At 50.3% G+C, this 67644-nt stretch overlaps 1 protein-coding gene across 1 annotated transcript; it reads right to left on the reverse strand.

The window, feature by feature from the left end:
* Window positions 1-5846: 5846 nt before the first annotated feature.
* On the reverse strand, window positions 5847-49267 carry LOC147117621 (reticulophagy regulator 1-like). Its single transcript, XM_085988755.1, has 4 exons — window positions 49055-49267; window positions 15311-15384; window positions 9262-9388; window positions 5847-7942 (listed from the first exon to the last, which is right to left on the reverse strand). Exons 1-4 carry the CDS (start codon window positions 49248-49250, stop codon window positions 7434-7436), a joined length of 906 nt encoding a protein of 301 aa, XP_085844881.1. The 5' UTR covers window positions 49251-49267; the 3' UTR covers window positions 5847-7433.
* Window positions 49268-67644: the final 18377 nt, after the last annotated feature.

Raw genomic sequence — 67644 nt, forward strand, 5'->3', positions numbered from 1 at the left:
ATCTGCCAGAAATGCCGAGTGGATGATCCATCTTGGCCTTCCTAAGATCCCCACCATCACAGAAGCCAGTCTGCAGCAAATTTGATTCACTCCATATGATATCAATAAACGGTTGAGTGCATTGGATACAACAAAGGCTTTGAGCCCCGACAACATCCCGGCTGAAGTGCTGAAGTCATGTGCTCCAGAACTAGCCACGCTACTAGCCAAGCTGTTCCAGTACAGCTACCACACTGGCATCTACCTGACAAAGTTGAAAATTGCCCAGGTATGTCCTGTCCACAAAAAGCAAGACAAATCCAATCCAGCCAATCAAGGCAGCATTTGACCGAGTGTGCCATCAGGACCCCTAGTAAAATTGGAGTCAAGGGGAAATCTTTCAACTGGCTGGAGGCATACCTAGCACAAAGGAAGATGGTTGTGGTTGTTGGAGGCCAATCATCTCAGCCACAGAACATCGATGCAGGAGTTCCTCAGGGCAGTGCCCAGGGCCCAACCATCTTCAGCTGTTTCATCAATGACCTTCCCTCCATCATAAGTCAGAAGTGGGGACATTCACTGATGTTTGCAAAATGTTCAGTTTCATTCACAACTCCTCAGATAATGCAGCAAGACCTGGACAACAGTCAGGCTTGGGCTGATAAGTGGCAAGTCAAATTCGCGCCACACAAGTGCCGGGCAATGACCATCTCCAACAAGAGAGTCTAGCCACCTCCCCATGACATTCAACGGGATTACCATCGCCAAATCCCCCACCATCAACATCCTGGGGGGGGGTCACTATTCACCAGAAATGTAACTGGACCAGCCACATAAATACTGAGGCTGGTTATTCTGCAGCAAGTGACTTACCTCCTGACTCCCCAAAGCCTTTCCACCATCTACAAGGTCAAGTCAGGAGTGTGATAGAATACTCTCCACTTGCCTGGATGAATGCAGCTCCAACAACACTCAAGAAGCTCGACACCATCCAGGACAAAGCAGCTCACTTGATTGGCACCCCATCTGGATCAAGATGGCGGCTCACTACCATCTTCTCAAGGGCAATTAGGGATGGGCAATAAATGCTGGCCTTGCCAGTGACGCCCACATCCCATGAATGAATTTTAAAAATGATGTGGCGACACGCCACCACTGGACATAATCCGCTCACGGCGGCACAGACAGTCTAAGCAGAAGCCCCCAGCCGGGGGCCCTTTCCTCCAGCAACTTGTTTCCCGCAGGGACAGGCTGCCGGGAGCACTTCCTGTCTGGGAAGTATTTAAGTGGATGCGCGGGCTTTTCTAGATCCTGTTTGTCATGTGGTTGGAATAAAGCAGTGTGTTTTCAATAGCTCTGGTCTCGACTCCCACGTTTGCCGCGGTATCTCAACACTGGTGACCCCGACGCTCAGGACGAATCCTAAGCTAGCATGGCGGATACAAACGCAGTCACGGTTAAATTACCAGACTTTTGGGAGAACCTCGCCGAAGCCTGGTTCGTTCAAGCTGAGTCCAGATTCCGGCTGAAAGGCATTACAGTCGACGCCACGAAGTACGACTACCTCGTCGCCTCGCTCACCTACGCTACAGTCCCCAAGGTTTGGGCAGCGCTGCAGAATCCACCAACGGAGGGCAAGTACGAACATCTGAAGGCTGTGCTACTTAAAAAATTTCAAACGTCCTCTTACCAGCGCCACTGCCAACTCCTGGACCTCCCCGGCCTTGGTGACGCTTCACCATCAGACCTGCTTTCCCACATGCTGTCCCTCTCAGACGACAAAAATCCCGGCGCCCTTTTTCGCACGCTTTTCATTCGGCAGCTCCCCGCCAGCATCCGCCCGCTCATTGTGGAGTCTGACTCCACGGACCTGAATGATATAGCCGAAAAGGCCGACCGGCTGCTCTCTGCACAGGCCGCTCGCGACGTCGCGCCCGACCTCACGGCAACGACCACGCGGTCTTCCCGGGCCGCTAGGCCCGACCGCCCTACCACTCCGGGTCACTGCTACTACCACACCCGTTTTGGCGCTAGGGCTCAACGCTGCACGCCACCGTGTTCCTTCAAACCCCCCCCGCACCGGCCCCCGCGATGGCCGCGGGGCAGAAGGAGCCCCTACTGTACGTCACTGACGACAGAACCAACCGCCGATTTCTGTGCGACACAGGGGCCCAGCACAGCATCACCCCCGCCTCCGCCCTCGAGATCCAACGCGGCACACGGGGTATCACACTGGCTGCAGCCAACGGCTCTGAAATCCGCACATATGGCACCCGCATGGTCACGCTCGACCTCGCGGGCCGCCGCTACCGCTGGGAGTTCCTCACAGCCAAGGTCCTCTGCCCACTCATCGGCGCCGACTTCCTACGCGCCCACGGCCTCCTTGTCGACATTCCGAGGCACCGCCTCGTCGACATCAACACTATGGCCCCCATCCCCGGCGCCTTTACCCCGGCCCGCCGACCTACTGCCTCGCCAGAGCCACGGACGACTACTCGGCACTCCTAGCTGAGTTTCCCGCCCTCACTAACCCGACCTTTTCAGCCAAAGTCGCCAAGCACGGTGTGGAACACTATATCCCCACCACCGGCCCCCCAGTTTCTGCCCACGCCCGCAGACTCAACCCGGCCAAGCTGGAAATCGCGCGGGCCGAGTTCACCAACATCAAACAACTCGGCATCATCCGCCGCTCCAGCAGCCCTTGGGCCTCGCCCCTTCACATCGCCCCCAAGCCCGGCGGAGGCTGGCGCCCTTGCGGGGACTACCGCCGCCTCAACGACGCCACCACCCCCGATCGATACCCGGTGCCACACATCCAGGACTTCTCGGCCCGACTGGCCGGACGAACCGTCTTTTCCAAAGTCGACCTGGTGCGCGGTTACCACCAAGTCCCCGTACACCCCGCGGACATCCCCAAAACGGCCGTCATCACCCCATTCGGCCTGTTCGAGTTCCTGAGGATGCCCTTCGGCCTCAAGAATGCAGCACAGGCTTTCCAGCGCCTTATGGACTCAGTCCTCCGGGACCTGAACTTCCTATTCGTCTATCTAGACGACATTCTCGTGGCCAGCTCCTCCAAACAGGAACACCTCGAACACCTTCGCATCCTGTTCGGGCGCCTAGCCCAACACGGGCTCATCCTCAGCCCGGTGAAGTGCCAATTCGGCCTAACCGAGATCGATTTTCTCGGTCACCACATCACCCCTGCTGGGGTCGTTCCCCTGCCCAACAAGGTGCAGGCCGTCCAGCAATTCCCCCGCCCCACAACCATCAAGGGCCTCCAGGAGTTCCTCGGGATGGTGAACTTCTACAACAGGTTCATCCCCAGAGCCGCAGCCCTCATGAAGCCCCTATACGACTCCCTCCGAGGAAAATCCGGCAAGATGGACGTAGCCTGGACCACTGACACGGCAGCCGCCTTCGACGCCACCAAAAACGCGCTCGCCGACGCCACTCTGCTCGCGCACCCGAGGGCCGATGCCCGGGTCGCGCTCACCACCGACGCCTCCGACCACGCGGTCGGGGCCGTGTTCGAGCAGTGGGTCAATGGCGCGTGGCAGCCACGTGCCTTCTACAGCCGCCAACTGCGCCCCCCGGAGGTCAAATACTCCACTTTCGACCGCGAGCTTCTCGCACTCCACCTGTCGGTCCGCCATTTCAGGTTCCTCCTGGAAGGCCGCCCCTTCACCGCGTGTGTGGACCACAAGCCACTCACATACGCAGCACGGTGGCATAGTGGTTAGCACTGTTGCCTCACAGCGCCAGGGACCCGGGTTCGAATCCGGCCTCGGGCGACTGTCTGTGTGGAGTTTGCACATTCTCCCCGTGTTTGCGTGGGTTTACTCCGGGTGCTCCGGTTTCCTCCCACAGTCCAAAGATGTGCAGGTTAGGTTGATTGGCTATGATAAAATTGACCCTTAGTGTTAGGGGGATTAAATACGTGCGGTTACGGGGATAGGGTGGGATATGTGTTGGTGTAGGGGTTACGGGGATCGGGTGGGATATGTGTCGGTGCAGGCTCGATGGGCCAAAATGGCCTCTATCTGCACTGTGGGGTTTCTGTGATTTCTGTGATACGCGATGGCCAAGCACACCGAACCCTGGTCCGCTAGGCAGCAACGCCAGCTCGCGGCCGTCTCCGAGTTTACTGCGGACATTCAGCACGTCTCCGGTAGAGACAACGTGGTCGCCGACTGCCTTTCCCGTCCCGCCGTCTGTGCGAATCACCTCGCGGTCGACTACGCACAACTAGCAGCGGCCCAGCTCACGGACCCAGACCTCCTCTCGGCGGCTACCAGCCTGCCAGGGCTACGCCTAGCCAAGGTCGCGCACGGGCCCGAAGCCACGGCAGTCACGTGCGACGTCTCACTCGGCCAACCCAGGCCGGTCGTCCCTGAGACCTGGCGCCGCCGCGTCTTCGACGCGCTCCACGGGCTCTCTCACCCGGGTTCCCGCGCATCCGTCAAACTCCTCTCCAAGCGCTTCGTCTGGCGCGGCCTCAGCAGAGATGTTCGGACTTGGGCCACCTCCTGCCTCGACTGCCAACGGGCTAAGGTACAGCTGCACACCAAAGCACCCCTGGGAGACTTCGAGGTACCCAGCCGCCGCTTCGACCACGTACACGTCGACATCGTCGGTCCCCTGCCGCCATCGCAAGGCCAAACTTATCTCCTCACGATGGTCGACCGCTACACACGCTGGCCTGAGGCAGTGCCGCTGACCTCCACCACCACAGCCGACATCGCCAGGGCGTTCGTTAACACCTGGGTTGCGAGGTTCGGCGTACCGGCCGACATAACCTCCGACAGAGGCGCCCAGTTCACCTCCGAACTCTGGACGGCCACAGCACGCAACCTCGGGGTGACGCTCCACCGCACCACGGCGTACCACCCGCAGGCCAACGGACTTTGTGAACGCTTCCACAGGTCACTCAAGGCCTCACTCCGCGCCGGCCTGCAGGACAGTACCTGGACTGCCCGCCTACCGTGGGTGCTACTCGGCCTACGCACCGCGGTCAAGACCTCCAGTCCTCGGCAGCGGAGTTAGTCTACGGACAACCGCTGCGCGTCCCAGGCGAGTTCCTTCCGGAGCCTACCAAGCCTTGGTCGGCCGAACAGCAGCGGCTCGACTCGCACCTCACATCCCGCCAAATTTACAGCAGGCGCGCTTCGTCTTCGTGCGACACGACGCGCACCGCGGGCCCCTGCGACCCCCGTACGACGGTCCGTACGAGGTACTACAAACCGGGGACAAGGTCTTCAAGCTGCGACTCGGCGACAGGGTCGAGACAGTCTCCATCGACCGGCTCAAACCAGCACACACAGAACCAGGGGAACAGGTCCCCGTGGCCCAGCCTCCAACTAGAGGCCGTCCCCCCGGAAAGCCAGCACAGCTGGCGGTGAACCGCCCGACCCAACCAACCAGACCGGCGACCACTCAGAGCCGCTGCGGCAGAACCATTAGACCACCGTCACGACTCGTCCACTCCTCCTAAGCGGATTCTGGGGGGAGCTCTGTGGCGACACGCCACCACTGGACATAATCCGCTCACGGCGGCACAGACAGTCTAAGCAGAAGCCCCCAGCCGGGGGCCCTTTCCTCCAGCAACTTGTTTCCCGCAGGGACAGGCTGCCGGGAGCACTTCCTGTCTGGGAAGTATTTAAGTGGATGCGCGGGCTTTTCTAGATCCTGTTTGTCATGTGGTTGGAATAAAGCAGTGTGTTTTCAATAGCTCTGGTCTCGACTCCCACGTTTGCCGTGGTATCTCAACAATGACCTGTTTCTTAAAATAGAACCAAAAGGAGTGATGAATGTAAAAGTTCACTTGTTTAAGTTGTTTGATCCAAAATGCAAAATTAAAAAAAAAATCAGAGTATATAACTTTAGTCAACACAAATCAATACAAAAATAAAACCAAGCTGCAGAATTAGATTTTTTTGTTTCTCTTTTCATGATATTCAAGAAAAAGCTAAGTTTTGATGACTTGTTTAACGGAATTGCTCCTTGCCCTATGCTCAATTAGAAAATTTACCAATAACAAGATTAGTGAACAAATTAATACCTACTCAAATATCTTTAGAGGGGTTAGGCAAATGCAAATTACACTTCTTTCCACTAGACCACTCTGGACGAATTAATTAATTGGATATTTTAGCACTTTTACATACAAAGCCCTAACCTGATATATTTACTTGCTATTTTATTTCAGTGAGGGATATAACATTTAAAATGTGTGTTGTCATCTAAAATTCTTGATTTTTTTTTTAATGTACATATTTAAATTTTAAGTATTCTCTCAGGCTCTGCTTCTTTAGGTGGGATGAACCAGGATGGAAGAAAGGTTACTATCTCAGTTGTGGGTCATGTATGTCCTTGGCACAAGGGACATCACTGGGTACAGACACAATTAATAACATTTAAAATAAATTAGCTACTAACTTCAGGACATGTATTGCATAATTTCAACATTCTATCCTGCAAGTAATTAATTTAACACAGCAACTAGATTGGTTGCTGTGGGACTCACTCATCTACAAATAGAGCAAATTACAATTTCATTCCAACTACAAAAAAAGTTTGCCTAATTATTTCCAGAGTTAGGCCCATTAACTAAGAGAACTAAGGTGTGCAAATTTAAAGTATTATTAATCAAAACAAAAAAAATAAAATTTAATTTGTAACACGTGACAAACTAAGTTTTAATGTGATATTTTTCTTTGAATCTGCAGTTTAATAAGGCAGAAAGTGCAGTACAGATTGGTATTATGTATTTAAAAACGTACAAGCATAGAAATGGATTAATAATTTCAAGTGTGAAACATGCCTCTACTATGCTTTCTTTGAACATTCTACTTGAACACAATGCCAAGGGCATGGCTACCATAACATACATAAAGGACTGAATTTTATAAAATATCTAAAATACTGCAAATATTTGCAAAAAGGGGTACTTTGTTTCCTTAGCAGCCCAACTTGCTACAAGGCCCAAGGAGAAGCTGATTACTGATTGTCAGTTTCCGCGCACAAGTCAAAAAAAATTGCGTTCGTTGAATATCTGACTTTCAGATTTGGCAATACATGTTAGTTAAAACATCTTTTAAAGCTAGTCGTTAACAACTCAGATTGACAAGACAGGATTAATTTCCATGCTGTTATTTCAAGGCATAAAGATTATAGTCAGACAACACACACAAAATAGGTGGCCCATTATACCAAATAACACAAATCAAATCAGTTCCTTCAATAACTAGATTATTAAATGCTGATAAATGTGCAGTACTATTTCACTTTTTTTTCATTCTTTCTTTGCTGCACTTAGTTCCATATTCACAAGATCATATTTATGAGGTTTGGCTCTTTTTTGGGAACAACTGTAGTAAATAAGCTTGTAGCTTGTGTTTGTTTTGTTGTTCACATGTGGTCTGTATGTTTATTCTCCAGCCCTGAAAGAAGGCTTAATGACCTCCCAGTAGGTTTGAGAGAAAGCCTGACTTGCCATCTTTGGCTTGTTGACTTGCTGCCTGGCCCTGATCCAGTCCTAATTCGTTCTCAATTTGTTCCAACTCTGACTCATCAAGCAACTCAAAGTCATCGGCCTCTTCAGTGTCAGTCTCTTCGCTCGAATTAAGCTGTGGTGGCGTGGTGGGGTTGGTTTCGATGGCCTGCAACTGGCCTTTCACAGCAGATGACACTGCTGCAGCAATGACGTCACTTGCCATAGTGCTGATCAGGTTGAAGCTCTGCTCATTGGACAAGTTTAGGGAAAGTCCAGCAACAGCAATTCCCATGTGTATGCCTTCCTGATATGAATCTGCTTCATTCGGTTCTAAACTGGGAATCGGAGGAGTAGGGATGCCAATGCTCAAGTCATCATCATCATCTATTATTCCCTTATTATCTATTGAAGGGAATTCTGGAAGATCTCTGGCAAATGCTTCCTCATGATCACTTGGACGATCTAGATCTGAATCAAAGATTAAAACATGGGAGAATAAAAAAAGGATGTGAACATCATTAAACTATTTGTAGTATTTTATCACACTGTTTTTGATACTTCTTTGAAGATGAGAAAACCAAACTTGAGTCACAGTAAACTAAGTTTAAAAACTGAATCACCAAAAAAAATACAGTATGAAAACAATGAATAGCAATTTCGGGTAGGGAAGTGGAGTTGAGGCCAAGATCAGATCAGCCATGATCTTATTGAATGGCAGAGCAGGCTCGAGGGGCCAAATGACCTACTCCTGCTCCTACATCTTATGTTCTAATTTAAAACTAAATAATGGCAGAAGAACAGAAAAAAAAGCTAACAGATTGCTTAGAGGGAGGCAATATGTAGGAGAACACCTAATTTTACGAAGGGAACTTAGTAAAGGGATTTTTCTTAGATGGATTTTCCCATAGTGAATGATGGATACTGTTACTAAAATACTATGATTTAAAACATTTACAAATCTTTAGGATTGAACAAGTGCTAAAAGGTAAACTAGCCTACCTGCCAATATACAATTACATGGTGATTTGGTCTAGCCAGTTATCCAAACTACTGTCTAGTTGGCCACAAACCTGCACAATTGTGAACTTAGTATCCCCAAGCCTCTTTAAAATGTGTTCTTTTTGACATAACGGGGTGTTTTACTCTAAACAATGCATGCCTACCAACCTTTGTATATGAAATCAATTAAATTCCACCAAAATTTAAACATGTGCTCCACCCTTTTAAAAATTCCCAGCAAATTCTCCCTAGAAAATGTCTCCAAAGGCAAAATATTCTCCTCAAATTTCCTCCACTCTAGAATTTACCCAGTCAGAATAATACAATACAGGAGTTTTCAACCTTTAAGTTTTCATTTGCTAAAAATCATTATTCACAGAAATTCACAGAAACCCCACAATGCAGATAGAGGCCATTTCGGCCCATCGAGCCTGCACCGACACATATCCCACCCGATCCCCGTAACCCCTACACCAACACATATCCCACCCTATCCCCGTAACCCCACGTATTTAATCCCCCTAACACTAAGGGTCAATTTATCATAGCCAATCAACCTAACCCGCACATCTTTGGACTGTGGGAGGAAACCGGAGCACCCGGAGAAAACCCACGCAAACACGGGGAGAATGTGCAAACTCCACACAGACAGTCACCCGAGGCCGGATTCGAACCCGGGTCCCTGGTGCTGTGAGGCAACAGTGCTAACCACTATGCCACCGTGCCGTATGTATAACAACATGCTCCTTATCTGTATACTCGTCAATGGTAGCACAAATTCATCATACCATCTGATGCGTCTGTCTGTGGTGTATGACCTCCTGACAAGTTAAAGGTTCCATTTTCTGTCCAGGATGTTTCTGAAGGTTCGGTATCAGAAATAGATAGTTCTTTGCCAACTCCTGAGCTGTTTACCTACAGAATAACAGTAGAAATACCAAAACAAAGTTACTGTAACTTATTCGGAACTCCTCGGTTCACATCCTCTCCTGCATACCATCCTTACCCAACTAACTGATTTTAAGTTCCTCATTCTCACTTACAAACCCTTCCCTGGCCTCCCATCCTACCTCAGTCACACAACCCCACATGCAGCCTCTGCTCCTCCAACACAGGTTTGCTTATGATTGCCCACTCCACTAGCATTGACCACTCTTTCAGCTGTCCCCCGGAACTCCCTCCCTAATTCCCTTCCTTTTTAAAGCCTCCTAAAAACACTTCTCATTGTGCATTCAATCCCCCACTTCCTGTTTCCCTTTTTCACTCTTGCTTAGTGTTCACTTTTTCCCTCTGCCCTGAGACATTTTTCTGTATGTGAAGAGTACTGTAATATAAGCTGTTGGTGGTGTTCTGCACAACGCACAGCTACAGCTGATCAAATGGGAAATGCAGGCATTTGTAACAGGAAAATGCTCTTGTAATTCCTGTGATGATTTAAATCTAGAACTTTGTATAACATGCAAAAATTCTTTTAATATTTTATTGGACTAATTCTGTCCTGGGTGCAACAAAAGCCATGACTTGAACACGATAGGGTTCTGAAATCATTTTCAGTGAACTATGCTGGTATGACCTATGATGACTTTAGATCATTACATGATATGCAAAAAAGTTAAATACATCCCCCCACAAAATTGTAACTTTGATAGGAAGTCTTTTTAAAAACATTTACACCATCATAACTATTGCATTAATAACAGTATAATGGCCCAGAATTTGTGGTCAGCAGTGAAGCGACGGCAATCGCCGCTGACCTCAAAGAAAGCTTTTGCAATCTCTGGCGAAAACTTTAGCTTTCTCAACGTTAATTTGATTGTAGCGCTGTCAAAAGGGGATCTCTCCAGTGTTCGGCAGCGGTGGTGTCATCAAGCTGGCTAAGCAGTCAATCACACTGAAGAATTCTCAGACAGCAAACCAGGAAATAAAAAGCAGCTTTTATCATTCACTTTTTAAAAAATTTACAGAGCGCAAAATAAAGATTAGGACATGGGGTTAAGGTAGAAGCTGAAATATCAAAACAAACTTTAAAAAATGTTTAAAACATTTTATGTTATTTTAAAAATCTAGTAATTTTTGTCATAATGGAGGAATTTTGACATTCCACAGAATCACAGAAACCCCACAATGCAGATAGAGGCCATTTCGGCCCATCGAGCCTGCACCGACACATATCCCACCCGATCCCCGTAACCCCTACACCAACACATATCCCACCCTATCCCTGTAACCTCACGTATTTAATCCCCCTAACACTAAGGGTCAATTTATCATAGCCAATCAACCTAACCCGCACATCTTTGGACTGTGGGAGGAAACCGGAGCACCCGGAGAAAACCCACGCAAACACGGGGAGAATGTGCAAACTCCACACAGACAGTCGCCCGAGGTCGGATTCGAACCCGGGTCTCTGGCGCTGTGAGGCAACAGTGCTAACCACTATGCCACCGTGCTGCTCCACAAACATAAAATTAGTTTTTCAGGGCCAGAACAGTTGTTCAGCAGTCAGTACACCATTAAAAACCCAGTTACACCTCGTTGAACAAAGCATAACTTTTTTTTTGGGGGGGGGGGGCGGGGTTTAACAGCGATATTAGAGCGGAAAAGGGGACGTTTTCATTAGTTCAAGTGATTTCAGTGAAACCTGTGGCGGGGCACTGAATGACTGACCGCAACTTCAGGATTTTCGCATTTATCTGTGCATGCACTAAATCCTGAAGTTACGGTCAGTTTCAGAGGGGTCAGGTTCAGACAGTTCGCCGTCATTACCACTGCAAAATCTGGGCCATTATGTACTACAGGCAATTTTTTTCAGATCTAATGCTGAACTTAACCACATCCTGACCAAGTGTCCACTCACACTTGTAATTTCCAACAGAATCAGAAAATAGTCAAGAGCCGGATTCCCTGCTAAATTTTCTCCCCCTGTCATAGCTGAGGCACACTGGGCTATGAATGCTTCAAGTGTACCTTCATTGCTCTAGGTGGTAGGCTACTCCAAAGTGCCACTTTACTGAATGTGTGCTCCTGGTGTGGAAACTCACCTGCCAGGAGAGAATATTGCGAGATTAAATGTGTGCTCCCCATGATTTTCTATTCAGTCATTTTAAATTGGTGGAAAATCGTCAGTGGTATGTCCATAATTTCCAGTAAGTGTTGGCCTTGGGTCAGTGGTAGCACTCTTGCCTCTGAATCAGAAGGTCCTGGGTTGAAGCCCTACTTCAGAGAATTGAACGCATAATCCAGGCTATCAGTTCAGTGCAGTAGTGAGGGAATGCTGCATTGTTGGAGGTGCCAGCTTTCAGATGAGACGTTAAATTGAGACCCATCTGCCTGTTCAGATGGATGTTAAACATCCCATGGCACTATTTAAAGAAAAGGGGGGGTTTCTCAAGAGTGCGTTGGCCAACATTCTTCCCTCAACCAACATCACTAAAATAGATTATCTGGTTTTATCTCATTTTAACAAATAAATATATCTTATTTAAAGAAGGAGAAAAAAAGCGACCAACGTTCCTGCTCCTGAATACTATCTGGTGATGTGTGCTGGAAGTGCATGTGTGTAGACATAGGGCGAGGACAGGGTTAGCCTTCGCTCCTACGGACTCCATGGTTGAAGAGCTTGCTGACCCTCAATGTCCAGGTTCACAAATGAAGAATGGCCATTTAGTTGAGGTACCAGAGGCTGGCAGCATTCATGGAACTATATGGCAGCACATGTCAGTTCCTTCAGGAAAAGAGGGGAGAGAAAGGGAAGAAAATGGGAGGGAAAATATGGGGAGAAAAAAAATAATAATCGATGCAGCACTTTTGACACATAGTTTTCAAAGTGGTAGTATGGGACTATGACAATGTCAGCAAAATCTTTACAATTAAGGAAGGGGTAACAGGGCACTAAGAAAATCATAATATGATTAGGCAGAGTCAACATGGTTTTATGAAAGGGAAATCGTATTTAACAAATCTATTAGAGTTTTTTGAGTATGTAACTAGCAGGGTAGATAAAGGGGAACCAGTATATGTTGTATATTCAGAATTTCAAAAGGCATTTAATAAGGTGCTACACAAAAGGTTATTGCACAAGATAAGGGCTCATGGGGCTGGGGATAATATATTAGCATGGATAGAGGATTGGTTAAAGGACAGAAACAGAGAGTAGGAATAAATGGGTCATTTTCAGGTTGGCAGGCCACACCCCACTAGCGACAGAGGCAGCAGATGGGGCAGAGACAGACAGGGAGTCTCTGCTCTGTCTGTATTTCTCTCTCTAGTGGGGTGCCATAAGGATCAGTGCTGAGGCCTCAGCTATTTACAATCTATATTAATGACTTAGATGAAGGGACCAAGTGTAATATATCCAAGTTTGCTGGCAATATAAAGCTAGGTGGGAAAGTAAGCTGTGAAGAGGACACAAAGAGCCTGCAAAGGGATATAGACAGGTTAAGTGAGTGGGCAATAAGGTGGCAGATGGAGTATAATGTGAGATTATTCACTTTAGTAGGAAGAATAGAAAAACATATGTTTTAAATGGAGAGAAACTATTAGATGTTGGTGTTCAGAGGGATTTGGGTGTCCTTGTACAGAAAGTTAACATGCAGGTACAGCAATCAAATTAGGAAGGCAAATGGTCTGTTGACCTTTATTGCAAGGGGGTTGGAGTACAAGAGTAAGGAAGTTTTGCTGCAAATGTACAGGGCCTTGGTGAGACCACACCTGGAGTACTGTGCACAGTTTTGGTCTCCGTACCTAAGGAAAAATATATTTGCCTTAGAGGCAGTGCAACAAAAGTTCACTAGGTTGATTTCTGGAATGAGAGGGTTGTCCTGTGAGGAGAGATTGAGCAGAATGGACCTACACATTCTGGAGTTTAGAAGAATAAGAAATTATCTCATTCGAATCCGGCCTCGGGCGACTGTCTGTGTGGAGTTTGCACATTCTCCCCGTGTTTGCGTGGGTTTTCTCCGGGTGCTCCGGTTTCCTCCCACAGTCCAAAGATGTGCGGGTTAGGTTGATTGGCTATGATAAATTGACCCTTAGTGTTAGGGGGATTAAATACGTGGGGTTACAGGGATAGGGTGGGATATGTGTTGGTGTAGGGGTTACGGGGATCGGGTGGGATATGTGTCGGTGCAGGCTCGATGGGCCGAAATGGCCTCTATCTGCACTGTGGGGTTTCTGTGATTCTGTGAAACATATAAGATTCTGAGAGGGCTTGACAGGGGAGATGCTGAAAGGCTGTTTCCCCCGGCTGGAGAGTCTAGAACTAGGGGGCATAGTCTCAGGATAAGGGGTCGGCCATTTAGGCCTGAGATGAGGAGAAATTTCTTCACTCAAGGGTGGTGAATCTTTGGAATTCTCTACCCCAGAGGGCTGTGGATGCTCAGTCGTTGAGTATATTCAAGGCTGAGATCGACAGATTTATTTTACTCTAGGGGAATCAAGGGATATGGGGATCGGGCGGGAAAGTGGAGTTGAGGTCAACGATCAGGCATTTTTTTACAATCTATATTAACAATTTGGAGGAGGGGACCGAGTGTAACATATCAAAGTTTGCAGATGATACTAAGATGGGAGGGAAAGTAGTGAGTGAGGAGGACATAAAAAACCTGCAAGGGGACATAGACAGGCTAAGTAAGTGGGCAGAGATTTGGCAGATGGAATACAATACTGGAAAGTGTGAGGTTATGCACTTTGGCAGGAAAAATCGTAGAGCAAGTTATTATCTTAATGGCAAGAAACTGGAAAGTACTGAAGTACAAAGGGATCTGGGGGTCCTGGTACACGAAATTCAAAAGGTTAGTATGCAGGTGCAGCAAGTGATTAAGAAGGCCAATGGAATGTTGGCTTTCATTGCTAGGGGGATAGAATATAAAAATAGGGAGGTATTGCTTCAGTTGTACAAGGTATTGGTGAGACCGCACCTGGAATACTGCATACAGTTTTGGTGTCCATACTTAAGAAAAGACATACTTGCTCTCGAGTCAGTACAAAGAAGGTTCACTCAGTTAATCCCGGGGATGAGGGGATGGACATATGAGGAGAGGTTGAGTAGATTGGGACTCTACTCATTGGAGTTCAGAAGAATGAGAGGCGATCTTATTGAAACATATAAGATTGTGAAGGGGTTGGATCGGGTGGATGCGGGGAGGATGTTCCCGATGATGGGTGAAACTAGAACTAGGGGGCATAGTCTTAGAATAAGGGGCTGCTCTTTCAGAACTGAGATGAGGAGGAACTACTTCACTCAGAGGGTGGTAGGTCCATGGAATATGCTGCCCCAAAAAGCTGTAGAAGCTACATCATTACATAAATTTAAAACAGAAATAGACAGTTTCCTAGAAGTAAAGGGAATTAAGGGTTACGGGCAGGAATTTGGACATGAGTCTAGGTTCGGATCGGACATGGCCCTGTGGGTAGCGGAGCGGGCCCAGGGGCCGTGTAGCCTGATCCTGCTCCTATTTCGTGTGTCTAATTCTGTTAGATTCAGGAGATGGTTCTGTGATAGTAGATTGGCGGTTAAGATCAGATCAGCCATGATCTTATTGAATGGCGGAGCAGGCTCGAGGGGCCGATTGGCCTACTCCTGCTCCTATTTCTTATGTTCTTAATTTTAATGATATTTTGGTTATCTTGTCAACATGCACTAACCCCTTCATCACATCATGCTGATGAGATCTTGCAGCAAAAGGCATCATAATATCTGACAATGGTACTAATGTTATTTAGCAACTATGCAGTAATAAAATGTAGCCCTTATAGTTCAATTAATGCTACTCACAAACCATGTATTTTACTATCCTGACCTGAATATCTATGTGTTACAGGGGTATATTGTCTAACCTTGGGACAAAGAGCAGATGTGTCCACTTCACTCTCATCTTCTGACTTTCTTTCAACCAATTCTTTCTGCTTCACTGCAACACAAGACATGCAACAGATAAAATAGGCAGGGTTATAAATATAATGATCTTTGTTTTTGATAACGAAGACCAATCTAAGAATGAAATAAGTTCAAATTCCAGAAAAATCAGACATTGGAAACTACAAAAGGGAAAAATGAAATCACTTTTCAGGAATATATCAAGGGTCAACAGTTGGACAAAACTGCAGCTGCAATATTTTAGTGACCAGCCACTTTACGGATGTCGATCAGTTCAGTCACATTACTGTACTAGGTTTAGTAACTCAGCCAAGCAAAGCCAATGTTTGAAACAAATTATTCACTATTTGTTGGAAATATAAAGAAGTTAGTTAAGATTAACTGAAATATTTTTCTTTTTTCTTTCTATTGCTGCTGAAATTTGAAAATCTATTTTTCTTTAAAGGGCAATTGGTATATTGTAACTGGGGCTGACCTGATGGAGTTACTAATACCCAACAGAATCAGGCAGCTAAACAAACATGAGTTTCAACAATTTATCCTTTTTGCATGCAGATTTATTCAGCTCGGTCTCATTAAATATTCCAAACCAGCTCATCACCTCAGAGACCATCAACTCTCACTGTTGAAAAACATTATTCACCCAAAAAATAGTTTTAAAAAAAAGAGACAAAAAAGGATGGTTTTGCATTTAAATGGTGATGCAACTGGCAGGGCAATAAAGTCTGAGCAGAAACAACATTGAGTAATGGCGCAACATGGCAGAGAGCGTGCTCCAAGGTTCTTTGACGCAACACTGGAGGAAGTGGACAGGAGGAGAGAGATCCTGTTTCCAAAGGGGGCCAGGAAGCCCTCCAGACAAAGTTGGAGAAGGCACTGGAGCAGATAGCTGTCACGGTCAATGCCAGCAGTGTAGCCTCGAGGACCTGGATGCAGTGCTGAAAGAAGTTTAATGGTCAAGGTCAGTCACTGCACCATCAAATGCCATATCCTTACAACTGAACCATGAGCTTCAGACACTGCTCATTTCAACACTCCTCCCCCACTTCACTTATCTCAATACCTCACATTCATAGCTTCACCTCACCCTCACACACTTACCACTGCTGCAAGCCGCACACCCACATCTCACAGCTTGCACATACTGTCAGCTATTCAACCATGACAGGCACGTCACCCAAACACATAGCACCACACTCACCAGCACACTTCCCTCTCTCTTGCAGGACAAGGTGGCTCATAACCAGAGGTGGCAGGGACTACCCGCAGGGAGATAGGCACGCCTGGATGACCTTACCCCCATGGAGGAGATGGTGCTGGAGCGGCCATCGCTGAGCCCATGGCCAGCAGTGAGTCTGACACAATGCAAGATGACGTGTTAGAAATGAGGGTATCCAAAATATATGGTGTTATGCGAATAATACTGTGTTTATATGATTGTACTAGCTTAAGTGCCCGGCGGTGCCGAGGCTTTTTTGAGGGCATGTTGTTGTTGGAAGAGAGAGAGAGCGCGACTGGGGGGGAAGAGAGAGCGCGACTGGGGGGGAAGAGAGAGAGCGACTGGGGGGAAGAGAGAGAGCGACTGGGGGGAAGAGAGAGAGCGACTGGGGGGAAGAGAGAGAGCGACTGGGGGGAAGAGAGAGAGCGACTGGGGGGGAAGAGAGCGACTGGGGGGGAAGAGAGCGACGGGGGGAAGAGAGCGACTGGGGGGGAAGAGAGCGACTGGGGGGGAAGAGAGCGACTGGGGGGGAAGAGAGAGAGGGGAGAGGGAGGAAGGGGAGGGGGAAGGGGGATGAGGGGAGGAAGGGTGTGAGGTGGGAAGGGAGGGGAGAAAGGGAGGGGGGGAGAAAGGGAGGGGGGGAGCCAGCAGACCCTTTCCCCTCTGCCGGCGATGGCTCCGCGGAGCTCCGTGCCGCCCCACGCACTGACATGGCCCAGCTAAGTGCAGCGCCCCGGTCAGCCCGAGCCCCGCCCTCCCCCGAGCCCCGCTCTCCCGAGCCCCGCTCTCCTGCGTAAGCCGGCTTCAAGACCGCCAAGCGGGGAAAAGAGAGAGAGACGCCGCATCTCACCTGCTGGCTTCCCGCGCTTTATGCCTCGGGCTTCTGTGTGTCACCTGCTGCGCGCGCACCCTGTGCCTGTCCCGTGTCCCTCGCGGCCGACGCCGTTGCCCCGGGTAACGTGACGGGGGAGACTGGGTGAGGGGGTGGGGGGAGGAGCTTGCCACAAGCTGTGGGACAATTACCTAGCTCGGGCGTGGCTGGGCAGGAGAGGCCCAGGCTTTGAGGCCTTACAAAAACGGGGAAAGGTAGGAAAAAGAATCAGGTTATAGAAAATATTTACAAATGAATTAACTTTTTTTTAAAACAATTTAATAAAAGCAATTCTTTTTTGCTGAAAATGTAGATTTGAAAAGAAACACGCAGAAAGTGGGAAAAAGAAATGAACAGTTTGGAATCAAGATGGCGGCCACTCACCTCGGTTCAGAACGATAAGGCCCGCCCACACATGCACCGATTGGTCAACCGTCAGGTCGCTGAACTGTAGGATTGGTCAATCATCACGTCACTCAACTGTAGGATGGCCCGCCCCCACTCGATGCAAATGAGCGGAATTTTGACCGTTTTTTGGATACCTTCTGCACAATCTTTGTCCGACCAAAAAGTAAATACGCCTACAAGAGTCCCCTAATGATGAGCTTTCTTTTGATATAACATATGTGTAGGTACGCTCTATAACTTTTGATTGTATAGCCGGACAGACAGACAGAGAGACAGACAGGCAGAGAGACATAGGCCTAGAAATTGGGTATAGCCCCGCTTGAGGCGTTAGAACTGGCGCTGCGCAAAGTTTATAGCCAGACAAAATTTATCGCCGCCTGGCGCGATATTGGGTTGCATTGCCCCCAAAGGGGATTGTGGCGCGAATTCAGACGTTGCACGGGCCTAAGGCGCAAAACTTCCGGCGCTACCCAATATCGGCGTGGACGGGCACAGCGCAGGTGATCTCAATTACCGATAACCACGAGACTTCCAGGCGCCAGCCGGCTCTTAAAGGGGTGGGTCAGTCAGCCTCAGCTTCCACACTCAACCCCCTGTAGGCCTCAGAATCTGCGCTCGCCCTTCTCTGGCACAAAAAACTTGGTCAGGATGGAGAAGATGAGACAGAGAGCAGAGCGCTTCAGCACTGAGGCTCTGGAGGAGTTGGTGTCTGCAGTGGAGCGCCGTCGAGATGTTCTGTATCCTGACAATGGCAGGAGGCCGAATCAAAAGGATTACCGCCGAGCTTGGAGGGATGTTTCTCAGAGGGTCAACTCCAGCAGCATGGCGACCGGGAGCCCTGTTCAGTGCAGGAAGAAATTCAACGACCTCACTCGGGTCTTTAGGGTGTTGTTTATGCAAACTTCTGATTCCCTCCATCTGCACTTGACTTCGCGCACCCTGTTGCCATGATGCCCCAATGGCCATCTGTCAGCAAGCACCCATGGCCCTTTCTGGGCACACACATGGACATTTGACTCAAGGCATCATGTAAGGGCTCTTGCACCATGGGGGGCATGAGATGATCTCTCAAGGCATCATGTAAGGGCTCTTGCACCAAGGGGGGCATGAGATGATCACTCAGGGCATCATGTAACAGAACTTCCCCTTCTTTCCCCTGCAGTCCAAGCTGGCGACGATCCGCAAGGACCAGCGTCGAACCGGTGGCGGACCTCCACAAGTGGTCACTCTCACAGATCTCGAGGAGAGAGTGCACCAGATTCTTGGAGGACGTCTGAGTGGTCCTGTTACCACTGCAGCTGCCGACCCCATTCTCGACAGCGAGGGTAAGGCTCTCACCTTTTTCAGCTGTCTCCTTCCACTTGGTCCCCCCGCCAGCATGCTTTCTCAGTGTGCAGCCATGTCAGAGCCTTGCCGCAATCTGGCATGCCTTGCTGCCAACCTGTCCTTTTGCTAAAGCCACTCTTCCACCTCCCTGCTTTCAGATGCTGCATCACCAACTCGGGATCTGCGCCCTGAAGCTGCCAGTGCCAGTGCCTCCGGAGGCGAGGATCAGGAGGAAGCCGGAGCATCCGTTTCAACCTCAGGGGAGCCTACACATCTGCAGACTGGGGATAGTAGTTCCCTGGAGGGGAGGGGGGGGCGGGGGCTCTGCTGATGAGCCAGTTGCCGGAACAAGCGGCATGCAGCAACGCGAGGGGGGTAGGCAAGTTTGGCCACCGGCTCCCCGGAGGGCAAGGCAGGGAGTGATGACTGCTGCACAGAGTGCAGAGGAGGTGCGTAGCCTGGCTGAAATGAGCACCCAGGCCCAGCTCAGGCACACTGAGCTGATGGCTGCAGTGGGGAGGATGCCTCAGTCGATAGAAACACTGGCAAAGAGTGTGTTGGACTTTGGAGCAGCAATGGAGAGGACTGTCCAGGGCTTCGGGGCAGCAATGGAGAGGACTATCCAGGGCTTCGAGGCTGCTATGGAAAGGACTGTTCAGAGCTTCGGACAATCCCTGGAAAGGTCTGTCCAGGGCTTGTCTGAGGCAGTGGAACGGACTGCTCCGGCCTTGTCCGAAGCAATGGAAAGAACTGTCCAGGGCTTCTCCGAAGCACTGGCACCTGCCACACAGGTCCTCACTGCTGCCACGCAGTTACTTGCTGGCCTCATCCACACCCAGATTGAGGCAACGCGAACTCTCACTGCAGCCACCCTATCTGCATCAGCTAGGATCACCCCGGGCCCTTCCAGTACCATAGAAGGCCAGGAATCAGTGGAGCAGGCGATTGTGGCGGATGAGCCGAACCGGTCCCCTCAGAGAGCCAGTGTGTCATCCGACCATGGTGCAGGTGTCCTCTCTCGGCAGGTGACCATTGCTCATGCCACCACTGGTACGTCTGCAGTGCAGCTGCCACCACCTGCAGGGCACACTGCTTCCAGCCATGCTCAGATCAAGCAGCCTGCATCCACACCCTCCAAGACCAGAGGTCGGCCAGGCCGTCCCTCAGGGGCTTCTGCGCTTCCACACAGTCAGCAGGCGTCCCCCAGCCTTGACCCCGCCACTGCGGTTCAATTACGTAGGAGCAGCAGGGAGGGACGGGGCCGACCGCGAAAGAGAAGACGTTCTCCATCAAGGGGCCAGCAGTAGAGGGAGGTGCTGAGACGTTTCTTTGGCCAAATTCAAGGACTCCCTCACCTGTTGTGATTGTTGGAAATGGTTTGTTTAGTTTTGCGGCATTGCCGAAGAGTTAACTGTTATTTTGTTAGTTATGGTTTCTGTTGACATGACGTTGTTATGCTGGAAGGAAGGACTTTTGTGACAATAAAGAAAAGTTTTAATTTGCAATGGTACACGTTACTATTTACAGTCATGCTGGCCTTCAGAGCCTTTCAAAGATTCGAAGTGCGCAGGACGAATGACACCCATTATTCCGCCAGAGGGGCCTCGAACCGAGTCCTGATGAGCCTCTGACGGATGGTCCTTCCACTTTCAGGAGCCCTCCCATCTTCCTCCTCCTCCTCCTCCTCGTCCGCATGCTCCTCCTTCTCCTCCTCGTCCGCATGCTCCTCCTCCTCCTCCTCGTCCGCCTGCTCGTCCTCCTCCTCCTCCTCGTCCGCTTGCTCTGCTGGACCTTGAGGGACAGCTGGCATTGGCTGGGTGCGTCGAATCGCCAAGTTGTGGAGCATGCAGCAGACGACGACGATGTGACCCACTTGCTCCGGCGAGTACTGCAGGGCTCCCCCCGAATGGTCCAGACAGCGGAAACGCTGTTTGAGCACACCAATAGTGTGCTCTACAATGTTCCTGGTCGCCTGATGGCTGCTGTTGTACAGCTTTTCTGCTGGGGTGGCGGCCAAACGGAGTGGTGTCATGAGCCATGGGCAGAGAGGATAGCCCTTGTCCCCAAGAAGCCAGCCTCGTGGGTGAGCCGGCCCCTCAAAAAGGTCACAAACTGAGGTCTGCCGCAGAAGGTAAGCATGCAGGTGCAGCAGGCGGTTAAGAAGGCAAATGGTATGTTGGCCTTCGTAGCGAGAGGGTTCGAGTACAGGAACAAGGATGTCTTGCTACAGTTGTACAGGGCCTTGGTGAGACCGCACCTTGAGTATTGTGTGCAGTTTTGGTCGCCTTACCTGAGGAAGGACGTTCTTGCCATGGAAGGAGTGCAGCGAAGATTCACCAGGCTGATACCTGGGATGGCAGGAATGACGTATGAGGAGAGATTGTGTCGATTGGGCTTATACTCACTGGAGTTTAGAAGATTGAGAGGGGATCTCATCGAAACTTATAAAATTCTGTCAGGCCTGGACAGACTAGATGCAGGAAGGATGTTTATGATAGCCGGGGAGTCCAGAACCAGGGGTCATAGTCTAAGGATAAGGGGTAAGCCATTTAGGACTGAAATGAGGAGGAATTTCTTCACCCAGAGAGTGGTGAACCTGTGGAATTCTCTGCCACAGAGGGCGGTGGAGGCCAGTTCATTAAATATATTCAAAAAAGAGTTGGATATATTTCTTAAGGCTAAAGGGATCAAGGGATATGGGGAGAAGGCAGGGACAGGGTACTGAATTTGGATGATCAGCCGTGATCTCATTGAATGGCGGAGCAGGCTCGAAGGGCCGAATGGCCTACTCCTGCTCCTATCTTCTATGTTTCTATGTTTCTATGAAGGCATCGTGGCTGCTCCCTGGGAATTGGGCGTTGACTGCCATGATCATTTGGCGGTGGTCACAGACCAGCTGCATATTGAGGGAGTGGAACCCCTTGCGGTTGCAGAAGTCCTCAGGATTCAGTAATGGCGCCCGCAAAGCCACGTGTGTGCAATCAATCGCCCCCTGCACCATGGGGAAGTCCGCAATAGCAGCGAAGCCCTGCGCGCGCTCCGCCTGCTTCTCCAGGCTCAGAGGGAAGGTGATGAATTGACGCCTTCGTCTATAAAGGGCAGCTGTAACTTGCCGGATGCAACAATGGACTGCAAACTGAGAGATATTCGCAATGTCCCCAGTGGCTGACTGAAAGGATCCGGTGGCATAGAAATTGAGGGCAACAGTCACTTTAACGGACACTGACAGAGAGGTCCTGCACCGTAGACACGGCTGCAGATCCTCAGCAAGCAGGTGGCACAGCTCAGTTACAACCTCCTTCCCGAATCGGAGCCTTCGCACACACTGCTCCTCCGACATTGCAAGGTATGACACCTGCTGCCTGAATACCCTCGCAGTGTACCCTCGGATTGGCCGACCTCCATTGCCCCATCTCCTTCTGGCCAATCCCGGCCCTCTCTCCCGCCGTCTCTCTGCCCCTTCACAGTGTCCGGCCATGAGGACGTGGCCCTCCAAAGCAGCTCCCATTCCGATGCCAGTCGGTCGAAACGCTGTTAGGTGTAGCGCTCCAACTGCTCCGGACAGGTTTGAAGGTCCCAAGTATTCTAAGGCTAAATTCCAAAAAATCTGCTCCACAGTAGCTCACCAACTCTCTCCAGCAACGATTACAATGAACAGGCCAAGTGGCTGCAGCTTTTATACTAGAGCTTTCCCCTTTAAATAGCGCCCCCCGACTCCGAGAAGGGCCTGGTAACGTTCCATTGAACTGTCACTAACAGTGCTAGGCGCAAAGGTTCTGGGCGCCAAGGTTCTGGGCGCCACCGAATATCCGGTCAGGGGTGTCGAAAAGGCGTTGCACACTGAAATGACGTCATGATCTGCCTGCGCACGTGGGCACGCGCTAACACTTAGCGCAGGCGTTAAATGTATAGTCAATATGGGAGGTGTCGCTATCTTCATTGCGCCCGCCCGAACATTGGGTAACACCCCAATTCTCGGGCTCTTTAGGCGCTAATCGCTGGTGCTACCAACCGAATTTCTAGGCCATACTGTTTTATATATATAGATTAGAACTTGAGACAAAAAGTCTCTTCAGACTAGTATTAGAATAACTGGATAGATGCTTAGAATTTGCTTATGTTTTGGTTCCCTGTGGATGTTATAACATTCTGCACCGTGGCGGTGACCTTGTTTCCAGACTAGCTGTCTGCGGTGTGTGTGCTAGAAAGGTTGTTGACTGTATCTTTGATTTGGCCAAACGAGGCCGAAAGCCTATGTTTCTTCCATTATTGCTAATAATCATATTATAATGCTAAGTTAGGATTTTGACTTTGTTTAACAAAGCTGCTTTAAAATCTGTAAGTTAATTAAGTATAACGACATAGAAGATATCTTTGGGAATTTAATGATTCATTCCATGGTACAATAGTTGCATGAACAACATGAACATAAATAACTGGTAACAAGCAGTTACGAACCGATGGCCAAGAATGGCATATCTGACTCCAAACTACGGAGGATAGGGACAATGGAGATAGGAGAAATTAGAACATAAGAACATAAGAAATAGGAGCAGGAGTAGGCCAATCGGCCCCTCGAGCCTGCTCCACCATTCAATAAGATCATGGCTGATCTGATCCTAACCTCAAATCTTCTATCACTCTGCATCCACCCGAACCCATGTGATCTCCCGGGAGAGGCGAAAAACCAGATAAAGACCCAATGGCCAATTTGGGAGAAAAAAATCTGGGAAATTCCTCTCCGACCCATCTAGGCGATCGAAATTCTTCCAGGAGATCACTCTGTCCCTATATTTTCTACAGTACTTACCTTCTGTAAAGGCGATCTCCACCCCAGCCAGGAACAGGAATAAAACCATCTCCTGAAATCTAACAGAATTAGAACACAGTAGGAGCAGAACAAGGCTACACGTCCCCTGGGCCCGCTCCACTACCCACAGGGCCATGACCATTCCGAACCCAGACTCATGTCCAATTTCCTGCCCGCTCCCCGTAACCCTTTATTCCCTTTACTTCTAGGAAACTATCTATTTCTGTTTTAAATTTATTTAATGATGTAGCTTCCACAGCTTTCTGGGGCAGCAAATTCCACAAACCTACCACCCTCTGAGTGAAGAAGTTTCTCCTCATCTCAGTTTTGAATGAGCAGCCCCTTATTTTAAGATTATGCCCCCTAGTTCTAGTTTCACCCATCATTGGGAACATCCTCACCGCATCCACCCGATCAAGCCCCTTCACAATCTTATATGTTTCAATAAGATCGCCTCTCATTCTTCTGAACTCCAATGAGTAGAGTCCCAATCTACTCAACCTCTCCTCATATGACCACCCCCTCATCCCCGGGATTAACCGAGTGAACCTTCTTTGTACTGACTCGAGAGCAAGTATGTCTTTTCTTAAGTATGGACACCAAAACTGTATGGGTAGGCCTTCAAAACGTATAAAGAATAAAACATGTGTAATGATTGTGAAGACCCCTCCTGGAGGGAGGATTTTCATCTCGAAGTCAATGTGCCACTGGGTACCTTGGTTTAGGAAGAGCCCTTACAGGTCAGATAGCCCTGTCCATATCCACCTCTAAAAAGAGAATAAAAGACCGAGGAAGCTTTTTCACAGAGACGGTGAAGGGGAGAGCTTCCAGCACTCATGCTGACCTAAGTTAGGAGGTTCCAGACAAGAGAAGGAAAGGCAGTAAGCCGGAGAACTGTTCGCGCATGCCAGCCGTCTGTCCGATTGGGTCCGGTACCAGCTGCTTGTCATGGTTGTATGTTTTTGCTATACAACTAGTGTGTTATATTCTGTCTTAAACTCTGACTAAACACAATATTCCCACCATATTGGTTTGCAGTCGATCCTGATTATTTGAAAGACTAGAGATAAGCTAATATCAACAAATTGGCTAACAGACAGTATCCTCATACCTAATCCTCCCTCACATCCCACTTCCACCTCATCCCACGTCATGGTATAAGCATGCAGCTCTTGCTTTCCCCCACTCCCCTCACCACAACCTTACCCTTCTGCCTTTCTCCTTTCAGATAGCCAAGAACTGCAACCTGACCAGGTAGTGGTGGAGGAGCAGGAAATGCAAAAGGAAGAATGTAAGAAGTCACACAACACCAGGTTATAGTCCAACAGCTTTATTTGAAATCACAAGCTTTCGGAGCGCTGTTGGACTATAACCTGGTGTTGTGTGACTTCTTACATTTGTCCACCCCAGTCCAACTCCGGCATCTCCACACCAAAAGGAAGAAGGCAGTGATGCTGAAGACACAGCACTGTCACTCAATTTCACACTCTCAGCCACCAGCTCAGATACTGACATTGCGCGTAATTTAGAGGGTAGCATACAGGCGGGATCTGCACGTGGTGAGTCACCTGGCACGAGTGGCCTACAGCCAGGGCAGGAGACAAGGGTAGCGCAGAGGACTCAGATGAGGACTTCGATGGGGTGGCCTACAATAGAAGGCTGATGGGTATGCACAATGAAATGCTTGGTGCTTTGGAAGGCTTGCCAGAAAGCTTGCATGCAATGTCAAGGAGCATGGAGGAGTGTGGCATCAACCTTGCACAGGGCTTTGCGTAGAGCTTGGAGCCCATCCTTTCCAGCGCAGAAGTGGTGGGCAACTCCATTAGCGCAGTTGTGGACCCAACCATGATGTACCGTCTGATGGCCGATGTCTCAGCTTCCATTGCAGCTCAAGCAGAAGCCATCTGAGTGCTGCAATGGAAGCTCAGACTACTGCCATCATGGCTGTGGTTACCAGTGTTGAAAGGGGCTTGCAGGGTGTCACAGCAGTCCAGCAATTTGGCCTCCAACAGATTACTAGGCACCGCCCGTGGGGAGTGGCAGTGGCTCCGTGGAGCATGAACCTGCTGTCCTCTCTCAGGATGACAGCTTTCGTCCTCCCACCACTGCCACTCTGCCAGCGCCTGTGCTTTTGCCAGTCAGCCAGCCCGGACTGGTGCAATCCAAAGCTGGGCCTTATAGGCCCAAAGCTGCTCGAGGCCGTGCTGCAAGGCCATCTGCAGTCTCCCCCACTGAAAGTCAGCAGCCTTGCACCAGCCATGCTGCACCCACTGGGGTAGCACTAGGACAGAAAAGGTACATGGAAGACAGGCACTAAGGGAATGCACAAGGGTGATTAGTTGACTTTGGTATGTAATATTGGATGGCTTGATTTATAAATCTGGTTTGGGATGTTTATTTTCTGTTGGCTTTTATTGCAGCATAGTGGCCAAGAGGACAGAAGTAAGCTGTGGGACTGTTGGTGAATAGGGAATTGAGGTTACGTTTACTGGTACCGCACTCGAATGAGTTGATCACAGACAGCCCGGCCAGAAAGGGGTTGTCTTGGCTAACTCCTCCCTTCCTCCTCCTCATCCTCTTCCTCCTCCTCCTCCTGCTCCTCAGCTCTTCGGCGTATACGTGGTGGCAAGGACTGTGCCCTCATGATGCCGAGGTTGTGGAGCATGCAGCAGACCACGACGAATCTTGAGATGCGCTCTGGCAAGTAGTGCAGGGCTCTTCCAGAGCGATCCAGGCAGCGGAAGCGTTGTTTAAGTATGTCATTGGTCTACTCTATCAGATTCCGTGTGGCAGCATGGCTTTCGTTATATTCATGCTGCCCACGTGTGCGTGGGTTGCGCACCAGAGTCATGAGCCAGGTGGTCAGCGAATAGCCCTCGTCGTCCAGTAGCCCACCTCTGGTTTGTCATGATGGTTCAAATGAAAACATAAGAACATAAGAAGTAGGAGCAGAAGTAGGCCATACGGCCCTTCGGGCCTGCTCTGCCATTCATGGCTGATCTAAGACCTCTAGTCCACTTTCCTGCACGATCTCCATATCTCTTGATTCCCCATGAGCCCTAGAGTCCAAAAATCTATCTATCTCAGCCTTGTATATACTCAATGATGAAGCATCCACAGCCCTTTCAGGAAGAGAATTCCAAAGATTCACAAACCTCAGAGTGAAGAAATTCCTCCTCATCTCAGTCTTAAATGGCCGATCCCTTATCCTGAGACTATGCCCCCTGGTTCTAGACTCTCCAGACAGGGGAAACAACCTCTCAGCATCAACCCTGTCAATCTCCCTCAGAATCTTAAATGTTTCAATGATAGAGGGATATCAAAATCAACACAAATAATTTTTACAATTATATTAGGAAAAAGAGGGTGGTCAGAAGCAATGTTGGCCCCTTGAAAACTGATATTGGTGATATTGTCAATGATAATAAGGAAATGGAGGACATATTAATAATTACTTGCCATCAGTATTTACAGTAGAGGAAAACTCAAGGAAACTAATATTGAATCAGGGACAGGGACTCAATAAAATTAACGTAAGCAAAATAGCAGTAATGAAAAAAATAATGGCACTAAAGAGTGGCAAATCCCCAGGACCAAATGGTTTCCATCCCAGGGTTTTAAAGGAAGGAGGTGAGCACATTGCAGATGTCCTAACTATAATCTTCCAAAGTTCTCTCAATTTAGGAACCGTCCATTTAGATTAGAAAATTGCACACGTCACTCCGCTATTTAATAACGGTGAGAGAGGGAAACCAGGGAATTATAGACCAGTTAGCCTAACATCTGTTGTCGGGAAATCACCAGAGTCTATAATTAAGGATAGGGAGACTGAACACCTTGAAAATTTTCAGCTGATCAGAGAAAACCAGCATGGATTTGTAAAAGGTAAGTCATGCCTGATGAACCTAATTGAATTTTTTGAAGCGGTGACTAAAGTAGTGGACAGGAGAATGTCTATGGATGTTATTTATATGGACTTCCAGAAGGCATTTGATAAAGTCCCGCATAAGAGATTGTTAACTAAGATTGAAGCCCATGGAATTGAAGGCAAATTATTGACCTGGTTAGGAAATAGGCTGAGTGGCAGGAGACAGAGAGGAGGGATAATGGGCAGGTGCTCTAATTGGCAGGATGTGACTCGTGGTGTCCCGCAGGGATCTGTATTGGGACTGCAAATATTTACAGTATTTATTAACGACTTAGATGATGGTATAGAAAGCCACATATCCAAATGTGCCGGTGACACAAGACAGGCGGCATTGTAAGCAGTGTAGATGAAAGCACAAAATTAAAAGGATATTGATAGATTAAGTGAATGGGCAAAACTGTGGCAAATGGACTTCAATGTAAGCAAATGTGAGGTCATCCACTTTGGACCTAAAAAGGATAGAACAGGGTACTTTGTAAATGGTGAAAAGCTAAAAACAGTGGAAGTCCAGAGAGACTTGGGGGTCCAGGTACATAGTTCATTAAAATGTCATGAACAGGTACAGAAAATAATCAAAAAGGCTAATGGAATGCTGGCCTTTATATCTAGAGCACTAGAATACAAGGGGGTAGAAGTTATGCTGCAGCTATACAAAACCCTGGTTAGACCACACCTGGAGTACTGTGAGCAATTCAGGGCACCACACCTTAGGAAGGATATATTGGCCTTGGAGGGAGTGCAGCGGAGGTTTACCAGAATGATACCCGGACTCCAAGGGTTAGATTACGAGGAGAGATTACACAAATTAGGGTTGTATTCCCTAGAATTTAGAAGGTTAAGGAGTTATTTGATTTAAGTTTTCAAGATATTAAAGGGAAGAGATAGGGCAGATAGAGAGAAACTATATCCGCTGGTTGGGGACTCTAGGACTAGGGAGCACAGTCTAAAAATTAGAGCCAGACCTTTCAGGTGTGAAATTAGGAAACACTTGTACACATAAAGGGTGGTAGAAGTTTGGAACTCTCTTCCGCAAATGGCAATTGATGCTAGATCAATTATTCGTTTTAAATCGGAGATTGATAGATTTTTGTTAACCAATGGTATTAAGGGATGTGGGGCAAAGGTAGGTATATAGAGTTAGATCACATGATCTCATTGAATGGCGGAACAGGCTTGAGGGGCTGAATGGCCTACTCCTGTTCCTATGTTCCTAGATCAACTCTCATTCTTCTAAACCCCAGAGAGTATAGGCCCATGCGGATGGTACAGCGGAATGCCGCAGAATGAAGGGGTCATGACTAATGTTCCCCTAAGGTGCCCGGCCGCGCACCAATCGGGAGGTCCCGCGCAGGCCTCTCATCATCTCTTGCCGCTGCAGCAAATTTAAAGGGACTGTGCACAAAAAAAAATTAGAGGGAACATTGATCATGACTGCTGCCAGGATACCGAGCTGACATTGAGGGAGTGAAATCCTTTCCGATTGCGGTACATCTCTGAATTCACATGCGGCGCCCGCAAAGCATTGTGTGTGCACTAAATGGCACCCTGCACCTTGGGGAAGCTTGCTATCCTGGCAAAGCTGCGTGCTCGTTCCACCTGCTTCTCACTGGCAAGAGAGAATGAAATATATTCACTTCTCTTTGCATATAGAACCTCAGTGACTTCCCTTATGCAACAGTGCACGGCAAACTGGGAGATGTTGGAAATATTGCCTGTTCCAGCCTGGAAGCAGTCCGACGCATAAAAATTCATGGCCACGCTCATCTTCATAGCCACTGACATTTCTGTCTTCGCCCTACACCGAGGATGCAGTTCTGCCTGCAACTGGTGGCAGATTTCAGTGAGCACCTCCTTAATGAAGCGGAGATGTCACATACACTGTTCTTCGCTGAGGTTAAGGTCTGAGAATTATTCCCCGAAGACCATGGGTGGATATGGCCTCCTGCTTTTTTGTTCATTCATGGGCGTCGCTGGCAATGCCAGCATTTATTGCCCATCCCTAATTGCCCTTGAGAAGGTCAGAGTCATAACGGTACAGAAGGAGGCCATTCAGCCCATCGAGTCCATGCCGGCTCTCTGTAGAGCAATCCAGTCAGTCCCATTCCCCCGCAATTTTATTTCCCTCAAGTGCCTATCCAGTCTCCCCTTGAAAACACTGAGTGTCTCCGCTTCCACCACTTCCATCGGCAGCGAATTCCAGGTCATTACCACTCGCTGCGTAAAAAAGTTTTCCCTCACGTGCCCCCTATATCTCTTGCCCAAAACCTTAAATCTGTATCACCTATTCCTTGTACCATCAACTAGTGGGAACAGCCTTTCCCCATCTAGCCTATCCAAACCCGTCATAATCTTGTACACCTCTATCAAATCACTCTCAACCTCCTTTGCTCTAATGAAAACAAATCCAGCTTCTCCAACCTGTCCTTGTAGCTAAGGTCCCCCATCCCTGGAACCATTCTGGTAAATCTCTTCTGCACCATCTCAAGGGCCTTCACATCCTTCCTAAAGTGTGGTGACTAGAACTGGACGCAATACTTCAGTTGTGGCCTAACCAGCGCTTTATTAAGGTTCAGCATAACTTCTCTACTTTTGTACTCAATACCTCTATTTATGAAGCCCAAGATCCCATGGGGGAGAAATTCGGTATCGCCCCGTTTGGGGCGCAATTATCGGCCGGGCGCAAAGCTTAGCGCCTGCCGCTAACTATCGCCTCCAACTGCAAACTTGGCTTTTATTGCCCCTGGAGGTGATTGGAGCGCTAAATCAGGCGCTGCACACCTGTCTTAAGGTGCAAAGGCCGAGGAGCGAGGTGCTAACTCAGAGCGCGGGCGCAGCACAGGTGATGTCAATTAGCGATGGAACACACACACTGGCACTGGCCAGTACTTGCTCTCCAGCCACACCCTGCTCATTGGAGCCTTGAATCTCGGCCTGGAGAGACCTGTGACTACATTTTCCAGCCAAGGACTATGGAGAGGGTGAGAGAACGAGCTCAGCGCTTCAGCGAGCAGGCCTTGGAGGCTCTGGTTGGCGCGGTGGGGCGCAGAAGAACTATACAGTACCCTGAGAGTGGCAGGAGGCCTTTGCCATGCGACTATAGAAGAGTGTGGAGGGAGGTGGCTCAGCACGTCTCCTCCAGGAGCATGGTGCCCAGGACCCATACTCAATGTCGCAAAAAGTTCAATGACCTCACTCGGGTCGTCAGGGTGAGTGGCTTTTTTTCCCAATACCTCGCCATTCCTCCATTTCAACCTCACTATGGCCAGAGGGTCTTAAAACCCCAATGCTCAACGCTCATCCAACACCTATGGCCCTCTCATGAAACACACACGCACATTCCACACCTTGCATACAGTAAGGGCTATTCAACTATGGGAGGCACATCAGGCAAGACCATGGCTGCATACATTAAGGGCTATTCAATTATGGGAGGCACATCAGGCAAGACCATGGCTGTATATTTACTCAGACGCCGTCCTTTTTCTTGCAGGCCAAGCTATCTCATAACAGGAGACAGCAGCAACGGACGAGTGGAGGGTGGCCTCAGCTGCAACCCCTCAGCGATCATGAGGCGCGCGTCCACAGGATTGTGGCAAGCCAGGTGATCGGTCCCGTCGCCCCTAGAGAGGTCGACCCCATTCGGGACAGCAATGGTAATGTCATCAGCTTTCTCTCCTCTCTCATTCCACTTGTCCCTCACAACACCAGCCTTTGACACTTTCAATCCAACTTACTAAATCGCTCCACTCTTTCCTCCCTTACTGCCTCACTGTCCTGACGCTAAAGCCACTCTTGTACCTCCCTGCTTTCAGATGGTGATTCACCAGCTGAGGAGACAGGCCCTGAAGCTGCCAGTGGGAGCGAAGCAGCAGGCGAGGAGGAAGAGGAAGCCGGAGCATCAGCGCCAGCGTCTCCCGAGGAAGCCCATGCCCACACTGGGACCACATCTTCCCTGGAGGGGAGCAGGGGGGAAGGGTCTGATGAGGGTGAAGCCCCGGGATCCAGCAGGCTGCAGCAACGCGATGTGGCTAGGGAAGCTCGGGGGCCTTCTTCCCGGAGGGAGAGTAGGCCAGCGAGTCCTGCTGCACTGGACGCAGAGGAGGAGCGGCTCATCGCTGAAATGAACACCCAGGCGGTGGACATGCACACTCAGCTCATGGGTGTAGTGGGAAGGGTGCCCTAACGCATTGAATCACTGGCAAGGAGTGTGGAGCACTATGCTGTAGCACAGGCGGATGCCACACAAATGCTTAGTGCTGCAATTCAGTCACTGGCTGCCATGATCCAATCTCAGACTGGTCTCATGCAAACTCAGATTGAGGCCACGCAAGCACTGACTGCTGCCATTGTCGCTGGTTCAGATACATTTCCCCGGGGGTCTCTCGAAGCAGGCCAGCAATCTGTGCTCCAGCAGATTGCTCTGGATGCTGAGGTGCTGCCCCGTGGGAGTGCCAGTGTGTCGGTCGAGCAGGGAGTTGCTGTCCTCTCTCAAGATGACAGCATTCCTGCTGCCACCACTATCACTTCCCCATTGCACTTGCCACCATCTGTAGTCCAGACTGCTGCCGCCCATGCAGAGTTGGTGCAGTCTGCAGCCGGGCCCTCCAGGCCCAGAGCTGGTCGAGGCCGTCCTTCAAGGGCATCTGTAGTCTCAGGTTCTGACAATCTTTGCTGCAGCCACTGGGGCCTCATTACGGAGGAGCAGTAGGGTGGGAAGGGGGGAAGTGCGCAAGGGAAAGAGATCACCCTCGAAGGGCAAAAAGTAGGTGGTGAGACAAAATGTTGGGATTTTTTATTAAAGGCCGAGGTTCATGTTCAAACTTTTGTTTAGTGTTTTGGACATTATCTCCAGGTTGTGAGAACCAGTTATATTAATGATTTTTTGTGTTTGTTTCTATTAGTTTGTCATGAAGAAATGACACACACAGAGTTTGTAAAATAAAAAAGTTTTTGTATTCAAAATGTACAGGTTTGGCCTTTGGAATTATTGCTGTCTTGGCCGGCTAGAGGGGTTGCGGGTTGCTTTCATTCATGTTGTTCTCCATGCCAGAAGCCATTTCCTCAGCAGAGGCCTAGAAGCGGCTTGTTATCAGTCGTTGACGGACGGCCTTTGCAGTTTCAACATTGTGGGCCTCCCTCCCGCTGCTGCTGATCATCCTCCTCCTCTTCCTCCGGTGGTGCTCCAAGGCCTAGTGGCATTGGCTGGGTCCTGAAGATTGCCAGAAGAATGCAGCACGCTCCTCCCGAGTGGTCCAGACAGTGGAACTGTTGCTTGAGCATGCCGATCGTCTGCTCAATGATGTTCCTGGTGGCGAGGTGGCTCTCATTGTACCGCAGCTCAGCAGGGATGTTGGGGTTACGGAGCGGTGTCATCAGCCAGGTGCAGAGTGGATAACCCTTGTCCCCGAGGAGCCAACCACTTGGCTGATGCGGTGCCTGGAAAAGTTCTGGCACACCAGTCTGGCACAGGATGAAAGCATCGTGGCTGCTGCCAGGATAGTGGGCACTGACAGCGAGCAGCAGCTGTCTGTGGTCACAGACCAACTGGACATTTAAGGAGTGGAACCCCTTGTGGTTTCGGAAAACCTCTGCATTCCCATGGGGAAGTCCGCTATCCTCGCAAAGCCCAATGCGCGTTCATGCCGTTTGGCCCGGGTCATCGGGAAAGAGATGTACTGGTGTCTCCTTTTATAGAGGGCATTTGTGACCCGACGGATATAGCAATGGACCGCGAACTGGGAGATATTGGCGATGTCCCCAGTAGCTGCTTGAAAGGAGCTGGTGGCAGAAAAATTCAGAGCCACTGTGACCTTCACTGGCACCGACAGAGACGTCCTGGTCCTCAGTTGAGGCTGCAGATCTGGCTGCAGCAGGTGGCAGAGCTCAATGACCACCTCCTTGCTGAAGTGCAGCCTGCGCAAACACTGCTCCTCAGACAAATGAATGTAGGAGACTGACGTTACGATCTGCAGCCGCAGCAGATCGGGGCGGTAAGCTTTTGCACCGCCGCAAAAACTCTAGTCAATTTCGGGAGCGGTGCAAACATCGCCATAATTTTCCAATCGCCATAATTTTCCAATCTTCCCTAGCAAACATCGCTGCGCCCGAATTTTCCCCCCCATATGTTTTGTTAACCACTCTCTCAATATGTCCTGCCAGCTTCAGGGACCTATGCACAGTAACTCCCAGGTCCCTCTGTCCCTGCACTCTTTAAAACTGTGCCATTAAGTGTATATTGTCTCTCCCTGTTCCTTCTGCCAAATTGCATCACCTCACACTTCTCTATTAAATTCCATTTGCCACTTTGTCTGTGCATTCTGCTAGCCTTTCTATGTCCTGAAGCAGTCGATTGGTATCATCATCACTGTTTGCCACACCCCCAAGTTTGGTGTCATTGGCAAATTTAGAAATTCTACTCTGTATTCCAATATCCAGGTCATTTATATATATCAAAAAAAGCAGTGGCCCCAGCACTGATCCTTGGGGAACACCACTGTCTACCATCCTCCAGTCTGAAAAACAGCCATTTACCACAACTCACTGTTTTCTGTCCTTAAGCCAGTTCCTTATCCAAGCTGCCACTGACCCACCTATTCCATGAGCCTCAATTTTGTTAACCAGCCTTCTATGTGGTACTTTGTCAAACGCCTTCCGAAAATCCATGTAGACAACATCCATTGCATTCCCTTCATCAGTCCTCTCTGTTACTTCATCAAAAAATTCAATTAAATTAGTCAAACACGATCTGCCTTTTACAAATCCGTGTTGGCTCTCCTTAATTAGCTTAAACCTCTCCAAGTGCCCGTTAATTTTTTCCTTGATTATTGTTTCTAAAACTTTACCCACCACTGATGTTAAACTGATCAGCCTGTAGTTACTAGGATTGTCCTTACACCCTTTCTTGAACAATGGTGTCACATTTGCCACTTTCCAATCCTCAGGCACCTCCCTGCATCTAGGGAAGATTAGAAAATTATGGCAAGCCCTTCTGCCATCTCCTCCACCAATTCCCTTAGCAACCTGGGATGCAAGCCATCTGGACCAGGCAACTTGTCCACTCTAAGCATACCCAGCCTTTCTAGTATATCCTATCAATTTTCAACCCTTCCATTGCTTCTACCGATATTTTGTCAGCATCCATCTCCTTAGTAAACACCGATACAAAGTACTCATTGAGTATTCTAGCCTTGCCCTGCGCCTCTAAGCATATCACCTTCGGCTGTTTACATGCCGGTAGAAGATTTTTGGGTTCCCTTTTATGTCAACTGCCATTCTACTCTCATATTCTCTCTTTGCCAATCTTATTTTCATCTTCACATCCCCTCTCAACTTACTGTATTTGGTCTGGTTCTCCCTTGAAGAATTCACCTGACATGCATCATACACCCTCTTTTTTTGTTTCATCATCTTCTCTATCTCCCTCGTCATCCAAGGAGCCCTTGCTTTGGTTCCCTTACCTTTCCCTCTTGTTGGCATGTACCTAACCTGTACTTGGAACATCTCCTCCTTAAAGATCACCCATTGTTCCATTACAGTTTTTCTTGTCCGTCTTTGGTTCCATTTTACTCTGGCTGGATCCTTTCGCATCCCACTGAAGTTAGCCCTACTCCAGTTTAGAAGTTCCACTCTAGATTGTTCCTTGCTCCTCTCCATTGCTAATCTAAATCTTATGATACGATGATCACTCGTACCCAAGTGTTCTCCCACAGGCACTTGGTCGACCTGGCCCACCTCATTCCCCAGCACCAGATCTAGCAATGCCTCCTTCCTAGTTGGGCCAAGAACATATTGGTCAAGGAAATTCTCCTGAACACATTTCAGAAATTCCTCCCCCTCCTTTCCCTTTACCCTACCTAGCATTATCCCAATCGATATTTGGGTAATTAAAGTCCCCCAATATCACCACTCTATAGCTCTTGCATATCTCTGCGATTTCCCTGCAGATTTGCTCCTCTACCTCCCTCTCACTATTTGGAGGTCTATAGGGGGAGAAATTTGGTATCGCCCCATTTGGGGCGCAATTATCGGCTGGGTGCAAAGTTTAGCGCCCGGCACTAATTATCGCCTCTGACTGCAAACTTGGCTTTTATCGCCCCTGAAGGCGATTGGAGCGCTAAATCAGGCGCTGCACACCTCTGTTAAGGTGCTATCGCCGAGGAGTGAAGCGCTACCTCAGAGTGCTGGCGAAGCTCATGTGATGTCAGTCAGCAATGGAACACAGACACACTGGTGCCGACCAGTTCTTAAAGGGAGGGTCGATCTTGCTCTCCATGCACACCCTGCTCATTGCAGCCTTGAATCTCGGCCTGGAGAGACCTGTACATCAAATCTGCTGGAAAGAACAATGGAGAGGCCCAGGGAAAGAGCTCAAAGTGCAGCCCCCTAAGACTCTTCTAAATCGATGCAAGGAAGGTCAAATCAAAATGAACCTGCAAAGTGCTGCTCAGTACCCAAAACTCTTTCACACAGCGTTGAATCTCTCCAGAAGTCTCTCTCTCTCTCTCTCTCTCAGAATGCGTGGTGTAAAAATGTCGTCGACAAAAAAAGGCAGGAAGCATTTGCCTTTAAAAGTGCTCCCCCTGTCCCTTCCTGACTGCAAAACGCTCCCCTCAACCGGTCGTTGCTAGCGGCAGGAGGTAAGGGCAGGGGCGCCACTCAATATCCGGTCCGGGGCGCTACCGGGGCGTTGCACGCTCGACTGACGTCACGATCTGCGGGCGCAGGAGATCATGGTGGTAATGTTTAGCGCCGCCGCAAAATGTCTGGTCAATTCCGCAAACATCGCCGCGCCCGGGCGCTAGTTGCTTTGCGTCCCATTAGCACCCTCTTAGGGCGCTAACGGGAGGCGCAAAGCAACTGAATTTTTCCCCCATAGAATACTCCCAATAGCATGATCATACCCTTTTTGCTCCTCAACTCTAGCCAACTGGATTCTGTCCTTGTCCCCTCAAGAACATCCTCCCTTTCCAACACTACAATGTCTTCCTTAATCAGCACTGCCACCCCACCTCCTTTTTTTCCTTCCCTATCTTTTCTGAACATATTAATTATTAAGTGCCCAGTCCTCACCGTTTTTAAGCCACGTTTCCGTTATTGCCACAACATCAGATTGCTACACGGCTAATTGTGCTTGTAGCTCACCAACCTTATTCACCACACTTTGTGCATTTAAGTATATGCATTCTAAACCCACTTTTGATAGTCTTTCTTAGTCTGCACCTATCTAACATGGTACTACTACCGCCTCTAGTACTATCTTCTATAGTACTATCCAACACAATCCTCTTTTCGACTCCTATATGCTGGTGCCCAACCCCCTGCTAAGCTAGTTTAAACCCTCCCAACAGCACTAACAAACCTTCCCGCGAGAATATTGGTCCCGGCTCTGTTGAGGTGTAACCCGTCTGGCTTGTACAGGTCCCACCTTCCCCAGAAACGGTCCCAATGCCTCAGGAATCTAAAGCCCTCCCTCCTGCACCATCTCTCCAGCCACGCATTCATCTGTTCAATCCTCCTATTCCTGTACTCACTAGCACGTGGCACCAGGAGTAATCCGGAGATTACTACCTTTGAGGTCCTGCTTTTTAGTCTCTCTCCTAGCTCCCTAAACTCTGCCTGCAGGACCTCATCCCTCTTTCTGCCTATGTCGTTGGTACCAATATGGACAACGACCTCTGGCTGTTCACCTCCCCCCTCAGAGTGTCCTGCAGCCGCTCTGTGACATCCTTGACCTTGGCACCAGGAAGGCAACATACCATCCTGGAGTCATGTCTATGGCCGCAGAAACGCCTGTCTGCTCCCCTAACTATCGAATCCCTTACCACTATTGCTCTTCCACTCTTTTTCCTCCCCCCTTGTGCAGCTGAGCCACCCGTGGACTTGACTCTGGCTGCACTCCCCAGAGGAACCATCGCCCTCACCAGTACTCAGAACAGAATACTGGTTGGCGAGCGCAATGCCCCAGGGACTCCTGCACTACCTGCCTGGTCCTCCTCTTCTGTCTGGCGGTCACCCATTCCCTTTCTGCCTGCCCACTCTTAAGCTGCGGGGTGACCACCTCTAGAAGCGTGCTATCCATGTAACTCTCAGCCTCGCGGATGCACCGCAGTGACTCCAGCTGCTGCTCAAGCTCCGAAACCCGGCTCTTGAGTTGCTGTAGCTGGCAACACTTTCCACACGTGGTCGTCCAGGATACGTGAAGCATCCAGGACATCCCACATGGCACAGGATGTGCACTCCACAGGACTGAGCTGCCCCGCTATGCCTCTATTTAATAGACTAAGATCTAACCCAGCAGAAATAAACTTAAAACTTAACAAAAAACACTCCCCAGCTACTCACCAATTGGCTCTTTCCCTCTATTTAATAGGCTATTAAATAACTTAGCAGAAATAAAATTATTAAAAAATACACTCACCAGCTACTCACCAATCAGCTCCTTCCCTTGTGCCGATGTCACTTTTTTACTCTGGTGTCACTTTTTAAAAAAACTGCCTCTGTTGAGTTGCTGCCGCTCCTTTTAACTGCTCCGCTCTCACTGTGCTCCCTCCAGGTCCGCCCCTTCCCGTCTCAGGCTCCTGCCGCTTGGGACTGCTCCTTTTAACTGTTCTGCTCTCGCTGTGCTCCCTCCAGGCCCGCTCCTTCCAGTCACAGGTGGTGGTGAGTCGCCTTCTTGAACCACTGCAGTCCGTGTGGTGAAGGTACTCCCCACAATGCTGTTTAGGTAGGGAGTTCCAGGATTTTGACCCAAAAACGATGAAGGAACGGCAATATATTTCCAAGTCAGGATGGTGTGTGGCTTGGAGGGGAACTTGCAGGTGGTGGTGTTCCCATGCACCTGCTGCCCTTGTGGCAGGTGCTGTCGAAGAAGCCTTGGCGAGTTACTGCAGTGCATCTTGTAGATGGTACATACTGCAACCACAGTACGCTGGTGGTGGAAGGAGTGAATGCTTAAGGTGGTGGATGGGGTGCCAATCAAGCGTACTGCTTTGTCCTGGATGGTGTTGAACTTCTTGAATGTTGTTGGAGCTAAACTCATCCAGGCAAGTGGAGAATTTCCCACCACATTCCTGACCTGTGCCTTGTAGGTAGTAGAAAGGCTTTGAGGAGTCAGGAGGTGCCGCAGAATACCCAGCCTCTGACCTGATCCTGTAGCCACAGTATTGTGGCGTTGCCACATTGGGGAAACACTGTGTGTATGTAGATAAACCTGTATAATCCCCTTTTAACTGCTGTATTCCCCTCCCCCCGCAAGCCAGTTGCAAGCTGAGTGGAATAAGGCACGTTCAGACTTGCCTGCTGCTGATAGAAGGAAAACCAATCAGGTTCCAGCAGGTGACCAATCCGTGAGTCATCACAGGTTCGCGGGCTTCACGAATTGAGTACTGTATTGAGAGAGTTGGAGTAAAGACCTATTTCTTGTAGCTCGCTGTGTTGCCTATTTCTTTACGCGGGAGACCGTAGTCCCCCACATTGGTGACCCCGAATGTCGGCGGCCGAAGCCCCCAACTCACGCAGCCCTACAGAGGCCAGCAACGACCCGATGGCAACCAGCAGCAGCTTGATGTCGGCCGGCGCCGCATCCTTGAAGCTCCCCACCTTCTGGGAACACCAAGCACCAGCTTGGTTCGCGCACTCGGAGGCCCAATTCACCCTTCGCAGGGTTCAAGACGATGAAGAAAGGTACCTCCACGTAGTCTCAGCACTAGCAAGCTCTACCGCCGCCGAAGTTCTCGACCTGCTGGGGAACCCACCACAGACCGGCAAGTACTCAACCATTAAGGGCCGCTTGCTGCAGGCTTATGGCCTGTCCAAGGAGGAGAGGGCCCGCAGGCTTCTCTCACTACCAGGCCTCGGCGATTCTACCCCGACCCAGTTGATGAGCCGGATGCTTGCGCTCCTGGGCTCTGAACCGCAGTGCTTTTTGTTTCGGGCCCTTTTCCTCAGCCTGCTTCCTCAGCAGGTACAGACTGCCCTCGCGGGGTCCCCGATCACGGACTGTGTACAACTGGCAGCCGCCGCGGACAAAGTTTTCACCGTCGCCCAACTCGGCTGTGCAGCCGCGAGGCTCCCCGACACCACCGAGCGCGCGCCGCCACGCCAGGCCGCAGAACTATGCTACTACCACGCGCGTTTCGGCCACAAGGCCCAACGCTGCAGAGCACTCTGCTCTTTCGATCAAACCAAGATGGCCACCCGGCCCAACGCACCAGCCCTGCGCCGCCGCCTAGACCCGTTTGACCGCACCCCCGCCGCCACGATGGCCATTGGCACCGCAGGTAAACTGCTGTACATAACCGACTCTCTTTCAGGACGCAGATTCGTTTGCGACACCGGAGCCCAATGCAGCATAATTCCTGCCTCCCAGCTCGACATCCAGGCAGGCCACATCGGCCCACCCCTCGTGGCGGCAAATGGCGCAGCCATCGCTACTTTCGGAAAGTGACGGGCCGAGGTTTGTTTCAACGGCCAGCGATTTACGTGGGATTTTGTGACGGCCTCGGTGGCACATCCTTTGCTGGGCGCCGATTTTCTTTGCACCCACGGACTCCTGGTCGACGTCCGCGACAGGCGCCTGATTGACGCAGCAACTTTCGCTTCACTGGCCTGCCAGCAGAGCAACAGCCCGGCCCTTGTCGGGTCCTGCTCCGCCCCGGCGCATGACGACTACGCCCGCCTACTTGCAGATTTCCCGAGGCTCACACAACCGACCTTCTCAGCCGCGGCAGCCAAGCATGGGGTCGAGCACCACATCGCCACTACGGGACCACCAGTGTTCGCTCGAGCCAGACGCCTGGACCCAGCCAAGATGGCGGTGGCCAAGGAAGAATTCGCCACGATGGAAAAACTGGGCATCATCTGCCGCTCGAACAGCCCTTGGTCGTCCCCCCTCCATATTGTGCCCAAGCCGGGCGGTGGCTGGCACCCCTGCGGCGACTACAGACGGCTCAACGACACCACCACGCCCGATAGATACCCCATTCCGCACATCCAAGACTTCTCGGCACACCTCGCAGGAAAGTCCGTCTTTTCCAAGGTCGACCTGATTCGCGGCTACCATCAGGTCCCCATCCACCATGCAGACGTCCAGAAGACGGCGGTCATCACCCCCTTCGGACTGTTCGAGTTCCTGCGCATGCCCTTCGGGCTTAAGAACGCCGCACAGGCCTTCCAACGGCTCATAGACTCCGTCCTACGGGACCTGAGCTTCCTGTTAGTCTATCTGGACGATATCCTCGTGGCCAGTACCAGCACATCGCGCATTTGCGCTCCCTTTTCCAGCGCCTCAGCCAACACGGGCTAATCGTCAACCCGGCCAAATGCCAGTTCGGAGCAGCCCAAATTGACTTTCTCGGCCACAGAATCTCGCCAAGGGGAGCCATTCCCCTACCTTCCAAGGTGCAGGCGGTGGCGGACTTTCCCCAGCCCACCTCGGTTAAGGCGCTGCAGGAATTTTTGGGGATGGTCAATTTCTATCATCGGTTCGTGCCCAAGGCCGCCGCACTCATGCGCCCCCTCTACGAAGCCACCAGGGGCAAAACGGGCAAAGAGCAACTCACCTGGTCCAGCGAGATGGCGACAGCCTTCCACCAGACCAAAAGCGCCTTGGCCAACGCCACACTACTGGCCCACCCCATCCCGGGCGCCAAGACCGCCCTCACCACGGACGCCTCGGATTACGCCGTCGGCGCCGTCCAGCAACAGTGGGTCGAAGGCGCGTGGCAGCCACTGGTATTTTTCAGCCGACAGCTGCGCAAGAACGAGCAGGCTTACAGCACGTTCGACAGAGAGCTCCTGGCCCTGTTCCTGGCAATCCGGCACTTCCATTTCCTTCTGGAAGGCCGGCCGTTCACCGCATTCGTGGACCACAAGCCGCTCACTTTCACCATGGCCAAAGTAACCGAACCCTGGTCCGCGCGCCAACAGCGCCAACTCAACTTCATCTCGGAGTTCACCACGGACATCCGCCACGTCGCCGGCAAGGATAATTTGGTGGCCGACTGCCTCTCAAGACCCTTGCTCCACGCAGTGCACCTGGGCGTCGACTACGCCAGCATGGCGAGAGACCAGGCTGCCGACGCGGAGATCCAGGCCCTCAGGACGTCAACTACCAGTCTCACCCTGGCCGACATCCACTTGCACGCAGCCGGCACAACCCTCCTGTGCGACGTCTCAGTCCCTTCGCCTAGGCCGGTCGTTCCATCCGCCTGGCGCAAGCGAGTTTTCGGCATCATCCACAGCCTCTCACATCCAGGGATGCGTGCGTCTCAGAAACTTATGTCCGCCAAGTTCGTCTGGCCTGGACTCCACAAGGATGTGAGAGACTGGACCAACACATGCGTGCCGTGTCAGCGCGCTAAGGTCCAGCAGCACACCAAGGCGCCATTGGAGTGTTTCCCGGTGCCCGAGAGGCGTTTCGACCACGTCCACGTCGATCTGGTAGGCCCCTTGCCACCGTCGCACGGTTTTACACACCTGCTCACGATCGTCGACCGCACCACCAGATGGCCCGAGGTGGTTCCCCTCACCTCCACCACCACGACCGACGTCGCGCGAGCATTCGTCTCGACATGGGTGGCCCGGTTCGGCGTGCCGACCGACATATCTTCGGACAGAGGCCCCCAGTTCACCTCCCACTTGTGGAATGCCATCATCGCCGGCCTCGGCACCAAGTTGCACAGGACAACAGCCTACCACCCGCAGGCCAACGGGCTCTGCGAGCGCTTTCATCGTTCTTTGAAAGCCTCTCTCCGCGCCAGCCTGGTCGATACCAACTGGATCGACAAACTACCCTGGGTTCTCCTGGGATTGCGTACCGCGCCCAAAGAGGACCTCCGCGCCTCTGCGGCCAAGATGGTCTACGGCCAACCGCTCAGAGTACCAGGCGACTTCCTCCCCCTGACAACAGAGCCACGGTCGGCCGCCAGACAGCTTTCCCTGCACCAGGACGCGGCCCAGCAATTCCGTCCAGTGCCCACTTCGCAACACGGCCCGCAGCCGTCCTACGTGCCTCGAGACTTACGACATGCGGAGTTCGTCTTCGTGCGCCGGGACGCGCACAGAGGCCCGCTGCAGGCACCATACACCGGCCCCTTCCCAGTATTGGAGACGGGGGACAAAGCTTTTCTTATCGATGTCGGCGGGAAGCCGGACCTTATTTCAGTAGACCGCCTCAAACTGGCGCACCTGGACCTTAGCTTCCCGTTTCGGCCGGCTCTTCCCCCACGGCGGGGCAGACCTCCCGCGTTGGCGGCGGCCCCACAAGAGGACCAAGACACGCCAGAACCTTACTTTCCGGCCGCCGCCCCACCTTCGCCGGCAGCCCGTCCAGCCAGCCCACCGGCAGACCAGCCGCCAGACCAGCTGACGAACCAACCGGCCGACCTCCCAGACAGCCTTCCTCACACGCCAGATGGCTACTACAGCCGCTTGGTCAAACCTCCGCAGAGACTGACTTTTACAGTTAACGAAGATTCTGGGGGGGCGTATGTGGCGTTGCCACATTGGGGAAACACTGTGTGTATGTAGATAAACCTGTATAATCCCCTTTTAACTGCTGTATTCCCCCCCCCCCCGCAAGACAGTTGCAAGCTGAGAGGAATAAGGCACGTTCAGACTTGCCTGCTGCTGATAGAAGGAAAACCAATCAGGTTCCAGCAGGTGACCAATCCGTGAGTCATCACAGGTTCGCGGGCTTCACGAATTGAGTACTGTATTGTGAGAGTTGGAGTAAAGATCTATTTTTTGTAGCTCGCTGTGTTGCCTATTTCTTTACGCGGGAGACCGTAGTCCCCCACAGTATTTATGTGGCTGGTCCAGTTAAGTTCTGGTCAATGGTGACCCCCAGGATGTTGATGGTGGGGGATTCGGCGATGGTAATGCCGTTGAATGTCAAGGGGAGGTGGCTGGACTCTCTCTTGTTGGAGATGGTTACTGCGTGGCACATATATGGTGTGAATGTAACTTTCCATTAATCAACGCAAGCCTGAATGTTGTCCAGGTCTTGTTGCATGCAGACACAGACTGTTTCATTACCTGAGGAATTGTGAATGGAACTGAACACTGCAATCATCAGCGAACATTCCCATTTCTGACCTTATGATGGAGGGAAGGTCATTGATGAAGCAGCAGAAGATGGTTGGGCCTCGGACACTGCCCTGAGCAACTCCTGCAGCGATGTCCTGTGGCTGAGATGATTGGCCTCTAACAACCATCTTCTTTTGTGCTAGGTATGACTCCAGCCAGTAAAGAGTTTCCCCCTGATTCCCATTGACTTTAATTTTATTAGGGCTACTTGATGTCACACTCAGTCAAATGTTGCCTTTATGTCAAGTGCAGTCACTCTTACCTCACCTCTGGTATTCAGCTCTTATGTCCATGTTTGGGCAAAGGCTGTAATGAAGTCTGGAGCTGAGTGGTCCTGGCGGAACACAAAATGAGCGTAGGTTGAGCAGGTTATTCATGAGTGAGTGCCGCTTAATAGCACTGTTGACGACACCTTCCATTATCTTGCTGATGATTGAGAGTAGATTATGGGGCGGTAATTGGCCGGATTGGATTTGCCCTGCTTTTTGTGGACAGGACATATCTGGACAATTTTCCACTTTGTTGGGTAGATGCCAGTGTTGTAGCTGTACTGGAACAGCTTGGCTAGAGGTGCGGCTAGTTCTGGAGCACAAGTCTTCAGCACGACAGCTGGGATGTTGTCAGGACCATAGCCTTTGCTGTATCCAGTGCACTCAGCCGTTTCTTGATATCACATGGAATGAATTGAATTGGCTGAAGACTAGCTTCTATGATGGTGGGAACCTCAGGAGGAGGCCGAGAAGGATCATCCACTCGGCACTTGTGGCTGAAGATGGTTGCAAACGCCTTGTCTTTTGCACTCATGTGCTGGACTCCGCCATCATTGAGGATGAGGATGTTCATGGAGCCTCCGCCTCCTGTTGGTTGTTTAACTGTCCACCACCATCCACGACTGGATGTGGCAGGACTGCAGAGCTTTGATCTGATCCGTCGGCTGTGGGATCACTTAGCTTTGTCTATAGCATGCTGCTTCTGCTGTTTAGCATGCATGTAGTCCTGTGTTGTAGTTCCAACAGGTTGGCACCTCATTTTTAGGTACGCCTGGTGCTGCTCCTGGCATGCTCTTCTACTCTTCTCATTGAATCCCTTCAATGATCCCCTTGCTTGATGGTAATGGTAGAGTGAGGGATATGCTCGCCCATGAGGTTACAGATTGTGGTGGGTTACAATTCTGCTGCTGCTGATGGCCCACAGCGCCTCATGGATGCCCAGTTTTGAGCTGCTATATCTGTTCTAAATCTATCCTATTTAGCACGGTGGTAGTGCCACACAATACAATGGAGACTGTCCTCAGTGTAAAGACGGGACTTCGTCTCCACAATGACTGTGTGGTGGTCACTCCTACCAATACTGTTATGGACAGAAGCATCTGCGACAGGTAGATTGGTGAGGATGAGGTCAAGTAGGTTTTTTCCTCGTGTTGGTTCTCTCACCACCTGCCGCAGGCCCAGACTGGCAGTTATGTCCTTCAGGACTCAGCCAGCTCGGTCAGTACTGGTGCTACCAAGCCACTCGTGGTGATGGACATTGAAGTCCCCCACCCAGAGTACATTCTGTGCCCTTGCTAGTCTCAATGCTTCTTCCAAGTGGTGTTCAACAAGGAGGAGTACTGATTCATCAGCTGAGGGAGGGCGGTAGGTGGTAATCAGCAGGAGGTTTCCTTGCCCATGTTTGACCTGAAGCCATGAGACTTCATGGGGTCCGGAGTCAATGTTGAGGACTCCCAGTGCCACTCCTTCCTGACTGTATACCACTGTGCCGCCGCCCCTGGTGGGTCTGTCCTGCCCAGGGATGGTGATGGAGGAGTCCAGGACGTTGGCTAAAAGATATGATTCTGTGATTATGATTATGTTAGGCTGTTGCTTGACTAGTCTGTGGGACAGCTCTGGCACATGTCCCCAGATGTTAGTGAGGAGGGCATTGCAGGGTTGACTGGGCTGGGTGTGTCTTTGGCATGTCTGAATTCTGTGCCTAGGTCGATGCCGGGTGGTCCGTCTGGTTTTATTCTTATTGTTTTTCCGAGCGGTTTGATGCAACTGAGTAGTGTGCTAGGCCTTTTCAGAGGGCAGTTAAGAGTCAACCACATTGCTGTGGGTCTGGAGTCACATTTAGGCCAGACCAGGTAAGGATGGCAGATTTCCTTATTTAGTGAACTAGATGGGTATTTACGACAATCTGGTAGTTTCATGGTCACATTACTAATACTAGAGTCATAGAGTCATAGAGTTATACAGCACGGATAGAGGCCCTTCGGCCCATCGTGTCCGTGCCGGCCATCAAGCCCTGTCTAATCTAATCCCATATTCCAGCATTTGGTCCGTAGCCTTGTATGTTATGGCATTTCAAGTGCTCATCCAAATGCTTCTTAAATGTTGTGAGGGTTCCTGCCTCCACAACCCTTTCAGGCAGTGAGTTCCAGACTCCAACCACCCTCTGGGTGAAAAAGTTCTTTCTCAAATCCCCTCTAAACCTCCCGCCCTTTACCTTGAATCTATGCCCCCTAGTTATTGACCCTTCTACTAAGGGAAAAAGCTCCTCAGTATCCATCCTATCTATGCCCCTCATAATTTTGTACACCTCAATCATGTCCCCCCCTCAGCCTCCTCTGCTCCAAGGAAAACAAACCCAATCTGCCCAGTCTTTCTTCATAGCTGAAGCGCTCCAGCCCTGGTAACATCCTGGTGAATCTCCTCTGCACCCTCTCCAAAGCGATCACATCCTTCCTGTAGTGTGGCGACCAGAACTGCACACAGTATTCCAGCTGTGGCCTAACCAGTGTTTTATACAGCTCCATCATAACCTCCTTGCTCTTATATTCTATGCCTCGGCTAATGAAGGCAAGTATCCCATATGCCTTTTTTACCGCCTTATCCACCTGTTCCGCCGCCTTCAGGGATCTGTGTACTTGCACACCCAGATCCCTCTGCCCCTCCGTCTTGCCTAGGGTCTTACCATTCATTGTGTATTCCCTTGCCTTGTTAGTCCCCCCCAAAGTGCATCACCTCGCATTTTTCCGGGTTAAATTCCATTTGCCACTGTTCCGCCCATCTGACCAACCCATCTATATCGTCCTGCAAACTGAGGCTACCCTCCTCGCTATTTACCACCCTACCAATTTTTGTATCATCCGCGAACTTACTGATCATACCTTTTACATTCATATCCAAGTCATTAATGTAGACCACAAACAGCTTTTTATTCCAGATTTATTTAATTAAATGAATTTAAATTCCAGAGCTGCTGTGGTGGGATTTGAATTCATATCTCCGGATCATTAATCCAGCCCTACTGGATTACTCGTCCAGTAACATAACCACTATGCTACAGTTCCCTCTAAGAGTCCTTCTCTCCCTCCTGCCTCTTTGAGCAGCTTGTCCTGCTCTGTGTTGCCTCTGCTCATTCTCCCTTTCATGTTGCAGGCCAAGGGGGATACAAACTACAGTACCCATGTCTGGGAGCAACTGGTCTGAGCAGAAGCCTTGAAGTAATCTGCCACACCATTCTCTTGAGACTTCAGCCACTTTAAATAAGGTAAACACATCAAGAGCCAGTAGAAATCAACCAGCAACTAACCTTTAAGTAGGTGATGAACCCTTTAAATCGCGCTGGTGGGGGTGTCCTTCCTGCTGCTGAACGCATGTTCAGCTGTGCGTGTTTAAGAGAGGGCGATAGTTGGAGCGTTGAGGTCGAAAATGGCAACACTGGCGTCAACTCACTGTTGCACACTGATTGACGCCATACTCTGCATACTGCCGGCGCCTGCTCACAGTGCCAGCACTAACGACCTACCCAAAATGGCGTCAGCGCAGCCTGCAACAGAAGTGCGTGCGCGGCGCGGATGCCATTTTGGACTCAAAACGGCACCCATAGCGCCGAAAAACTGGCTGCTACGGAGTCGAATTTATCAGCAGAAGATCATAGACACACGGGTTGCCATGTTTCTATAAGCTATCACCTCACAGTATAACAGAGAGCGACAAATTATTTGCCTGCAATGCTGTTTATACCATTAAAGCATTGAGCAATGTCAGCACCTGCACAGTGTTTAAATTTACTTTCCTCCCTCTCAATTCACTTTTGTAATTAACTTATTCAAATATGGGTTTTTATTTAGCGGATACAGAATCATATAAAGCACATATTTGGATGTTAAAGGCATACTATACAAGACCTGCTAAAAATGTGTCTTCTCAGCAGCTGGCCTTAGTGCACCCTGGCAGTTTTACATTTGGTTTGCAGCTGGCTCTGCAAGATCTCTCTAGGTGAATCTGGAAACGCTAATGCAATATAAAAGCATCTGAATGATGACAATAACCGCTTTTTTAAAAAAGTGAGACAAACTATAAAGCTTACTTCCTAGAAACATAGTGGCTATTTTCAGAGAGAAACCCATTATAACAGAGTACAGTTCATAACTAGAAAATAGCTGCCCAATCTCTCTTCTCATAATCCTGCCCAACAAATATCTGACTAAACTAGGAAAACCCATTTGGGGTGAGAGGGCTTGCTGTCAGTCTTGGCTCAGCGGTAGCACTCACATCTCTGAGTCAGAAGGTCATGGATTCAAGCCCCACTCCAGGCTGACACTTCAGTGCAGTATTGAGGGAGAGCTCCACGGTCCCGTCTTTTGGATGAGAAGTTAAACTAAGGGCCCATCTGCCTTCTAAGGTGGACGTAACTGATCCATAACCGATCTCATGTCATTATTCAAAGAAGATCAGGGGAATTCTTCCGGTGTCCTGGCTAACATTTATCCCTCAACTAAAACATTTATCTAATTGCTGTTTGTGGGACCTTGCTGTGTGGAAATTGAGCACTGTGTTTCCCTGCATTACACCTCAAAAGTAATTCATTGACTGTGAAGCGCTTTGGGACAGCCTGAGGTCAAGAAAGAAGCTATTTAAATGCAAATTCTTTCTTTATTTCTATCGTCGTGAAGATTACTAAAGTAGAACCTGCATTATCAGTGCATTATTATAAATTTTAGATAATTCCCAGAATACATTGTACTTTTTTTGATGTATAGCTTAAATTATGAATGCAGAGTTGTTCTTACTTTGCCTTCTTCTTTGCAAACGTTGCACATAGTCCTTCAGACCAAAATCCAGTCGCTGCAGAACTGGTTCAATCTTGTTGTAAATACTGTGCCCCAAGTCATATGAGGTTACTAAAGGCCACAACAGGATGCACAATACTGTGAAACCAACCAAGAAACAAAAAAAATTATGTGTGGTATCATGCTTCACCATCATTTAGTGCCCTAAAAAAAGGCAGATTATCGGGAGGTGGGGGGGGGGGGGGGAACTAAAACAATATATAAAGCTATTTAGCTTAAAAACAATATTAGTGTTAATATTATCATTATATTCAGATACAGTGAAACCCACTTATTATACAATCAATGCCAATCACTACTGCTTCTACAGTATAAATTCTAGCTATGATTAGGAAAATATTTTATTGCATTAATTATGCATAAGCACGAGCCATTTCCCGAGGCTCTCTCCCCCCCCCGCCGCGATTTCCTGAGGCTCTCCCCCCCGCGATTTCCCGAGGCTCTCCCCCCCCGCGATTTCCCGAGGCTCTCCCCCCCCCCCCGCGATTTCCCGAGGCTCTCCCCCCCCCCCGCGATTTCCCGAGGCTCTCCCCCCCACCCCCCCGCGATTTCCCGAGGCTCTCTTCCCCCCCCCCCCGGCGATTTCCCGAGGCTCGCACCCCCCGCGGTCTCCCGAGGCTGTGTGCTGGCGTCACGGGGGCCGTGCGCATGCGTGCCGGCGTCAAGGCGGCTGCGCAACTGGCGGCCTCTTCATTTTTTAAAAACTGATGCGTGCTGGTGTCACGGGGTGGCGGGCCGTGCGCATGCGTGGTTGCCGTTTAAAAAAAAAAGCCAGAGCGGGCTCTCGCGGGTGGGCGGCGCATGCGCGGTCAGTGCCAGCGGCGCGAGGCGGCCCGCGGGGAGTAGGCAGGGAAACCCCGCGGGCTGGCGGCCGTTAGAGCGGGGAGTAGGCAGGGAAACCCCGCGGGCTGGCGGCCGTTAGAGCGGCTCACTTCGGGCCCCGACACTGTCAAATCTGAGAGGGGGAAGAGGAGGAGAGAGGGAAGAGGAGAAGGAGCGAGAGGGAAGAGGAGAAGGAGAGAGAGGGAAGAGGAGAAGGAGAGAGAGAGAGAGAGGGAAGAGAGAGAGAGAGAGAGAGAGAGAGGGAGAAATTTTTGGAGCTTCAGGCCTGCCTGCAGCGGGCCTGGAGACCAGCACCGAGTCCCCCCTGCGCGAGGGTGAGGAGGGGGGGGGGGGGGCGTTGCTAAACACAATATAAAACTGAAATAAATTGTTAATTAATACCCTAACACATAATTCAAATATTTCCCTTAGTTCCCTAACACACAGAAAGTGTGGGGGAAAAAATCGTGAAAAATCAAGATGGCGGCCACTCACCTCGGTTCAGAAGGATAAGGCCCGCCCACACACGCACCGATTGGTCGACCGGTCAGGTCACCGAAGCGTAGGATTGGTCAATCGTCGAGTCATTCGACACTCAACTGTAGGACGGCACGCGCCAGGAACCCGCCGTCCGATTGGTCGACGTCACACGGTCGCTAATGAGATGCTAATGAGCGGAACGCTGAACGTTTTTCGGATACCGCGGGCGCGGTTTTTGTCCGGCCGAAACGTAAATACGCCTATGACCGGTCCGGAATCGCAAGCTTTCTTTTGAGGCGACGCGCGCGTCGGTAAGCTCTGTAACTTTCAAACGTATAGAACACGGAGGGACAGACAGACATCGGGACAGACAGAAGAGCCGCTTTATATATATAGATAGATATATAGATAGATAGATAGACTAGCTGTGGGTGCCCGGCGGTGCCGAGGCTTTTTTGCGGGCATGTTGTTGTTGGAAGAGAATCCCCCCCCTTCCCCCCCCACTTCTTCTCCCCCCCTTCCCCTTCCCCCCTTCCCCTTCCCCCCCCTCCTTTTCCCCCCTTCCCCCCTTCCCCCCAGTCGCGCTCTCTCTTCCCCCATCGCTCTCTCTCTTCCCCCTAGTCGCGCTCTCTTCCCCCCAGTCGCGCTCTCTCTTCCCCCCGTCGCGCTCTCTCTCTCTCTCTCTCTCTCTTCCAACAACATGCCCTCAAAAATCCCTCAGCACCGCCGGGCACTTCAGTAAGTAAACTATAAATTACATGAAATAGCTATTTTAAACAATAATTTAAATTTTTGAAAAAAATAATTTTATATTTTAACGGGGCTAAAAGTAAACTTACCTTGCTTTAAAGTATTTAAAAATAATAAACCTAAGGAAAAAATGTTTTAATTTTAATTAATTCACCACTTACCTTGTAAAAAGCAGGCCTTACGCCTGCTTTTTACATTTCTAAATTCTGCAGACTTACCCTCCCGGGAAAACCTGTAAAAAAAAACGAAGTTCCATGCGCACGCGCAGCCTCCCCCGCGCACGCGTTCGACCTCTGAACCTCTTGGTTCAGAGGAACGTAAGTGCCGGTTTCCCGCGCATGTGCAGTGCATGCAGGAAACCGGCACTTCCATCGGGCCTACGGGTGAGTACCCAGCGCGTACTCACCCGTGGAGACCCGAATTTCTGGGCCAATATACTTAGATGGTGGGTACAGTGTGTTGAGGTTGTGATGCTGGTGGTGGTGGTGCAGTTATTGAGAAGTGTGTTTATGAGATGGGATCTTACCTCGACCGCTCATGTCGAGTCATTAAATTTTTTACAGCACTGGAGCCATGTCCTGGGAACAGGGCTCCTGGCTGTGACCTCCTCAGCGATCTCTTCTCACATCTGCTGCATTAATTGCCTCTGTGGCCTCCTTCTGCCCTGCAGGTACAGGACATCCCTCCTCCGCTGTACCTCCTCTATGGGGACCTCCATTGCTGCCTCAGGGAACCTGTGAGCCTTCGCCCTCGGTCCCTGAGCCATCCTGATACGCCCCATTGTGCTGCTCCCTCAGTTTTACTGTCAGCCAGCACACTCCACACCTTCAGTGGAAGTGCGTGCCTGGAGGCTATAAATACTGCTCCAGAGAAATAGCTACTGATCAGCGTATGAGTGCTAAACCTGCAGGTCTCATATTTAGCGCCTCCAGGCACGTTTAAAGCGTGGTAATCAGCAAGTAGCCCCAAGACTGCAGGCTAAATCCAGACTTTTAAACAGCCGCATTTTATTAGCCCAGCACCCAGTCAGCGCCTGTTTTCACCCTTTCCCCAAAATAACCCGCTTAGTGTTTTCAGCTCATGACATTGAATCATTCAGTGGAACATGCTGCAGTATTTGTCCTTTGAATTTAATTGGACACCTTTCCCACCACCTTGCCTGTCTGATCTGGTTGTTACCGTCATGCAGTACATCACAGGCTGTAACAGCTTTGTGGGAAATAGATTGTCGACCTGACAGTACTTTGTAGGTTTTATTTTCATCAAAAGACTATTTTGCATGGTGCACATTGTGATATGATGGATGTACCTGCCCTGTCAGCCTGACCTACCATGATATGTACATTCACAGAATCACAGAAACCCCACAGTGCAGATAGAGGCCATTTTGGCCCATCGAGCCTGCACCGACACATATCCCACCCGATCCCCGTAAGCCCTACACCAACACATATCCCACCCTATCCCCGTAACCCCACGTATTTAATCCCCCTAACACTAAGGGTCAATTTATCATAGCCAATCAACCTAACCCGCACATCTTTGGACTGTGGGAGGAAACCGGAGCACCCGGAGAAAACCCACGCAAACACGGGGAGAATGTGCAAACTCCACACAGACAGTCACCCGAGGCCGGATTCGAACCCGGGTCCCTGGCGCTGTGAGGCAACAGTGCTAACCACTGTGCCACCGTGCTCCCAGCCTGATTCATGTGCTTGTGATCCCAGCCTGATGTATTCGGCTTATGTTATTACCTCCTTAAATACAGCATGTAAATTCACAGCATGAAATGGATGGAGGGTATAAGCAATGTGTGCAGTAATGGGAAAGGTCCCGCGCAGGCCGCTCACCGGCTATTCCATTGTAAGTACCGCGTGTGCGCAGAAGTTTAAAGCAACCACGGAGTAAAAGAAACAGGCTGCGCAGAACAAAGTGCTGCTCACAGGGAGCAGTGGATATACGTTAACCAGCTCCTCTTCGTTTCCCCTTTTGACAGTGAGCACCGTACAGATTACATGAGGGAACGTTGGTCTCAACGATGTACACATTTCACAGTGGAGAGGAAAGGTAGAGAACGTAGCCCTAGCTCTCTCCAGATGTGTAGCTGCTCAGACAGCCGTTGGAAGTGTACAAGAGCTGACGGAAAAGTAAATACGCCTATGACCGGTCCGTAATCGTAAGCTTTCCTTTGATGTGACACGCGTGTAGGTACGCTCTATAACTTTCGAACTTACAGAGAACAGACAGACAGAAAGGCAGACAGACTGAAGAGGTCTTTTATAGACTAGCTGGGGGTGCCCGGCGGTGCCGAGGCTTTTTTGAGGGCATGTTGTTGTTGGAAGAGAGAGAGAGCGAGTTGGGGGGAAGAGAGAGAGCGAGTTTGGGGGGAAAGAGAGAGCGACTGGGGGGAAGAGAGAGAGCGACTGGGGGGAAGAGAGAGAGCGACTGGGGGGAAGAGAGAGAGCGACTGGGGGGAAAGAGAGAGAGCGACTGTGGAAAAGAGAGAGAGCGACTGGGGGAAAAGAGAGAGAGCGACTGGGGGGGAAGAGAGCGAGAGACGGGGGCGTGAGCGCGACGGGGGGAAGAGAGAGAGCGACGGGGGGAAGAGAGCGAGAGACTGGGGGGGGAAGAGAGAGAGCGAGAGACGGGGGGGAGAGAGCGAGACACTGGGGGGAAGAGAAAGAGCGAGAGACTGGGGGGAAGAGAGAGAGAGCGAGAGACTGGGGGGGGGAAGAGAGCGAGCGACTGGGGGGAAGGGGAGGAAGGGGAAGGGAAGGGGAGGAAGGGAAGGAAGGGGGGAGGGGGAGGGAAGGAAGAGGGGAGCAGGAGGGGGGAGAGGGGAGGGGGAGGGAAGGGGAGGTAGGGAAGAGAGGGGGAGGGAGGAGAGGGGGAGGGAGGAGAGGGGGAGGGAGGAGAGGGGGAGGGAGAGAGGGGAGGCAGAGGGAAGGAGAGAGAGAGAGAGGGAAGGAGAGAGAGAGAGAGAGGAGGAGAGAGAGAGGGAAGGAGAGAGAGAGAGACAGAGAGAGGGAAGGAGAGAGAGAGAGAGAGAGATTGGCAGTGTGAGAGAGAGAGATTGGGAGAGAGAGAGATTGGGAGTGTGAGAGAGAGAGAGATTGGGAGTGTGAGAGAGAGTGAGATTGGGAGTGTGAGAGAGAGAGAGAGAGAGAGAGATTGGGAGTGTGAGAGAGAGAGAGATTGGGAGTGTGAGAGAGAGAGAGAGAGAGAGAGAGACTGGGAGTGTGAGAGAGAGAGACTGGGAGTGAGAGAGAGAGAGACTGGGAGTGTGAGAGAGCGAGATTGGGAGTGTGAGAGAGAGAGATTGGGAGTGTGAGAGAGAGAGACTGGGAGTGTGAGAGAGAGAGAGACTGGGAGTGAGAGAGAGAGATTGGGAGTGTGAGAGAGAGAGAGATTGGTAGTGTGAGAGAGAGAGAGATTGGAAGTGTGAGAGAGAGAGAGAGATTGGGAGTGTGAGAGAGAGAGAGATTGGGAGTGTGAGAGAGAGAGAGAGAGAGAGAGAGATTGGGAGTGTGAGAGAGATTGGGAGTGTGAGAGAGAGAGAGATTGGGAGTGTGAGAGAGAGATTGGAAGTGTGAGAGAGAGAGAGATTGAGAGTGTGAGAGAGAGAGATTGGGAGTGTGAGAGAGAGATTGAGAGTGTGAGAGAGATTGGGAGTGTGAGAGAGAGGGAGATTGGGAGTGTGAGAGAGAGATTGGAAGTGTGAGAGAGAGAGATTGGGCGTGTGAGAGAGAGAGAGATTGGGAGTGAGAGAGAGAGATTGGGAGTGTGAGAGAGAGAGAGAGAGATTGGGAGTGTGAGAGAGAGAGAGAGAGAGATTGGGAGTGTGTGTGAGAGAGAGAGAGAGATTGGGAGTGTGAGCGAGAGAGAGAGATTGGGAGTGTGAGAGAGAGAGATTGGGAGTGTGAGAGAGAGAGAGAGAGAGAGATTGGGAGTGTGAGAGAGAGAGAGAGATTGGGAGTGTGAGAGAGAGATTGGGAGTGTGAGAGAGAGATTGGGAGTGTAAGAGAGAGAGAGATTGGGAGTGTGAGAGAGAGAGAGATTGGGAGTGTGAGAGAGAGAGAGATTGGAAGTGTGAGAGAGAGAGACATTGGAAGTCTGAGAGAGATTGGGAGTGTGAGAGAGAGAGATTGGGAGTGTGAGAGAGAGAGATTGGGAGTGTGAGAGAGAGAGAGATTGGGAGTGTGAGAGAGAGATTGGGAGTGTGAGAGAGAGAGATTGGAAGTGTGAGAGAGAGAGATTGGGAGTGTGAGAGAGAGAGATTGGGAGTGTGAGAGAGAGAGAGATTGGAAGTGTGAGAGAGAGAGATTGAGAGTGTGAGAGAGAGAGATTGGGAGTGTGGAGAGAGAGATTGAGAGTGTGAGAGAGAGATTGGGAGTGAGAGAGAGAGAGACTGGGAGTGTGAGAGAGAGAGAGATTGGTAGTGAGAGAGAGAGAGATTGGGAGTGAGAGAGAGAGAGAGAGACTGGGAGTGTGAGAGAGAGACTGGGAGTGTGAGAGAGAGAGAGATTGGGAGTGTGAGAGAGAGAGAGATTGGGAGTGTGAGAGAGAGAGAGATTGGGAGTGTGAGAGAGAGAGAGATTGGGAGTGTGAGAGAGAGAGAGATTGGGAGTTGTGAGAGAGAGAGAGATTGGGAGTGTGAGAGAGAGAGAGATTGGGGGTGTGAGAGAGAGAGAGATTGGGAGTGAGAGAGAGAGAGATTGGGAGTGTGAGAGAGAGAGATTGGGAGTGTGAGAGAGAGAGATTGGGAGTGTGAGAGAGAGAGATTGGGAGTGTGAGAGAGAGATTGGGGAGTGTCAGAGAGAGAGATTGGGAGTGAGAGAGAGAGATTGGGAGTGTGAGAGAGAGAGAGATTGGGAGTGAGAGAGAGAGAGATTGGGAGTGTGAGAGAGAGACTGGGAGTGTGAGAGAGAGAGAGATTGGGAGTGTGAGAGAGAGAGATTGGGAGTGTGAGAGAGAGAGATTGGGAGTGTGAGAGAGAGAGATTGGGTGTGTGTGAGAGCGAGAGAGATTGGGAGTGTGAGAGAGAGAGATTGGGAGTGTGAGAGAGAGACTGGGAGTGTGAGAGAGAGAGAGATTGGGAGTGAGAGAGGAGAGATTGGGAGTGTGAGAGAGAGAGATTGGGAGTGTCAGAGAGAGAGATTGGGAGTGAGAGAGAGAGATTGGGAGTGAGAGAGAGAGAGAGACTGGGAGTGTGAGAGAGAGAGAGATTGGGAGTGTGAGAGAGAGAGATTGGGTGTGTGTGAGAGCGAGAGAGATTGGGAGTGTGTGAGAGAGAGATTGGGAGTTGTGAGAGAGAGAGATTGGGAGTGTGAGAGAGAGACTGGGAGTGTGAGAGAGAGAGAGATTGGGAGTGAGAGAGAGAGATTGGGAGTGTGAGAGAGAGAGAGATTGGGAGTGTGAGAGAGAGAGAGATTGGGAGTGTGAGAGAGAGATTGGGAGTGTGAGAGAGAGATTGGGAGTGTGTGAGAGAGATTGGGAGTGTGAGACAGAGAGAGAGGTTGGGAGTGTGAGAGAGAGAGATTGGGAGTGAGAGAGAGAGAGAGATTGGGAGTGTGAGAGAGAGAGATTGGGAGTGTGAGAGAGAGAGAGAGAGAGATTGGGAGTGTGAGAGAGAGAGAGATTGGGAGTGGTGAGAGAGAGAGATTGGGAGTGTGAGAGAGAGAGATTGGGAGTGTGAGAGAGAGAGAGATTGGAAGTGTGAGAGAGAGAGAGATTGGGAGTGAGAGAGAGAGAGATTGGGAGTGTGAGAGAGAGAGATTGGGAGTGTGAGAGAGAGAGATTGGGAGTGTGAGAGAGAGATTGGGAGTGTGAGAGAGAGATTGGGAGTGTGAGAGAGAGATTGGGAGTGAGAGAGAGAGAGATTGGGAGTGTGAGAGAGAGAGAGATTGGGAGTGTGAGAGAGAGAGCGAGACTGGGAGTGTGAGAGAGAGAGAGATTGGGAGTGTGAGAGAGAGAGAGATTGGAGAGTGTGTGAGAGAGAGAGTTGGGAGTGTGTGAGAGAGAGAGATTGGGAGGTGTGAGAGAGAGAGATTGGGAGTGTGAGAGAGATTGGGAGTGTGAGAGAGAGATTGGGAGTGTGAGAGAGAGAGAGATTGGGAGTGTGAGAGAGAGAGAGAGATTGGGAGTGTGAGAGAGAGAGAGAGAGATTGGGAGTGTGAGAGAGAGAGATTGGGAGTGTGTGAGAGAGAGATTGGGAGAGAGAGAGAGAGAGATTGGGAGAGAGAGAGAGAGAGATTGGGAGTGTGTGAGAGAGAGATTGGGACTGGAGAGAGAGAGAGATTGGGGAGTGTGTGAGAGAGATTGGGAGTGTGTGAGAGAGAGAGATTGGGGAGTGAGAGAGAGAGAGATTGGGAGTGTGAGAGAGAGAGATTGGGAGTGAGAGAGAGAGAGATTGGGAGTGTGAGAGAGAGAGAGAGAGAGAGAGAGAGAGAGAGATTGGGAGTGTGAGAGAGAGAGATTGGGAGTGTGAGAGAGAGAGGTTGGGAGTGTGTGAGCGAGAGAGATTGGGAGTGTGAGAGAGAGAGATTGGGAGTGTGAGAGAGAGAGATTGGGAGTGTGAGAGAGATTGGGAGTGTGAGAGAGATTGGGAGTGTGAGAGAGAGAGAGATTGGGAGTGTGAGAGAGAGAGAGATTGGAGTGTGAGAGAGAGAGAGATTGGGAGTGTGAGAGAGAGAGAGATTGGGAGTGAGAGAGAGAGATTGCGAGTGAGAGAGAGAGATTGGGAGTGAGAGAGAAGAGATTGGGAGTGTGAGAGAGAGAGATTGGGAGTGAGAGAGAGAGAGATTGGGAGTGTGAGAGAGAGAGAGAGAGAGAGATTGGGAGTGTGAGAGAGAGAGAGAGATTGGGAGTGAGAGAGAGAGAGATTGGGAGTGAGAGAGAGAGCTTGGGAGTGAGAGAGAGAGAGATTGGGAGTGTGAGAGAGAGAGATTGGGAGTGAGAGAGAGAGATTGGGAGTGTGAGAGAGAGAGAGAGAGATTGGGAGTGTGAGAGGGAGAAGAGATTGGGAGTGTGAGAGAGAGAGATTGGGAGTGTGAGAGAGAGAGATTGGAGAGTGTGAGAGAGAGAGATTGGGAGTGTGAGAGAGAGAGAGAGAGAGATTGGGAGTGTGAGAGAGAGAGAGATTGGGAGTGTGAGAGAGAGAGATTGGGAGTGTGAGAGAGAGAGATTGGGAAGTGTGAGAGTGAGAGAGATTGGAAGTGTGAGAGAGAGAGATTGGGAGTGTGAGAGAGAGAGATTGGGAGTGTGAGAGAGAGAGAGAGAGATTGGAAGTGTGAGAGAGAGAGATTGAGAGTGTGAGAGAGAGAGATGGGAGGAGAGAGATAGATTGAGAGTGTGAGAGAGAGATTGGGAGTGAGAGAGAGAGAGACTGGGAGTGTGAGAGAGAGAGATTGGTAGTGAGAGAGAGAGAGATTGGGAGTGAGAGAGAGAGAGAGACTGGGAGTGTGAGAGAGAGAGATTGGGAGTGTGAGAATGAGAGAGATTGGGAGTGAGAGAGAGAGAGATTGGGAGTGTGAGAGAGAGAGATTGGGAGTGTGAGAGAGAGAGAGAGAGATTGGAAGTGTGAGAGAGAGAGATTGAGAGTGTGAGAGAGAGAGAGATTGGGAGTGAGAGAGAGAGATTGAGAGTGTGAGAGAGAGATTGGGAGTGAGAGAGAGAGAGACTGGGAGTGTGTGAGAGAGAGAGATTGGTAGTGAGAGAGAGAGAGATTGGGAGTGAGAGAGAGAGAGATTGGGAGTGAGAGAGAGAGAGACTGGGAGTGTGAGAGAGAGAGATTGGGAGTGTGAGAGAGAGAGATTGGGAGTGAGAGAGAGAGATTGGGAGTGTGAGAGAGAGAGAGATTGGGAGTGTGAGAGAGAGAGAGAGATTGGCGAGTGTGAGAGAGAGAGATTGATTGGGAGTGTGAGAGAGAGAGATTGGGAGTGTGAGAGAGAGAGATTGGGAGTGTGAGAGAGGAGAGATTGGAGTGTGAGAGATTGGGAGTGTGAGAGAGAGAGAGATTGGGAGTGAGAGAGAGAGAGATTGGGAGTGTGAGAGAGAGACTGGGAGTGTGAGAGAGAGAGAGATTGGGAGTGAGAGAGAGAGAGAGAGAGATTGGGAGTGTGAGAGAGAGAGAGATTGGGAGTGTGAGAGAGAGAGAGATTGAGTGTTGTGTGAGAGCGAGAGAGATTGGGAGTGTGAGAGAGAGAGATTGGGAGTGTGTGAGAGAGAGAGATTGGGAGTGTGAGAGAGAGAGATTGGGAGTGTGAGAGAGAGCGAGATTGGAGTGTGAGGAGAGAGAGAGATTGGGAGTGAGAGAGAGAGATTGGGAGTGTGAGAGAGAGAGATTGGGAGTGTGAGAGAGAGACTGGGAGTGTTAGAGAGAGAGAGATTGGGAGTGTGAGAGAGAGATTGGGGAGTGTGAGAGAGAGAGATTGGGAAGTGTGAGAGAGAGAGAGATTGGGAGTGTGAGAGAGAGATTGGGAGTGTGAGAGAGAGAGATTGGAGTGAGAGAGAGAGATTGGGAGAGAGGAGATGGAGTGTGAGAGAGATTGGGAGTGTGAGAGAGAGATTGGGAGTGTGAGAGAGAGAGAGATTGGGAGTGAGAGAGAGAGAGAGACTGGGAGTGTGAGAGAGAGAGAGATTGGGAGTGTGAGAGAGAGAGAGATTGGAAGTGTGAGAGAGAGAGAGATTGGGAGTGTGAGAGAGAGAGAGATTGGGAAGTGTGAGAGAGAGAGAGATTGGGAGTGTGAGAGAGAGAGAGAGATTGGGAGTGTGAGAGAGAGAGAGATTGGGAGTGTGAGAGAGAGAGAGAGAGAGATTGGGAGAGAGAGAGAGAGAGAGATTGGGAGTGTGAGAGAGAGAGATTGGGAGTGTGAGAGAGAGAGATTGGGAGTGAGAGAGAGATTGGGAGTGTGAGAGAGAGAGAGATTGGGAGTGTGAGAGAGAGATTGGGAGTGTGTGAGAGAGATTGGGAGTGTGAGAGAGAGAGAGGTTGGGAGTGAGAGAGAGAGAGATTGGGAGTGTGAGAGAGAGAGAGATTGGGAGAGAGAGAGAGAGAGATTGGGAGTGTGAGAGAGGGAGATTGGGAGTGTGAGGAGAGAGAGAGAGATTGGGAGTGTGAGAGAGAGAGAGATTGGGAGTGTGAGAGAGAGAGAGATTGGGAGTGTGAGAGACGAGAATGGGAGTGTGTGAGAGAGATTGGGAGTGTGAGAGAGAGAGAGAGAGGTTGGGAGTGTGAGAGAGAGAGATTGGGAGTGTAGAGAGAGGGAGATTGGGAGTGTGAGAGGAGAGAGAGATTGGGAGTGTGAGAGAGAGAGATTGGGAGTGTGAGAGAGAGAGATTGGAGGTGTGAGAGAGAGAGAGATTGGGAGTGTGAGAGAGAGAGATTGGGAGTGTGAGAGAGAGATTGGGAGTGTGAGAGAGAGATTGGGAGTGTGAGAGAGAGATTGGGAGTGAGAGAGAGAGAGATTGGGAGTGTGAGAGAGAGAGAGATTGGGAGTGTGAGAGAGAGATTGGGAGAGAGAGAGAGAGAGATTGGGAGTGTGAGAGAGAGAGATTGGGAGTGTGTGAGAGAGAGAGATTGGGAGTGTGAGAGAGAGAGATTGGGAGTGTGAGAGAGAGAGAGAGATTGGGAGTGTGAGAGAGAGATGGGAGTGTGAGAGAGAGAGATTGGGAGTGAGAGAGAGAGAGATTGGGAGTGTGAGAGAGAGAGAGATTGGGAGTGTGAGAGAGAGATTGGGAGTGTGAGAGAGAGATTGGGAGTGAGAGAGAGAGAGAGAGATTGGGAGAGAGAGAGAGATTGGGAGAGAGAGAGAGAGAGAGATTGGGAGTGTGAGAGAGAGAGATTGGGAGTGTGAGAGAGAGAGATTGGGAGTGTGTGAGAGAGAGAGATTGGGAGTGTGAGAGAGAGAGAGTGTGAGAGAGAGAGATTGGGAGTGTGAGAGAGAGAGAGATTGGGAGTGTGAGAGAGAGAGAGATTGGGAGTGTGTGAGAGAGAGAGTGGGAGTGTGTGTGAGAGAGTGGGAGTGTGGTGAGAGAGAGGGAGTGTGTGAGAGAGAGTGAGAGAGTGGGAGTGTGTGAGAGAGAGAGAGAGAGAGACTGGGGCGTGAGAGAGAGAGAGAGAGAGAGATTGGGAGTGTGAGAGAGAGAGAGAGAGAGATTTGGGAGTGTGAGAGAGAGAGATTGGGAGTGTGAGAGAGAGAGCTTGGGAGTGTGAGAGAGAGAGATTGGGAGTGTGAGAGAGAGAGATTGGGAGTGTGAGAGAGAGAGATTGGGAGTGTGAGAGAGAGAGAGAGAGAGAGACTGGGGGCGTGAGAGAGAGAGAGAGAGAGAGATTGGGAGTGAGAGAGAGAGAGAGAGAGAGAGAGTGGGGGTGAGAGAGAGAGAGATTGGGAGTGTGAGAGAGAGATTGGGAGTGTGAGAGAGAGATTGGGAGTGAGAGAGAGAGAGATTGGGAGTGTGAGAGAGAGAGCGAGACTGGGAGTGTGAGAGAGAGAGAGATTGGGAGTGTGAGAGAGAGAGAGATTGGGAGTGTGTGAGAGAGAGAGGTTGGGAGTGTGAGAGAGAGAGATTGGGAGTGTGTGGAGAGAGATTGGGAGTGTGAGAGAGAGAGAGATTGGGAGTGTGAGAGAGAGAGATTGGGAGTGTGAGAGAGAGAGAGAGATTGGGAGTTGTGAGAGAGAGAGAGAGAGATTGGGAGTGTGAGAGAGAGAGATTTGGGAGTGTGTGAGGAGAGAGATTGGGAGAGAGAGAGAGAGAGATTGGGAGAGAGAGAGAGAGAGAGATTGGGAGTGTGAGAGAGAGAGATTGGGACTGTGAGAGAGAGATTGGGAGGTGTGAGAGAGAGAGAGATTGGGAGTGAGAGAGAGAGAGATTGGGAGTGTGAGAGAGAGAGATTGGGAGTGAGAGAGAGAGAGATTGGGAGTGTGAGAGAGAGAGAGAGAGAGAGAGAGAGAGAGAGAGATTGGGAGTGTGAGAGAGAGAGGTTGGGAGTGTGTGAGCGAGAGAGATTGGGAGTGTGTGAGCGAGAGAGATTGGGAGTGTGAGAGAGATTGGGAGTGTGAGAGAGATTGGGAGTGTGAGAGAGAGAGAGATTGGGAGTGTGAGAGAGAGAGAGATTGGGAGTGTGAGAGAGAGAGAGATTGGGAGTGTGAGAGAGAGAGAGATTGGGAGTGAGAGAGAGAGATTGCGAGTGAGAGAGAGAGAGATTGGGAGTGAGAGAGAAAGAGATTGGGAGTGTGAGAGAGAGAGATTGGGAGTGATGAGAGAGAGAGATTGGGAGTGTGAGAGAGAGAGAGAGAGAGAGATTGGGAGTGTGAGAGAGAGAGAGATTGGGAGTGTGAGAGAGAGAGAGATTGGGAGTGAGAGAGAGAGATTGGAGTGAGAGAGAGAGAAAGAGATTGGGAGTGTGAGAGAGAGAGATTGGGAGTGAGAGAGAGAGAGATTGGGAGTGTGAGAGGAGAGAGAGAGAGATTGGGAGTGTGAGAGAGAGAGATTGGAAGTGTGAGAGAGAGAGATTGGGAGTGTGAGAGAGAGAGAGAGAGAGATTGGGAGTGTGAGAGAGAGAGAGATTGGGAGTGTGAGAGAGAGAGATTGGGAGTGTGAGAGAGAGAGATTGGAAGTGTGAGAGAGAGAGATTGGAAGTGTGAGAGAGAGAGATTGGGAGTGTGAGAGAGAGAGATTGGGAGTGTGAGAGAGAGAGAGATTGGAAGTGTGAGAGAGAGAGATTGAGAGTGTGAGAGAGAGAGATTGGGAGTGAGAGAGATAGATTGAGAGTGTGAGAGAGAGATTGGGAGTGAGAGAGAGAGAGACTGGGAGTGTGTGAGAGAGAGAGAGATTTGGTAGTTGAGAGAGAGAGAGATTGGGAGTGAGAGAGAGAGAGAGAGAGACTGGGAGTGTGAGAGAGAGAGATTGGGAGTGTGAGAATGAGAGAGATTGGAGTGAGAGAGAGAGATTGGGAGTGTGAGAGAGAGAGAGATTGGAGTGTGAGAGAGAGAGATTGGGAGTGTGAGAGAGAGAGAGATTGGGAGTGTGAGAGAGAGAGATTGGGAGTGTGAGAGAGAGAGATTGGGAGTGTGAGAGAGAGAGAGAGAGAGATTGAAGTGGAGAGAGAGAGATTGGAGTGTGAGAGAGAGAGATTGGGAGTGAGAGAGAGAGATTGAGAGTGTGAGAGGAGAGAGATTGGGAGTGAGAGAGAGAGAGACTGGGAGTGTGTGAGAGAGAGAGATTGTAGTGAGAGAGAGAGAGATTGGGAGTGAGAGAGAGAGAGATTGGGAGTGAGAGAGAGAGAGACTGGGAGTGTGAGAGAGAGAGATTGGGAGTGTGAGAAAGAGAGAGATTGGGAGTGAGAGAGAGAGATTGGGAGTGTGAGAGAGAGGAGAGATTGGGAGTGTGAGAGAGAGAGAGATTGGGAGTGTGAGAGAGAGAGATTGATTGGGAGTGTGAGAGGAGAGATTGGGAGTGTGAGAGAGAGAGATTGGGAGTGTGAGAGAGAGGAGATTGAGTGAGAGAGATTGGGAGTGTGAGAGAGAGAGAGATTGGGAGTGAGAGAGAGAGAGATTGGGAGTGTGAGAGAGAGACTGGGAGTGTGAGAGAGAGAGAGATTGGGTGTGAGAGAGAGAGAGAGAGAGATTGGGAGTGTGAGAGAGAGAGATTGGGAGTGTGAGAGAGAGAGATTGTGTGTGTGTGAGAGCGAGAGAGATTGGGAGTGTGAGAGAGAGAGATTGGGAGTGTGTGAGAGAGAGAGATTGGGAGTGTGAGAGAGAGAGATTGGAGTGTGAGAGAGAGAGAGATTGGGAGTGTGAGAGAGAGAGAGATTGGGAGTGAGAGAGAGAGATTGGGAGTGTGAGAGAGAGAGATTGGGAGTGTGAGAGAGAGACTGGAGTGTTAGAGAGAGAGAGATTGGGTGTGAGGAGAGAGATTGGGAGTGTGAGAGAGAGAGAGAGATTGGGAAGTGTGAGAGAGAGAGAGATTGGGAGTGTGAGAGAGAGATTGGAGTGTGAGAGAGAGAGATTGGAGTGAGAGAGAGAGACTTGGGAGTCGTGAGAGAGAGATTGGGAGTGTGAGAAGAGAGATTGGGAGTGTGAGAGAGAGAGATTGGGAGTGAGAGAGAGAGAGATTGGGAGTGTGAGAGAGAGAGAGATTGGGAGTGTGAGAGAGAAGAGAGATATGGCAGTGTGAGAGAGAGAGAGATTGGGAGTGTGAGAGAGAGAGAGAGATTGGAGTGTGAGAGAGAGAGAGATTGGGAGTGTGTGAGAGAGAGAGAGAGAGAGAGAGATTGGGAGTGTGAGAGAGAGAGAGATTGGGAGTGTGAGAGAGAGAGAGAGAGAGATTGGAGAGAGAGAGAGAGAGAGATTGGAGTGTGAGAGAGAGAGATTGGGAGTGTGAGAGAGAGAGATTGGGAGTGAGAGAGAGATTGGGAGTGTGAGAGAGAGAGAGATTGGAGTGTGAGAGAGAGATTGGGAGTGTGTGAGAGAGATTGGGAAGTGTGAGAGAGAGAGAGGTTGGGAGTAGTGAGAGAGAGAGAGATTGGGGAGGGTGAGAGAGAGAGAGAGATTGGGAGAGGAGAGAGAGAGATGGGAGTGTGAGAGAGAGAGATTGGGAGTGTGAGAGAGAGAGAGATTGGGAGTGTGAGAGAGAGAGATTGGGAGTGTGAGAGAGAGAGAGATTGGAGTGTGAGAGAGAGAATGGGATGTGTGAGAGAGATTGGGAGTGTGAGAGAGAGAGAGAGAGGTTGAGTCGTGAGAGAGAGAAGGATTGAGAGAGGAGAGATTGGGAGTGTGAGAGAGAGAGATTGGGAGTGTGAGAGAGAGAGATTGGGAGTGTGAGAGAGAGAGATTGGAGTGTGAGAGAGAGAGATTGGGAGTGTGAGAGAGAGAGAGATTGGGAGTGTGAGAGAGAGAGATTGGAGTGTGAGAGAGAGATTGGGAGTGTGAGAGAGAGAGATTGGAGTGTGAGAGGGAGATTGGGAGTGAGAAGAGAGAGAGATTGGGAGTGTGAGAGAGAGAGAGATTGGGAGTGTGAGAGAGAGATTGGGAGAGAGAGAGAGAGAGAGAGAGATTGGGAGTGTGAGAGAGAGAGAGATTGGGAGTGAGAGAGAGAGATTGGGAGTGTGAGAGAGAGAGATTGAGGAGTGTGAGAGAGAGAGATTGTGTAGTGTGTGAGAGAGAGAGAGATGGGAGTGTGAGAGAGAGGAGAGATTGGGAGTGTGTGAGAGAGAGAGATGGAGTGTGAGAGAGAGAGAGATTGGGAGTGTGAGAGAGAGAGAGATTGGGAGTGTGAGAGAGAGAGAGATTGGAGTGAGAGAGAGAGATTGGGAGTGTGAGAGAGAGAGATTGGAGTGTGAGAGAGAGACTGGGGTGTTAGAGAGAGAGAGATTGGGAGTGTGAGAGAGATTGGGAGTGTGAGAGAGAGAGAGATTGGAAGTGTGAGAGAGAGAGAGATTGGGAGTGTGAGAGAGAGATTGGGAGTGTGAGAGAGAGAGATTGGGATGTGAGAGAGAGAGATTGGGAGTGTGAGAGAGATTGGGAGTGTGAGAGAGAGTTGGGAGTGTGAGAGAGAGAGATTGGGAGTGAGAGAGAGAGAGAGACTGGGAGTGTGAGAGAGAGAGAGATTGGGAGTGTGAGAGAGAGAGAGATTGGAAGTGTGAGGAGAGAGAGATTGGGAGTGTGAGAGAGAGAGAGAGATTGGAAGTGTGAGAGAGAGAGAGATTGGAGTGTGAGAGAGAGAGAGAGAGTGGAGTGAGAGAGAGAGAGAGAGATTGGGAGTGTGAGAGAGAGAGATTGGGAGTGTGAGAGAGAGAGATTGGGAGTGAGAGAGAGATTGGGAGTGTGAGAGAGAGAGAGATTGGAGTGTGAGAGAGAGATTGGGAGTGTGTGTGAGAGAGAGAGATTGGGAGTGTGAGAGAGAGAGAGATTGGAAGTGTGAGAGAGAGAGAGATTGGAGTGTGAGAGAGAGAGAGATTGGGAGTGTGAGAGAGAGAGAGAGATTGGGAGTGTGAGAGAGAGAGAGAGAGAGAGATTGGGAGAGAGAGAGAGAGAGATGAGGGAGAGCGATGATTGGGAGTGTGAGAGAGAGATTGGGAGTGTGAGAGAGAGAGATTGGGAGTGTGAGAGAGAGATTGGAGATGAGTGTGAGAGAGAGAGATTGGGAGTAGTGAGAGAGAGAGATTGGGAGTGTGTGAGAGAAGATTGGGAGTGTGAGAGAGAGAGTAGAGGTTGGCAGTGTGAGAGAGTGAGATGGGAGAGTGAGAGAGGTGGGAGTGTGAGAGAGAGAGATTGGGAGTGTGAGAGAGAGGAGATTGGATGTGTGAGAGAGAGAGAGATTGGGAGTGTGAGAGAGTGAGATTGGGAGTGTTGAGAGAGGAGGAGATGGAGTATGTTGGGAGTGAGAGAGAGATTGGGAGTGTGAGAGAGAGAGATTGGGAGTGTGAGAGAGAGAGATGGGAGTGAGAGAGAGAGAGATTGGGAGTGTGAGAGAGAGAGAGATTGGGAGTGTGAGAGAGAGATTGGGAGTGTGAGAGAGAGAGATTGGGAGTGTGAGAGAGAGATTGGGAGTGTGAGAGAGAGAGATTGGGAGTGTGAGAGAGAGAGATTGGGAGTGAGAGAGAGAGATTGGGGAGTGTGAGAGAGAGAGAGATTGGGAGTGTGAGAGAGAGTGATTGGGAGTGTGAGAGAGAGAGAGATTGGGGAGTGTGAGAGAGAGATTGGGAGTGTGAGAGAGAGAGATTGGGAGTTGTGAGAGAGAGAGAGATTGGGAGTGTGAGAGAGAGATTGGGAGTGTGAGAGAGAGAGATTGGGAGTGAGAGAGAGAGAGAGAGAGATTGGGAGTGTGAGAGAGAGAGAGATTAGGAGTGTGAGAGAGAGAGATTGGGAGTGTGAGAGAGAGAGAGATTGGGAGTGTGAAGAGAGAGATTGGGAGTGTGAGAGAGAGAGATTGGGAGTGAGAGAGAGAGATTGGAGTGAGAGAGAGATTGGAGAGAGAGAGAGAGAGATTGAGGAGAGAGAGAGAGAGAGAGATTGGAGTGTGAGAGAGATGAGAGAGATTGGGAGTGTGAGAGAGAGAGAGATTGGGAGTGTGAGAGAGAGAGAGATTGGGAGTGTGAGAGAGAGATTGGGAGTGTGAGAGAGAGAGTGGGAGGTGAGAGAGAGTGAGAGAGAGTGGGAGTGTGAGAGAGAGAGAGAGATTGGAGTGTGAGAGAGAGTGAGATTGGGAGTGTGAGAGAGAGAGATGGGAGTGTGGAGAGAGAGATGAGAGAGATTGGGAGTGTGAGAGAGAGAGATTGGGAGTGTGAGAGAGATGGGTGTGAGAGAGAGTGAGAGAGAGAGAGATTGGGGAGTGTGAGAGAGAGAGATTGGGATTGTGAGAGATGAGTTGAGAGTGAGAGCTTGGGAGTGAGAGAGAGAGTGAGAGATGGGAGTGTGAGAGAGAGAGATTAGGACTGAGAGGTCGGAGACGAAGAGAGACGTGGGAGTGTGTGAGAG

This window comes from Somniosus microcephalus, chromosome 5 (genome assembly GCF_052327205.1).
Source record: "Somniosus microcephalus isolate GS21.2 chromosome 5, FLI_Smic_1.0, whole genome shotgun sequence".
Classification (NCBI taxonomy): Eukaryota; Metazoa; Chordata; class Chondrichthyes; order Squaliformes; family Somniosidae; genus Somniosus; species Somniosus microcephalus.

Bases quoted from the DNA above. Each gene is read 5' to 3' on its own strand.
- LOC147117621 (XM_085988755.1), bottom strand. From the start codon at position 49,250: ATGATGGTGAAGCATGATACCACACATAATTTTTTTTGTTTCTTGGTT. The intron at 15,385-49,054 runs GTAAGAACAACT...CTTGTGTTGCAG, and splicing joins TTTGCAAAGAAGAAGGCAAA to TGAAGCAGAAAGAATTGGTT. The intron at 9,389-15,310 runs GTTAGACAATAT...GTTATTCTGTAG, and splicing joins CATCTGCTCTTTGTCCCAAG to GTAAACAGCTCAGGAGTTGG.